Below are 72089 nucleotides of genomic sequence, written 5' to 3' on the forward strand. Positions count from 1 at the left end.
TAGCCAATTCCTTGGTCAATTGCTCATGAGAAGAGATGAAGTATGATCACTGATTATACCACATGCATTTCCCAAACCAAGTATTGAGAGGGTTACAGTCACATACCCATCCAAACCCAATTTAGTCCAGCATGAGAAAGCATTTCTAGCTTGATCTCTTCATTCCTCTTCCAAGGTTCAAAAGAGATCCAAGTTTGAATAGCTTCTCTTCCAAGATAACTACTCAATTGGATGAAGATCGAAAGCTTTCAAGTAAAATCAAGAGGAAAGATAGAAGAAGAACAATGAAAATTAGTATTGATCCATCAAATTACAACAGAGCTCCCTAACCCAATGAAAGGGGTTTAGTTGTTCATAGCTCTTGAAAATGAAAACAAAGATGGAGAATACATCATAAAACTAGAAGTTGCAAAGAAAGTAAAATACAGAGAGTGGTTCTTCAGCCTCCAGAACTCCTTTACAATTCAAAGCTACTCCTATATATACTACTCTTCTCAGCTTCTAGTTCACTCTTCAAGTCTTGGGCCTTTGGATCTTGAGTTTGAAGCAGTTCCTTTCTTTATTTGGGCTTGGCTTTACTTGCAGAGAGAAAGTGCAGAATAGGCAGAGACTTAAGCTCAGGGCGTAAGGAGTGTTAATCATTTAGTGAAAGTCCAAGTTCGGGAACGTTAGTGACACTTAACATTGTCACTAACGTTCCAATGCACCCATTTTGCCTCACGTTAAAACCCACGTTAACTAGGTTAACGTGGCTTTTAACGTTGCCTTGTCATCCTTCGAGAACGTTAGTGACACTCAACATTGTCACTAACATTTCAGTGTGCCCCTTCTTTCTTCACGTTAAAGCTCATGTTAACTAGGTTAACGTGGCTTCTAACGTGGCCTTTGCCATCCTTAGAGAACGTTAGTGACATTCAACATTGTCACTAACGTTCCAATGTGCCCCTAGGTCTCACGTTGGAGTCCACGTTAACTAGGTTAACGTGGCTTCTAACGTGTCCATCTTTTAGCCATCCCAACGTTAGTGACAATGTTGAGTGTCACTAACGTTGGCTCATCCTTCATTTCTCATCGTTAGCTTCCACGTTAACCAAGTTAACATGGAAGTTAACATGACTCTTGGGGGTTGTGTGGTTGCTTCAACGTTAGTGACAATGTTGAGTGTCACTAACGTTGTCGACAACTCTTCATCTTCTACGTTAGTTCCCACGTTAACCAAGTTAACGTGGGAGTTAACGTGGTACTTTGCACCATAGGCCAACGTTAGTGACAATGTTGAGTGTCACTAACGTTGGCTTCTCTTCCCCCCTTTAACATTAGAGGCCACGTTAACTAGGTTAACGTGGCTTCTAACGTAGCCACTTATGAGTAATTGCCAACGTTAGTGACAATGTTGAGTGTCACTAACGTTGGCTCAACTTCTCTTCTCCACGTTAGAGTTCACGTTAACTTGGTTAATGTGACTCTCTAACGTGGGCATTGATGGCTTTTTTTGAGAATGTTATTGGCAATCACTTTTCTCATTAATCTTGCAAGTTACCTCCCCCTTTTCTTGCTTCTTTTTGGTCCTGAAATCAAGCAACAAAGTGCATCACAGCTCTAGTCCAAGTCATGAGTAATGCAACATAATATTTGTCACTAAACTTATGCAAAATCCTCATGAAATCATGTAAAATGCACAATGTATGCTCGAGTTAAGGCATAAGTGAATATTTACCCAAAACTAGCTTATTTCCTAAAGAAATGCATGAAACTAACCTAAAAATAGTAAAGAAAAGGTCAGTGAAACTGGCCAAGATGCCCTGGCATCACAACACCAAACTTAAAGCTTGCTTGTCCCTAAGCAAGTACTGGAACAAGAGAATGATGAATGGAATATCCAGAGGAATGAGTCATCCTTGTGGAAGTCATATTACTGATTTTATGGTGGTTTCATGCATAGCAACTTAGGTTCATTCCATTACTGGCTTTCAGACCTTTATTCTGTCCTAAAACACCCACTTTGTTCATATCCCATGAGACTTTTATTCATTGATCCTTTTATTGTTATTACAAGGGTTGTTTGTGTTATTTAGGCTAGGTGCTCTGTAAGGGGGCAACTCTTTAAGATAAGCTTTCAGCCAACACTCCCGAACCAGTTGGTTCAAGGTGCTAGGTGTTGAAGCACCCCTAAGGACTTACTCCCTCAAGTCTCTCCCCCATACATACACACCACAGGCATATAGTTTATTTATTTTCTTTTCTTGAGACCTTGGTGTCCAGCACCTCTTTGGGTTACTAAATGCTCTGTAGTGAGGGTTACTCTTGATAGTGGATTTTCAGCTGATAATCCCGGGTTAGTTAACCCAAGTTACCAAGTGATAAAGCACCCCTAAGAGCTTATTCATCCAAGTAGATCCCTCACACAGGAGCACCACAGACACTTGCCCCAAGCTTAAAACCATTGATGCCTAGCCTTATTGCTTACTCTTTTTCTTTTGTTTTTCACTTCCATTGTTCTTTCCCTTTTCTCTTCTTAGGATCTTGTTATTGACTTAGTCTCATGAGTGTATCCAAAGCAAAGTATTCAGGATAGATAGTTGTCCTCCTAGCCTTGTGGTTGAACCAACTTAACTAACTTATGACTACCCCAAAGATTCATGAATGCACTTCCACAATAGGAACCCTACTCTGGTCTTTTAAAAACATAAACATTCTCTTCTTCATTTGATAAAAAGGGACAAGCTTACAAGTAAATAAGGGAAAGATGCAGTGACATTTAAACCAGAAATCATGGACCTATTCAGAAGGAAAACTTAAAAGACAGAATTTTAAAAAGAGTTCAACTGCAAGTAACTACAAATCAAAAGTGCAATTCGGACCTCCAACTTTCAACAATTCTAAGTACAATGGAATCAGGTAACAATACAACCTTCGGGTGATGATCTCTGGTCCCCCTCTCTCTTTGTCATCCTCCTAGTTTTTGTTGCCTCGCTTCTTTGGGTGAAGGTGCACCATTTCCTTATAAGATTCCTACAAGGTCACTGGAAGTTGCTTGTTCCCAAAGCACTTGAGACATAGTTAGCTTATATGTATGCTTGTGCCTCTTGAACTCAGTTTGGTGTGTGAACACCAAACTTAGTTCTTTGCCCAGTACACAACATTGCATATATGCAGAGACCCTCATATCTTTTTATCAACAAAGCAATGATCACCTATAGTCTAACTACACCTAAGTGGTTTCTCTTGGTTGGATGGAGCTAGCAATGTTCTTTTGGGAGTGGGGTGTAATTCTAACCAATGTCCATTAGTGGAACACCAAACTTAGAATTACACCATCACTCTTGGATTGTTCTAGTGTGGAACACCAAACTTAGCTCCTTTCAATACAGGGGAAACCACTTGTGACTTTTATTGAAATAAGGATGAAATTGAAACTACCTGAGGTTGGGTTGCCTCCCAACAAAGCGCTCTTTTATCGTCGCTAGCTCGACGAGTTCTTAATTATTTGAGATGGTACTTTACTCTGGGGTCTTCCCCCATGTTGCCCAGATAATGCTTGAGTCTTTGTCCATTCACTGTAAAAGTCCTCTTTGAACCTTCATCCATGATTTTGATATGGCCATATGGTGATACTTTTGTAACCAAGAAAGGTCCGGACCACCTTGACTTGAGTTTCCCTGGGAACAGCCTTAATTTAGAATTGTAAAGGAGTACTTGCTGCCCTTTTTCGAAACTCCTGGGTGCCAAGTGCATGTCATGTTTTCTTTTTGCCTTCTTACATCTTAGTGTTTTCATAGGCTTGTGACCTGAATTCCTCCATCTCTTGCAGCTGCAAGATTCTTTTTGCACCAGCAGCAATGCTGTCAAAATTTAGTATCTTGATAGCCCAAAGAGCTTTATGTTCCAGCTCCAGTGGTAAATGACAAGCTTTCCCATAGACTAATTGATATGGAGACATTCCAAGTGGGGTTTTGAATGCTGTTCTGTATGCCCATAGAGCATCATCCAACTTCTTTGACCAATCCTTTCTAGATGCGCCCATAGTCTTTTCCAGGATCCTCTTCAGCTCTCTGTTGGATATCTCAGTTTGCCTACTTGTTTGAGGATGGTAAGGTGTGGCTACTTTGTGTTTTACCCCATATCGTAAGAGGAGAGCTTCTAGTGGTTTGTTACAAAAGTGGCTCCCTCCATCACTGATGAGGGCTCTTGGGACTCCAAACCGGCTAAAGATATTCTTCCTGAGGAAGTTCATGACTACCTTGTTATCATTAGTTGGGGTTGCAATAGCCTCTACCCACTTGGAAACATAATCTACTGCTACCAGGATGTAATTGTTTGTATATGAGGTTGGGAATGGTCCCATGAAATCAATTCCCCACACATCAAACAGTTCAAGTTCCAAGATGAAATTTTGTGGCATGGCATTTCTTTTGGGTAGGTTTCCAGATCTTTGGCATTCATTGCAACTTTTTACTAGCTCTTTGATGACAAGTCATCTTAGCCTATTTTAACTAGTCTTTTTCTTTTGTTTTCATTAGAATTATGCACTTTCTTGAGCTACAAGCAAGCTAATTGAGTAGATTTTCATGTTTCCCTTGATTGAATCAACCATATATGAATTCATGCCATTTCATGAGGTTTTATGCTATATTTGTTGCATATTATGAAAGAATGAATATCTCATGATTTTGAGCAAAGCTTTGATGTGTTTGGTTGACTAATGATAGGTGAAGAAAGCTTGGAGAAAGGTTGAAACAAGAAGGAATGGCTAGGAGTGAAGAGAGGACAATGGAATAAGTGAAATTAAACCAGGAAGCAAAAAGCTGGACCTAAAGTTAGCATCAAACTTTTGCACAAACTTTTGGTTGAAAAGTTAGCCCCAACGTTAGCCCCCTAACTTGGAGGCTAACGTTGGAACTTGAAAATTCTCCCCTGGGCTCCAAAAGTTTGCGCCAACGTTAGCCCCCTAACTTTGAGGCTAACGTTGGCACATGAATTCCTCCCCTGGGCACCAAAAGTTTGCGCCAACGTTAGCCCCCTAACTTTGAGGCTAACGTCGGCACATGAATTTCTCCCCTGGGAACCAAAAGTTTGCGCCAACGTTAGACCCCTAACTTGAAGGCTAACATTGGCACATGAAATACAAGGGAGAGGAGCAAAAGTTTGCGCCAACGTTAGACCCCTAACTTGGAGGCTAACGTTGGCACCACAAGCACACTAGGCAAGGCCAACGTTAGGGTCAAAGTTAGACCCCTAACGTTGGCACCAACGTTGATATCAGCAAATTGTGCTAGCTGATATGAAAAGTTGGAGCCAAAGTTAGACCCCTAACTTTAGCTCCAACTTTTGGTCCAAATTTTGCTAACCTCAAAACCGGTTCAATTGGTTCACTTTGGTTCTTCTTCAAACTTCAAGAGCAATCAACCAAGGCCTCTTTCAACCCAATTCCACCAAGAGCAAAGGCCTAACTCAAGGCTTGAAGATCATTTGAAGAAAGTGTATAAATAGGATAGAGTTCAAGTTCTTCGGGGAGCTTTCCTTTTGGAATTTTCATAATAGTTTTCGGAGAGCTTTTGATATTGAGTGAACTTTAATTTTTTTGTCTTGGGGAAGGAGAATTCATTTCTCCTCCTCTGAGTTTTATTTCTTTCAATTTCAATTACACTTGTCTTGGATCTTGGGTTGGAGAATTGAAGAAATTCTGTTTCAATCTCAATCCTTGGATCCCTCTGCTTTACTCACTGCATAATTGAATTTAATTTTTTGTTAATTGCTCTTCATCTCTTTTCTTTGCAATTTACATTTTCCTTGCAATTGTTCTTGTTGGATCTAGGAAGGCATTGAGATCTAGACTTGGTTTTCTAGTCTCTGGGCCCTGAGATCTCAATTTTACATTCTCAGTTTCTTGCTTTTAATGTTCATTTATTTTACTGCTTCAAGATCCGTTTCAATCCCAATTCCCTTTCCCTCTTCTGTTTAATGCAATTCAAGTTTTCCTTGTTTAAATTCTGCAAATCCATTCCCCAATTCCCTTTACAATTCCAGCTGTTTACATTTCTTGCACTTTAAGATTCCGTAATTTACATTTCTTGCATTCTAAGTTTCTGTTATTTAATTTCTTGTTCTTTAAGATTCAGCAATTTATTTCATGTTCTCTTTAATTCCATGCAATTTAATTTCTGCAAATCACAAAACACTCAACCAAATCTTGATTCGCTTGACTAAATTAACCACTAAGCTAAAATTGCTCAATCCTTCAATCCCTGTGGGATCGACCTCACTCCCGTGAGTTTTTATTACTTGATACGACCCGGTACACTTGTCGGTTAGATTTGTGTGTTTTGGGAGAAATTTATTTTTCCTCCAAAATACTCATCAAGTTTTTGGCGCCGTTGCCGGGGATTGATTAGATTGACAATGATTAAGTGAAGTGGAGATCTAGATCAAGAATTTTTTCTTTTCTGTCCTTTAATTTTCAACTAACCCACTAACTGTTTGAAGTTTTGTCTCAACTGACTACACTCAAATTTCAAGAATACCACTGTGCGTTCTATTTGTTGATTTATATGTCATAGGAAAGAAGAAAGGTCAGAGGAAAGGATATCATTGAAGAAGGAGTTCCTGAGAAAGAAGAACACCACAACATGAAGCCGCAAATTATTACTCTAATCAAGAACAATTGTTCCTATGGTGGAACTCCACTGGAGAATCCTGAACAGCATCTATCTATTTTTCTGAGGATCTGTGATGTTGTCAATCATGATGTCTATAAGCTCTTGCTATTCCCTTTCTCACTAAAGGATGAGGCAGCACAATGGCTTGAAACTCTTCCCCAAGGAAGTATCACTAGTTGGGATGGTCTGGTTGCCAAATTTCTAGCCAAATTCTCTACATCCCAACAAAACATCAAGATAAAGGAGGGAACACATCCATTCATGCAAGGAGAAGAAGAACCATTGCTCAAAGCATGGGAAAGATACAATAAAGCAAATGACAAAGTGGCTTTCCAAGCATTTTATGAAGGATTAATCCCAGAAATGAGAAGAGCAGTAGATCACTCCTCAAATGATTTACTCAAAGCAACAGCAACTAGTCAAGGAACTGCAAGGTTCAATAACAAGAGAACCAATAACCAACACTCATTTGAGACACCACAGAATGCAACTTCGGAAGAAGATACAATGAATTTTGAAGGAGTGAAGGCAGTCATGAATCAAAGCAAACAGCTACATCAGCAAACTCAGCAACAATTGGAGTCAATGGCCAGACAAATTGATTTTCTCCACTCCACCACAGTGAATGAACAATTTCCACCATGGAAGCCACGCTCTTATTTCAGAATGAGAGAACCTCAACATCAGGAACCAAGGAACTTCAACTCCAACAACCGACTCACTAACCAAAATGCCTACCAACCACCACCCACATCTCATAACCCACCTCAAGTATCACGTGAAGCCCAAAGAATCACTCACTTGGAGGCCATGATAGACAAAATATTGAAACACCAGGAAATGGTAACCAAGAATCAGGAAGCCTCCCTGAAGAGCCTAGAGAGACAGATGGGGCAACTCTCCAAGCAAGTATCTGTTGAGAGACCTCCAAGCTCATTGCCCAGTGACACAATCCCAAATTTGCAACAACATCACCACACAATCTCACAGAATTCTCAAAGGATCTCCAATCTAGAAAGTGGAGTAGAGAGAATGATGACACATCTAAAGAGGATGAACAAACACTATGAGGACCTACTCGGGGGAATTGGGAAGCAAATAGAACAATTAGCCAAAAACCTCACAAAAACAAGTAAGAAGGAAGCAAAGCATCACTTAGATGGACAAAGGGACAAGGAGAAGGAAGCTCAGAATCTGAGCTGAGCAAGCACAGAAGGTGTCAAGCTAGTGACAATAAAAGAGCGCTTGTTGGGAGGCAACCCAACCTGAGGTAGTTTTCTGTTCACAACTATTTTAATAAAAAGGTTAATTAGTTTTATCTATAATGCAAGAAGCTAAGTTTGGTGTTGCACACCAAAACAATATAAGGGAGAATGAAGGATTCTAAGTTTGGTGTCCACCAAAACCCCATTAAAACACACATTCTCACTTTCTGCATAATGTAGGCTTCAAGCATACTGGATGAACTAGTTAGCCATTTTACTGCTTTTCTTAGTTTCCAGTTCTATCACTTTTGAAAAAGAAAAAAAAAAGAAATTATCACACATGGTTAACCATTGGCAAGGTACTAAGTTTGGTGTTCCCACACCAAAGTAAGTGCAAAGACCCACAAATAAATCATGAAAATTAACCATTGTTTCCAAGTGCTTGGGGAACAAGCAACTTTCAATATCATTGCAGAATGACATACAAGCTTTTGGAGGTTTGAACATCATCAAAAAGGAGAAAGATGAACCTAAAGGCCAGCAATGATAATGATGAGAAAAAGGAAAGCAATTGAACTCCAACAGGTTGTATTGTTAAGTGATTGTTCTACATCAAATATTGCTGTGATTGAAAGTTGGATTGTATCCTTAATTGCCCTGCCTGCATGCATAGTATAATTTCTTTCTTTATAATTCAATAAGCAAGATGTTTGATCATTCACAACATTCTCATCTTCAAAACTTGTTTGCACTCAATTTCCAAGAAATGCATCACACAAAAGTTCTTTGAAAAGAAGGATTGAGGAAATAAACAATTTTGAGGCAAGCAAAAGATTAGGAGAAGTGGTGGTTCTAGTTATATGATTTTGTATTGAGGTTGCATGCTTGTGAAAACTTGCATGGGAGCTCATAGGCAGGACATGAAGTTCAAAGAAGTATTGTGGAGATTCTCAAAAATTTATTGATCCAAGAAGCAGCAAACAAAACAAAAGAAAGAAAAGAAAACACAAAAACAAAAAGAATATGGCCCAAGGCTCTGAGCATCAATTACTAGGCAGAAAAGAAAGAAGAAACAAAAACTCAAAGAGTTGTTAGCCTAGTAAATGCTTGTGGTTGAGATGTGTCAAGGAAAGAGGCTTGAGCAAGTAAATCCTTAGGGGTGCTTCAACACCTAATACCTTAAAACCAACTGGTTTAGGAGTATTGATTGAAAGCTTATCTAAAGAGCCGCTTTGAGACATGATACTTAGAGTCGAGGCCAAAGCACAGAAACTATAAGCTGCTTCAAGGTGATTACATATAAAGAGATCTCCATGATACCATTTGGATGAAAATCCTAAGACCTACGACTCCCAATATGTAAGGACTAGTGAGCACTGAAGCCCTTGCATTAGCATATGATTTAGAGTTCACCCCACTGTTACTTGATCACTTCACTCACTGTACTTTACAAGTGTTCCTCAATCCATCTTAATTGAAAGAATCTCTGAGCATAATTCATTTCTTACTTGAGGACAAGCAAGCTTTAAGTTTGGTGTTGTGATGACAAGTCATCTTAGCCTATTTTAACTAGTCTTTTTCTTTTGTTTTCATTAGAATTATGCACTTTCTTGAGCTACAAGCAAGCTAATTGAGTAGATTTTCATGTTTCCCTTGATTGAATCAACCATATATGAATTCATGCCATTTCATGAGGTTTTATGCTATATTTGTTGCATATTATGAAAGAATGAATATCTCATGATTTTGAGCATAGCTTTGATGTGTTTGGTTGACTAATGATAGGTGAAGAAAGCTTGGAGAAAGGTTGAAACAAGAAGGAATGGCTAGGAGTGAAGAGAGGACAATGGAATAAGTGAAATTGAACCAGGAAGCAAAAAGCTGGACCTAAAGTTAGCATCAAACTTTTGCACAAACTTTTGGTTGAAAAGTTAGCCCCAACGTTAGCCCCCTAACTTGGAGGCTAACGTTGGAACTTGAAAATTCTCCCCTGGGCTCCAAAAGTTTGCGCCAACGTTAGCCCCCTAACTTTGAGGCTAACGTTGGCACATGAATTCCTCCCCTGGGCACCAAAAGTTTGCGCCAACGTTAGCCCCCTAACTTTGAGGCTAACGTTGGCACATGAATTTCTCCCCTGGGCACCAAAAGTTTGCGCCAACGTTAGACCCCTAACTTGGAGGCTAACGTTGGCACATGAAATACAAGGGAGAGGAGCAAAAGTTTGCGCCAACGTTAGACCCCTAACTTGGAGGCTAACGTTGGCACCACAAGCACACTAGGCAAGGCCAACGTTAGGGTCAAAGTTAGACCCCTAACGTTGGCACCAACGTTGATATCAGCAAATTGTGCTAGCTGATATGAAAAGTTGGAGCCAAAGTTAGACCCCTAACTTTAGCTCCAACTTTTGGTCCAACTTTTGCTAACCTCAAAACCGGTTCAATTGGTTCACTTTGGTTCTTCTTCAAACTTCAAGAGCAATCAACCAAGGCCTCTTTCAACCCAATTCCACCAAGAGCAAAGGCCCAACTCAAGGCTTGAAGATCATTTGAAGAAAGTGTATAAATAGGATAGAGTTCAAGTTCTTCGGGGAGCTTTCCTTTTGGAATTTTCATAATAGTTTTCGGAGAGCTTTTGATATTGAGTGAACTTTAATTTTTTTGTCTTGGGGAAGGAGAATTCATTTCTCCTCCTCTGAGTTTTATTGCTTTCAATTTCAATTACACTTTTCTTGGATCTTGGGTTGGAGAATTGAAGAAATTCTGTTTCAATCTCAATCCTTGGATCCCTCTGCTTTACTCACTGCATAATTGAATTTAATTTTCTGTTAATTGCTCTTCATCTCTTTTCTTTGCAATTTACATTTTCTTTGCAATTGTTCTTGTTGGATCTAGGAAGGCATTGAGATCTAGACTTGGTTTTCTAGTCTCTGGGCCCTGAGATCTCAATTTTACATTCTCAGTTTCTTGCTTTTAATGTTCATTTATTTTACTGCTTCAAGATCCGTTTCAATCCCAATTCCTTTTCCCTCTTCTGTTTAATGCAATTCAAGTTTTCCTTGTTTAAATTCTGCAAATCCATTCCCCAATTCCCTTTACAATTCCAGCTGTTTACATTTCTTGCACTTTAAGATTCCGTAATTTACATTTCTTGCATTCTAAGTTTCTGTTATTTAATTTCTTGTTCTTTAAGATTCAGCAATTTATTTCATGTTCTCTTTAATTCCATGCAATTTAATTTCTGCAAATCACAAAACACTCAACCAAATCTTGATTCGCTTGACTAAATTAACCACTAAGCTAAAATTGCTCAATCCTTCAATCCCTGTGGGATCGACCTCACTCCCGTGAGTTTTTATTACTTGATACGACCCGGTACACTTGCCGGTTAGATTTGTGTGTTTTGGGAGAAATTTATTTTTCCTCCAAAATACTCATCACTCTTTGGCATCCTTGAAAAGAGTGGGCCAAAAGAATCCGCTTTGTAACACCTTTGCTGCAGTTCTGTCCCCTCCAAAGTGCCCGCCATAGCATGAACCGTGGCAGTTCCACAGGACTTCTCTCCCTTCCTCTTCCGAGACACATCTTCTAAGAATTCCATCTGAACATTTCTTGAAGAGATATGGCTCGTCCCAGACAAAGTATTTTGCATCATTCATGAGCTTCCTCTTTTGATGTTCATTGATCCCTGGGGGTAATGCTCCAGTTGCCTTGAAATTTGCAATATCTGCGAACCATGGTGCTTTATGAACTGTCATCAACTGCTCATCAGGGAAGAGCTCGTTAACACTTGTATCATTTTCTCCACCTTGATCATGAGGGATTCAAGATAAGTGATCTGCCACCTTGTTCTCCACTCCCTTCTTGTCTCTGATTTCAATATCGAATTCCTGCAACAGTAAGATCCACCTTATTAGTCTTGGCTTCGATTCTTGCTTGGCAAACAAATATTTAAGTGCTGTGTGATCTGTAAAAACGATCACTTTAGCACCAATGAGGTATGATCTAAATTTGTCAAATGCAAAAACTATTGCTAGCAACTCCTTTTCAGTAGTGGTATAATTTCTTTGAGTTTCATTAAGGACTTTGCTAGCATAGTATATCACACGAACTAGGTTATCTTTCCTTTGTCCTAACACTGCCCCAACTGCAAAATCAGATGCATCACACATCAATTCAAATGGTAAGTTCCAATCAGGTGGGGAAATGATAGGAGCAGAGGATAACCTCATTTTCAAATGTGTAAATGCTAGCATGCAGGTTTCATCAAAGATGAATGGTGTATCAGACACAAGAAGATTGCTTAAGGGCTTGGCTATCTTTGAAAAATCTTTAATAAATCTTCTGTAAAAACCAGCATGCCCTAAAAAACTTCTAATTGCCTTGACATCACTGGGTGGGGGTAGTTTTTCAATAAGTTCCACTTTAGCTCTATCAACCTCAATGCCTTGGTGAGAGACTTTGTGACCAAGGACTATTCCCCTGTCACCATGAAGTGGCATTTTTCCCAGTTCAAGACCAAATTGGTCTCTTGGCACCTTTTCAATACCAAGGCAAGGTGATGTAGGCAACTAGGAAAAGAATCTCCGAATACCGAGAAATCATCCATAAAAACTTCAATGAATTTTTCTATCATATCTGAAAAGATAGAAAGCATGCAGCGTTGGAAAGTTACAGGGGCATTACATAACCCAAATGGCATGCGCCTATCGGCAAACACTCCATACGGACAAGTAAATGAGGTTTTCTCTTGGTCTCTTGGATCAACCACTATTTGGTTGTATCCTGAATAACCGTCGAGAAAACAATAATAAGCGTGCCTTGCAAGTCTTTCCAACATCTGATCCATGAATGGAAGGGGAAAATGGTCCTTTCGTGTAGCCTCATTGAGCTTTCTGTAGTCTATGCACATCCGCCATCCTGTGACGGTCCTTGTAGGTATGAGCTCGTTCTTCTCATTGGTAACCACAGTGATCCCTCCCTTCTTTGGTACAACATGTATGGGGCTAACCCAAGGGCTGTCCGAAATTGGGTATATGACTCCTCCTTGCCAAAGCTTCATAACCTCTTTCTGTACCACTTCCTTCATGATTGGGTTCAGCCTTCTTTGGGATTGAATGGATGGCTTGGCGTCATCTTCCAACAGTATTTTATGCATGCATATGGCTGAACTGATTCCCTTCAAGTCAGCAAGGGTCCATCCAATGGCATCCTTATGCTCCCGCAGCACCTTGAGTAGCTCGTCCTCTTGATCTTGACTGAGGGATGAATTTATGATCACTGGGTAGTTTTCATTTTCTCCTAGATATGCATATTTGAGAGTGGGTGGCAATGCTTTGAGTTCAAGTTTGGGTGCTTCTGATTTTTCGCTCCCTTCCTTTGGTGTATCTGGTATATGTGTTTCTGTTGTAGCTACCTCTTCACTTGATTCAGATTCTTCCTCCACCAATCTCTCATTCTCTTCAGGTTCATCTTCTTCAAAATTCTACTGCACTTCATCCTCAAGTGCATCTAACCTCATGCATTCCCCCAATTGTTCCGGTGGATAACTCATGGCCTTGAACACATTGAATGTCATCTTTTCATTGTGTAATCTAAGGGTGAGGTCACCCTTTTGAACATCAATGACAGCTCCAGCAGTAGCCAAGAATGGCCTTCCCAAAATGATGAAGGTTTTGGCGTCTTCCTGCATGTCCAGCACCACAAAATCTGCTGGGAATATGAAATCTCCTACTTTTACTAGCAAATCCTCCACTATCCCGTGAGGGAATTTGAACGATCGGTCTGCCAGTTGTAGAGCCATTTTTGTTGGTTTAGCCTCCTCAATTTTCATTTTCTCATCATAGCTACTGACATCAAATTGATGCTGGCCCCTAAGTCACAAAGAGCCTTTTCTACTGTGATTTCTCCTATAATGCAAGGGATCTGAAAACTCCCAGGATCCTTCAGTTTCTGAGGTAGTTTATGCTGAATGATAGCACTGCACTCTTCAGTTAGTATCACAGTCTCATTGTTCTTCCAGCTTCTCTTCTTAGTCATTAGCTCCTTCAAAAACTTGGCATAAAGTGGCATTTGTTCTATGGCTTCAGCAAATGGTATGTTGATTTGTAGCTTCTTGAAGATTTCCAAAAATCTCAAGAACTGGTTGTCATCTTCCTTTTTCTTCAATAGCTGGGGGTATGGAGCTCTTGAGACGTTGAGTTGGGGTATCTTTTTCTCTTTCTGCAAACTTGGCGTGGGGGGTTGCATTCCATCTTGCTCCTCTTCCTTTTCAATTGAGCTTTCTTCTAGTGGTTTTTGGGGATGTTCTTTCAGTTCCTTCCCACTCCTAAGTGTGATAGCTTGACACTCCTCCCTTTTGCTTGAATGGGTATCATAGCAAAAATTATGGTTCGGAAGCTGCTTAAAAAGATAGCTGATTTGTGTCTCCAGTTTTGTGATGGCAGCATTTCGATTCTGCATGTTTGACCGCACTTCCTCTCTGAATGCTTTACTGTCTTGAATGTCTCTGCATATTCCTTCAATGAAGGTTTCAATCTTAGAGAGCTTGTCATCAATTGATGAGTGATTCGGAGCAGATGTGCTGTTTTGGTTTTGATAAGTATGTGGAGAAGTGTTGTTGTGGGGGTGTTGAGATGTCTTCTGAGTGAATTGTTGGTGAGCTGCATTATTGTTAGAGTTGTAACGTCTCTGGTCTTGGTTTTGATCTTGCTCACTTCCCCACCCAAAGTTCGGGTGATTTCTCCATCCAGGGTTGTAAGTCTTGGAGTATGGATCATAGTTTTTCCTTGGTGAATTCCCAATGTAGTTGGCTTGCTCCTGACTCCCTTCTGCTTCTTGGTTTACTCCTTCTTGTGTTGTTGATGAAGTGGAGATTGCTGCTACTTGGTTCATCTCTATCTTCTTGGTGAGGTCAGCCAGCTGCTGGGTAATGAGCTTGTTTTGGGCCAACAGAGCGTCTACATTGTTTAGCTCCATCACTCCTCTTGTGTTCCCTCTTTCGGAAGCATAGAAGTAGTCGTTTTCTGCTACTGTCTCAATGACATCTATGGCTTCCTCAATGGTCTTCTTCTTGTTCAAGGACCCTCCAGATGAATGGTCTACTGCCTTCTTTGACTCATAAGAGAGCCCTTCATAGAAAATGTGCAGTTGGACCCATTCGTTGAACATGTCAGGTGGACACCTCCTTGTTAAGTCTTTGAACCTCTCCCATGCTTCATACAGAGTCTCACCATCCTGTTGCCTGAAGGTTTGAACCTCAGCTCTTAGCCTATTGATTCATTGAGGAGGGTAGAATCTTGCTAAAAATTTGTTCACCACATCCTCCCAGGTTGTCAAGCTCTCCCTTGGGAAGGATTCCAGCCACTTGGCTGCCTTGTCTCTAAGTGAGAAGGGAAATAAGAGTAATCTATAGGCGTCAGGATGAACACCATTAGATTTCACTGTGTCACATATTCTCAGGAAGGTGGTCAAATGTTGGTTGGGATCTTCTTGAACACCTCCTCCAAACGAACAGTTGTTCTGAACAAGGGTGATGAGCTGTGGTTTAAGTTCAAAGTTGTTGGCATGGATTGTTGGCTTTTGGATGCTACTTCCACAATTGCCTGGGTTTGGATTAATGTAAGAGCCCAAAACTCTTCTATCCTCCCCAGCATGATTTGCTCCACCTCCTCTGCCATGGTTGTGAGTCTCTTCTTCATGATAAATTTCCATGTTTTCTTCCATGTTTGGTTCAAAGTATTCCTCAAACTGTTCCTCCTCTTCTTCAGCACCAACTACTCATTTTCCTTTTGCCTCCCTCCTTAGTCTAAGGAAGGTTCTCTCTGGTTCAGAATCAAAAGAAGTTGAAGCCCCGCTTCTTTTTCCTGTCATACAACCAACAAGTACAAGCAGAGAAAATAGGTGCAGACAGTATTTGTGTCAGAATTGATGTTAGTTGTGGGTGATGCAATATATCAAACAGTTAGTGGGTTAGCAAACAGAATTGAAAATAACAAAGAAAATAAAAGAGTAGATGGAGAAGGGAAGAAGTTTAGCTAAAACAAAAGGTAAATCACTCAAACAGACAAATGAAATTCACAAAATAAAATGCTCAGTCTAGTGATCTTCCAATCTAATCATTGTTGATGCACAATCAATCTCCGGCAACGGTGCCATAAACTTGATGCGGGGAAAACTTGTCTCTCAACAAATCTTCCTTCGGTAAGTGTACCGAAGTTGTCGTCAAGTAAAAACTCACAATAGAGTGAGGTCGAATCCCACAGGGATTGATTGATCAAGCAACTTTAATTAGAAAAATGTTCTAGTTGAGCGAATCCAGAAATTGGGTTGAGAGTTGCAGAAAATAAAATGGCGGGAATGTAAATAACAGAAAAGTAAATGCTAGAATTAAAGGACTGGAAGTAAATGACTGAAAATAAATTGCAGAATTATAAATGGAAATGGGGGATTTGCTCATAAAAGTAAATCGCAGAAATTAAAGAGAATGGGTAAGATTAGAGATGGGGAGTTCATTGGGCTTAGGAGATGTTGCAATTCTCCGGATCAAGTTCATTTTCATCTCTTCCTCAGTCAATGCACTCATTGATCTCCTTGGCAATCTTAAGTGATTGAATTGCAATTCCTTGCAATTCAATCTCTCAAATCTTGATCAATAGCCAATTCCTTGGTCAATTGCTCATGAGAAGAGATGAAGTATGGTCACTGATTATACCACATGCATTTCCCAAACCAAGTATTGAGAGGGTTACAGTCACATACCCATCCAAACCCAATTTGGTCCAGCATGAGAAAGCATTTCTAGCTTGATCTCTTCATTCCTCTTCCAAGGTTCAAAAGAGATCCAAGTTTGAATAGCTTCTCTTCCAAGATAACTACTCAATTGGATGAAGATCAAAAGCTTTCAAGTAAAATCAAGAGGAAAGATAGAAGAAGAACAATGAAAATTAGTATTGATCCATCAAATTACAACAGAGCTCCCTAACCCAATGAAAGGGGTTTAGTTGTTCATAGCTCTTGAAAATAAAAACAAAGATGGAGAATACATCATAAAACTAGAAGTTGCAAAGAAAGTAAAATACAGAGAGTGGTTCTTCAGCCTCCAGAACTCCTTTACAATTCAAAGCTACTCCTATATATACTACTCTTCTCAACTTCTAGTTCACTCTTCAAGTCTTGGGCCTTTGGATCTTGAGTTTAAAGCAGTTCCTTTCTTTATTTGGGCTTGGCTTTACTTGCAGAAAGAAAGTGCAGAATGGGCAGAGACTTAAGCTCAGGGCGTAAGGAGTGTTAATCATTTAGTGAAAGTCCAAGTTCGGGAACGTTAGTGACACTTAACATTATCACTAACGTTCCAATGCACCCCTTTTGCCTCACGTTAAAACCCACGTTAACTAGGTTAACGTGGCTTTTAACGTTGCCTTGTCATCCTTCGAGAACGTTAGTGACACTCAACATTGTCACTAACATTTCAGTGTGCCCCTTCTTGCTTCACGTTAAAGCTCAGGTTAACTAGGTTAACGTGGCTTCTAACATGGCCTTTGGCATCCTTAGAGAACGTTAGTGACATTCAACATTGTCACTAACGTTCCAATGTGCCCCTAGGTCTCACGTTGGAGTCCACGTTAACTAGGTTAACGTGGCTTCTAACGTGTCCATCTTTTAGCCATCCCAACGTTAGTGACAATGTTGAGTGTCACTAACGTTGGCTCATCCTTCATTTCTCATCGTTAGCTTCCACGTTAACCAAGTTAACATGGAAGTTAACGTGACTCTTGGGGGTTGTGTGGTTGCTTCAACGTTAGTGACAATGTTGAGTGTCACTAACGTTGTCGACAACTCTTCATCTTCTACGTTAGTTCCCACGTTAACCAAGTTAACCTGGGAGTTAACATGGTACTTTGCACCATAGGCAAACGTTAGTGACAATGTTGAGTGTCACTAATGTTGGCTTCTCTTCCCCCCTTTAACGTTAGAGGCCACGTTAACTAGGTTAACGTGGCTTCTAACGTAGCCACTTATGAGTAATTGCCAACGTTAGTGACAATGTTGAGTGTCACTAACGTTGGCTCAACTTCTCTTCTCCATGTTAGAGTTCACGTTAACTTGGTTAACGTGACTCTCTAACGTGGGCATTGATGGCTTTTTTTGAGAATGTTATTGGCAATCACTTTTCTCATTAATCTTGCAAGTTACCTCCCCCTTTTCTTGCTTCTTTTTGGTCCTGAAATCAAGCAACAAAGTGCATCACAGCTCTAGTCCAAGTCATGAGTAATGCAACATAATATTTATCACTAAACTTATGCAAAATCCTCATGAAATCATGTAAAATGCACAATGTATGCTCGAGTTAAGGCATAAGTGAATATTTACCCAAAACTAGCTTATTTCCTAAAGAAATGCATGAAACTAACCTAAAAATAGTAAAGAAAAGGTCAGTGAAACTGGCCAAGATGCCCTGGCATCACTTGTTTCTACCTGTGATTCCTAGTAGATTCAGCTAAGTCGCTGATCAATTGCCATGCCTCATCAGTGGTCTTGTACTTTTTCATAGACCCATTGCTAGCACTTTCCAATGTGGTCTTATCTTGGGGCCTCATGCCCTGTGTGACGTAGCCGAGTAACACTATCTTGTCAATCATATGGTGGGGGCAAGCTTCCAGAAGATTATTGAAGCGCTCCCAGTACTCATAGAGAGTTTCAGATTCATCCTGAACAATCATGGAAATATCTTTCCTCAGTTTATCAGTAACTTCAGCTGGAAAGAACTTTTCCAAAAATTCTCTTCTGAGTGTATCCCAGTTGGATACGGTTGCGGCAGGTTGAGTGTAGTACCACTCTCTTGCCTTTCCCTCAATAGAAAACGGGAAGGCTTTCAGCAAAATTGAAGTTTTATCTGCACCATCACGCCTGACAGTAGAACAGGCTGCTTGAAAATCTCTCAGGTGCTTGATAGGCTCTTGAGCAGGTAAGCCATGAAACTTGGGCATCAAATTGAGCAGTGCGGTCTTTATTTCAAAGTCTGTAGCCACCGCTGGATGATGCGCTTGAAACGGTTACATTGTAAAATCAAGGGCTTCAGCCTCCTGGATAGTAACTCTCCTAGGTGCTGCCATGTCACCTATACGTAAATCAACCGAATTAGTAGAACGGGGGCTGGTTTCTTCCTCAAATGACGTTTCAGATCCTCCCTCAGAGAGGACTAACCGACGCCGAGCTTGCCTTATTCGTGAAATAGTTCTTTCAATCTCAGGATCGAATACTGGCAAGCTTGGATTAGGAAGTGAACGCGTCATCTAGCGAAAGAAACAAGCAGCTCATAGTAGCGAAATAAAATAAAATGCAAATAAATAAAATCCAATCAATAACTTTAGCACTCTATTGCAACTCCTCGGCAACAGCGCCAAAAATTGATGGTGGCAGAAATTGGCGAGTTAAGAATTGTTATAAGATATGCATTGCAAGTATAGTTCTCAACCAACCAGAAATCCACTTATCAATTTAAAAAGGGTGTCACAGAAATTAAAGTTAAAATACTGGGAGTATGAATCCCAGGTCATCTCCCAACGAGTTGCAAGAAAGTGTGCTATTTTATTAATCAGATGGTTTTCAAAAAGATTTGAGTTGAATGACAGGAAATTAAATCAGAGAATTAATGTAATTTAAATAAAAGCCTTGACTGTGAGTAGATTAGTTGGAAGCCCTATTCTTGTTGCAGTACTTTCAAGATTAATTGATAATTGGGGGTCATTCTGTTTAGTTATCCCTTACTAGGTAAGGAAAAGTCAAACAAGTTGGAATGCTGTTTCTATTCACAAGTCCCAGTCCGCTTACTTGGAAGGACTAGCGTTAGTGACTAGAGAGCAATCCAACAATAAACCCAATTATAATTTCTCCTTTGAGCATTCCAACTCAAGGGTTCCTTTCAATCAACTCCCCATTAAGTTAGGGAACTACTCACTCATTGTGAATGTGGAATTCATAACATAGGAAAAGGAATTAAAGAAAGACATGATAAATAAAACTCAAAGGAATTAATTAAAAATAAAAATAACTCTTGTATTAATAAATTCTAAAATAATCCAATAGTAAAATTAAGTAAATTAAAGGACATGAAGAGTAAAGCCAAGTAAAGAAAACGAACTAGAATGACGATGTCTTGATGAGGTAATAACTCTTCTCAAAATCCCAATGCAAAAAGCAATAGAAATAAAAATCCTAAGAACTATGAATGTGTAGAGAGAAAAGAAAACCTAGCGGAGAGGAAAACTAGATTTGAAAAACTAAAACTATCTAGAATGAATGTTGTTGTTGGTCTCTACATGTTCCTTGGCTCTAGTATGCTTTTCTGGGCCGAAAACTGGGTCAAAATAGGGCCCAAAATCATCCCCAGCGATTCTGCAGATTATGCAGATCGCATATGTCATGCGATCGTGTCATTCATGCGGACGCGTCATTCGGCGTTTTGCTTCTCCACGCGGACGCGTCGTTCACGCCTCCGCGTCACTTATGCTATTCCAATCCGCGCGGTCGCGTGAGCCATGCGGCCGCGTCACTGCAATTTCCTCTCTTTCACGTGGTCGCGTGAGCCATGCGGCCGCGTCACTTCTCGCTGGTCATCTCTTTAATTTCTTGTGTTCCTTCCATTTTTTGCAAGCTTCCTTTCTAATCTCCAACTCATTCGCGCCCTATAAAGCCTGAAACACTTAACACACAGATCACGGCATCGAATGGAATAAAGGAGAATTAAAATACATAATTAAAAGTCTCTAGGAAGCAAGTTTTCAATCGTGTAATAATTTTAGGAAGGAAATATAAATGCATGCTGATTATATGAATAAGTGGGTAAATATCATGATAAAATCACACAATTAAACACATTATAAACCATAAAATAGTGGTTTATCACCAACATCTTACCCCGGAGGAAAACTGACTTAGCTTCCCAAGCTTGATAATTTGCATAAAATTCCCGCACCATAGTCTCATTGACTTCAATGGATTCTCGCTCGAGAAACTCCCAATGAAGCGAGGCGATCCTTCAGTGAATAATCACCTTGTATTGGCTTGGAACCTTCAACAGCCGCTCCCAATGGATTTTACGTTTCTCAATAGCCTCATATTGAGAGTCGGCTCTTCGGTTAACCAAGGTATCCGGTTTATCCCCTTAGCGATTCCACCAAATATCAGGAGAGTGATCGGTAGTTTGCTCAACCGGCGAAGTAACCGGTGCCTTACCGTTCTTTCTCATCCTGAAAATACAAATAAAAGGATTTTGAGATCATAGGGCAACCTTAAAGTAAAAAAATCATTGAGGAAGCACTAATAAGATTAAAAGAAGCTTATATATAAGTGGTGTGATTTACAAAAATACGGTGTATATATTTCAATGATGCGCGCGGTTGGAATACACACACCGGCCGGACATCACAGCAATCACACCCTTAAGGCAATTCACAACTCAAAGTTTTACAATTTAGTGCTTAAGTTGCAATTAGAAAACAAGGAAATGAAAGCAACTTCAAGCAAGCACCAAAAAGGAATTGGTAATTATTCATTCTCAAGAAGTGGTAATCACACATACAATGGTCTTAAATTGAGTGCAAAAGATGTTTGATCAAGACATTAACTAAAGTTGAACCATTACATACTGATTACCGAATCAAAAATTTTAAGATGAACAATGACAAATGAATTCATACAACACAGTGCATTTGTAACCAAGAATTGTACATGAACAAACAAGGAAATGCATCGGTGAATTTACTTAACAACCATCAAAAGTCATAATAAAAGTTGCACAATTCATACAATATGCCTAACAAGAGATAAATTGAACACATATGATGGCCAAGTCATATGAATCAAACAAAGTGTTCGTTGAGGCATTTCGTCGAACATGTGGTATGCAATGTGCAAGCTTATCACAATTAATCTCAAATTTGCTCATAACCAATCCCAACAATCAAACAATAACACTTTGCAAATTAAAGAAACAATAAAGAAAGCAACTAATTAAATCTAAACAACATAAAAGGAATGGAAACAATTACAAAAATATTAACATAAAGAGAAAGGGAAAACAAGAACCTTAGATATAAAGTTTGAGAAGACAAGAATGAGGTGGAAAACAATGGCACTTCTTATAGCCACTGCGAAATCACGGCGGTTGGGTTCGCCGGAAAAGAAACAACACTGGAAGAGGGAGATCTCACCGGTGGTGTATATAGAAAAAAGAAGGAAAGAAAGAAGCAAAAGAGAGAAGAGAAGAGAAGAAAAGAGAAAAAGACAGGGAGCGGTCGCCGGCGATGGGATGCAGCGGCGGCGGCAGGACCGGTGGGGCTGGGCAGAAAAGAGGGAGAGAGGGCAGTTGTGAAGAAGAAAAAGAAAAGAGAAGGCTGCCTCTCAACAGGGCAGGTTGCCCTGTTATTTCCCAAAACGCGTCCTGTGCAAACGCACAGGGGCCTATGCGGACGCACAGAGACGAAAACTTAGAGGGGTGTGAATGCCCGTAGCGTGCGAACGCTGCGACCAGAGGGGTTGCAAAAGGGCGGGCAGACGCACAAAGACGTGCGACCGCACAGACAGATTTTTTTTTCACTTGGGGACAAAAGCTCGTATGCGTGCGCACACAGGTCCGTGCACACGCACAGAGATTGGAAATGGGGGAGGTTGTGCCCACGCACAAGCTGTTCCCTCGCTACCACCAGAGGGGCTCTCAAGTTACGTGTGGGCGCACACGTCTGTGCAGCTGCACAGATGGAGTATGCGAGGGGTTGTGTGCGTACGCACGCTGCTGTGCAGACGCACAGGTCAAAGAAAACTGGGCATCACGCATGCACAAGCTATGCTGGCGTTGCGACCAGAGGGCACAAAAAGGTGCGTGCAAACGCACAGGTGGGTGCGGCCGCACAGATGGCAAAAAACACAGTTTTGTGCGCACGCACAGGTGGGTGCGGACGCACAAATGCCTATTCCAGAAAATTCTTTTCTCTTCAAAACTAAGGTTGTTACCCTTAGCATATCAACATACCAACCCCAAACCATTCAAATAAGCACAAATTCACCGTCCACAAGCAATACAACTTGAACAACTCAAAATTCATCCAATCAACCCTAAACTAACCATTATATCACAAAAAGGCAAACAAGGCAAAAGACTATAAACAAGAGATAGAGTTGGAATAATGTCACCATGGTGGGGTGTCTCCCACCAAGCACTTTGGTTTAGAGTCCTAAGTTGGACTTGCATGGCTTCATTGGTCACTTGGAAACTTCACCAAGGAAGAAGATCTCCAACTCCTTGGCATTTTTGGGTTGAGTATGATCCTTTGAACTTAATTCCTTGGCAACATCCTCTTCTTTTTGCTCCTTGCCATCCTCAATGACTTGCTCTTCAACTACTTCACACCCAAAATAGAATATGCTTCAAGAACAGGCTTGTTGGACTCTTCCAAGGTGAACTTGACTAACTTGCCATCCGCCTCAAAAGAATAGACTCCCGAATGTGCATCTAGCTTGAAACGGGCTGTCCTTAAGAATGGCCTTCCAAGGAGTATGGATGGTGGCTTGTTTGAGTCAATGGGGGGGTGTCTCCAAAATGTGAAAATCAACTGGAAAGAGCAATCCTTGAATATTGACTAGAAAATTTTCGGCAATCCCAACAACGGACACAATACTCTTATCGGCTAGCACAAACCTCGCCCCGGACCTCTTTAGGGGTGATAAATTCAATCTTTCATAAACGGGGAGCGGAATAATGCTCACGCACGCCCCCAGATCACACATACAGTCCATGAATTTTATCCCGCCAATCAAGCAAGTGACCAAACATGGGACGGGATCATTGTATTTTTCAGGAAGTAAAGAGGAGATAGAATCATCTACCGGCCTTGTGTTGAGGTTGCCAAGCTTTTCCTTGTGAGTGCAAACATCTTTAAGGAACTTGGCATATCTTGGCACTTGTTGAATTGCTTGGAAAAGGGGGACGGTGACTTCAACCTTCTTGAAAACTTCCACCATAGTGGGGTCAAGCTCTTCTTGTTTCTTGGCCTTCTTGGCTAAAGTTGGGAATGGAATGGGCAAAGGCTCTTCAAGCAAAGTCTTTCTCTTTGGCTCCTTGACCTTGGGTGGTTCTTCCTTGCTTTTATCAGCACCTTCATCTTCATCCCTCATCACCTCCACTTCATCTCCCACATCTTCATTTTTTGTCTCCTCACTCAACTTTGTAGGTATAGCAACATGCTTATCCAATTTAGTGCCGCTCCTAAGGGTAATGGCAATGATGCTACCCTTAGGGTTAGGTTGAGGTTGGGAGGTGTTCCAAGGGTTACCTGAAACTGTAGGTCGATCTTGGACGAGATCTTTTGTGCTGGTCGGCGCTGTTGTGTCCGACTTGATGATGGTGGCCGGAGCCGCCGTGTCTGACTTATTAGACTTGGTGGCGGTACTGGTCCTTCGTTACCGGAGGGTGGTGGTACCTGCAAGGGACTCCGATGCTTAAGTTAGCAAGGGTATTAAGCAGGTATTTTGTAGAATCAGAGTATGAGTTATACCTGGGTGCTCCAGTGTATTTATAATGGTGTGGAGTGACATTTCTGGAGATAAGATAGTTATCTTATCTTATCTTTGAGTAGAGTTATCTTAGCTTTAAGGGAACCGCCCCTATCCTTCTAGACTTGGAAAGCCTTTGGACTTGGGTCTTGTTCCTATGTTTGGGCCCTTTTTGGGCTTCTCCTGGTGATTTGGCCGAACTCTTTAAGAAGAGGTCGGGTAATCCTGACCTGAAGAGGTCGGTCGACTTGTCGCCAATTAGCCCGGGTCATACAGCTCGACTCAGGACATGAACAGTGCCCCTGCTCGAGCATGATCTTCTTTTTGAGGTTGAGTCCTGGTTTAGGACTTCGATTCTTCTTTGGAGAAGCCGAGCTCGAGAATTGTTGATCCTATTGTAGAGCTTCCATTTGAATGCGAGCGTTTTTCTCACTCCTTTAACTTTGAAAACGTGCGTTTCTTGCTTTGGAAACGTGCGAGGGTTTTTAATAACCCATTAACTCCTCTTTTGCCGTTTTTCCCTCTTTTCATTTTGAATTGAAAGATTTTGCTTTTAGTTTTCCCTCTAAAACTCCATCTTTTTTACCCTTCTGTTTTCTTGTTGGCCTGGGACTCTCCATTTTCGCTTACTCCCAAGTTTTCACATCTTTGCGCTTGATAAAATACTATTTTATGGTTTATCTTGTGTTTAATTGAGTTGTTTCATCAAGCCTTTACCCACTTATTCACATAAATGGCATGATTTTACAATTCCTTCCTAAGTTTGTTCTATGGTTGAAAACTTGCTTCCTAGAAATCTTTAAATTGTGTATTTTAATTCTCCTTTATACCATTCGATGCCGTGATCCGTGTGTTAAGTGTTTAAGGCTTTATAGGGCAGGAATGGCTTAAAAATTGGAGAGGAAGCTTGCAAAGAATAGAAGGAACACAAGAAACTAAGGAGATGACCAGCGAGCATCGATGCGCACGCAGGGCTCACGCGTGCACGCAACATGAAGAAATTTGCAGCGACGCGTGCGCGTGCCTGACACGTACGCGTGGATTGGAGTCTGCACAAAAGACGCGCACGCGTGGACGACGCGTACGTGTGACAAGGAAATTCGCCAAATGACGCGCACGCGTGACTGACGCGTACGCGTGACCTACGCGATCTGCACAATTAACAGAAAATGCTGGGGGCGATTTAGGGCCACATTTTGACCCAGTTTTCAACCCAGAAACACATAATAAAGACAGGGAACATGCAGAGACTCAAGACACACATTCACACATTCACACATTCTCATTAGGATAGTTTTTAGGTTTTTAGATCTGAATCTAGAGAGAAACTACTCTTCCTCTAGGTTATGCTTACATTCATAGTTTCATAGTTTATTGCTTTTGCTTTTGGATATTGAAGAGTCATCACCTCCGTTGAAGATACTATTCTAGTTTGTTTCCTTACTTGCTCTTTTATTTATTCCATAATCTTAATTCTTGTTTAGAGTGGTAATTGAATTATTTTCATGGATTGTTAATGCAAAGGATTACTTTTACTTTTAATTAATTTAAATCTCTATTTTATTTAAATTATTATGTCTCTTTTCTATTCCAAACTCCTAATAACGAAGATGGTATCCATGTCAATAGTGTAGATTCCCTACTTGACATAGGGGTTGATTAAGAGGAGACACTTGAGTTGGAATGCTCAAGTAATTAGTTAAATTGGAAGTTATTGGTTAATTCTGTATTTACTAACGCTAGACCTTCCCAAGGGAGAGGACTAGGATTTGCGAATAAGAGTTAGCTCAATCACTTGACTTTCCTTTATTTAGTAAGGGTTAACTAAGTGAAAATAACAATCTCTTTATACTACACTTGAGAGAATTCCAACAAGGACAGAACTTCCAATTAATCATTCCCCCAGTCAAGGCTTTTTATTCTGAATAATATAAATTCCTTTTTATTTTCATTGCACTAAATTACAATTGTTTATTTTCTATTAATCAATTCTCAAAACTCTCGGAAAACTCCTGATTAATAAATTAGCACCCTTTCTAGCAACTCGTTGGGAGACGACCTGGGACTCATACTCCCAGTATTTTTATTCTAATTTTTGTGACACCTTTCTAAATTGATGTGGCGGATTTTCGCTGGTTAAGAGCTATACTCGCAATGCTGTTCTTATATTACAATCTCTTAATTGGTCTAATTTCTGCCACGCACCAATTTTTGGCGCCATTACCGGGGAGTTGTAATTGTGTGCTAAATTATTAATTAGTGTACATATTTTTATTTTATTTACGTATTTTATTTTATTTTATTTTGTTACCATGAGCTATATGTTTCTCTCATTGAATGACGCGTTCATTGCCTGATCCGAGCTTAGCCTCATTTGATCCTGAAATTGAAAGAACTATTTCACGTATTAGGCGAGCTCGACGTCGGTTAGCCTCTGAGGGTGGTGAAGTGATTGTTATCGATTCACCAATCTCATCTGAGGGCGAATCTGAACCGCCATCTGAGAGTAAAACAAGCTCCTTTACTACTAATTCAGTTGATTCACGTGCAGATAACATGGCAGCACCTAGGAGGATTACTCTCCAGGAAGCTGGAGCCCCAGATTTTACACTGCAGTTGTATCAAGTGCATCATCCAACTCTGGCTGTAGATTTTGAACTGAAGACTGCACTAATCAACTTGATGCCCAAGTTTCATGGCTTACCTGCTCAGGAGCCCATCAAGCACCTCAGGGATTTTCAGACAGCCTGTTCTACCATTAGGCATCATGGTGGAAATGAAACTTATATTCTGTTAACCGCCTTCCAGTTTTCACTTGAGGGAAAGGCGAAGGAGTGGTACTACTCCCAACCTGGAGCAACTGTTACCAACTGGGATACGCTCAGGAGAGAATTTTTGGAAAAATACTTTCAAGCTAAAGTCACAGATAGATTGAGGAAAGAGATCTCTTGCATTGTCCAAGGTGAATCAGAAACTCTCTATGACTATTGGGAGTGCTTTAAGAACCTTTTAGATGCATGCCCCCATCACATGATTGACAAGCTAGTGTTGATTAGCTAATTCACTCAAGGCATGAAGCCTCGGGATAAAACTACACTGGATGGTGCTAGTCACGGGTCTCTGAAAAAGTACAAGACTGCAGATGAAGCATGGCAACTGATCAGCGACTTAGTTGAGTCCACCAGGAATCACAGGCACAGGAGAAGCCACTTAAAAGTTGTTGCAGAAGTTTCCTCTAGCACTGAGACTTCTGCTCTTACACAGAGTATATATGAAATGACCAACCTACTGAAGCAAATGTAGTTGAACCAACAACAACAAGCTCAGCCTTCCCCACCACAACAAAGCCAACAGTTAGTTCCCCAAAGGGTATGCGAAATCTGTGCTGATTATAGTCATTATACTGATGAATGCCCGCAGCTCCAATAAGAAGACAACACTGTAGCAGCTACTCATAACTTCTATGACCGCCCGAATCAAGGATACAATCAACAAGGCGGCAACTACAACCAAGGTGGGAACTATAACCAAGGATGGCAGGACAACTCCAACCAAGGTTGGAGAGATAATTCCAACCATGGCTAGAGGGACAACTATAATAGAGGAGGCAGAGACAATAATAGAAATCAGAGGCGAAATAACAATAACAGACAGCAGAATCAGAACCAACCTTACAGAGCCCCTCACCTAAGACAGTCACAAGGACCCCGGCATAACCAACAACAAGTCCCTCAGATCACTTATCCTACTTCCTCATCAAATGACGAGATGCTTCGTTCTCTTGCACAAGGACAACAAGACATGCAGACTACACTGAACTCTACTCTAAATGGTCTGAATGCCACTTTACAAGCTCTCGCCGCCCGGATAGATTCATTACCTGCTTCCACCAATCAACCTTCAAGCTCCGGTGGAATTCCTTCTCAACCCTTACCTAATCCCAAGGGTGGCATCAATGCCATCACTTTGAGGTCCGGAACCACATTACAAGAGAGGAACCAAGAGGAGCCAAGCGCACTAGAACACGCCCCAGCTGAGGATATGGTAGAAGTAGAAGATGCTGAAGAGGAAGAGGAAGTACAAGACAAGGTTGAAGAAGAACTAGCTCAGCAAAGGAATGGAGCACCAAAGGATGCAGAAGCTGCAAGTGGCACCATTCCTATCCCATTTCCACACCTTGCAAGGAAGACCAGAAAGCAGATGGAACTTGATCCCAAAATGGTAGAAATTTTCAAAAAGGTTGAGGTAACTATTCCCCTTTTTGATGTTATTCAGCAAGTACCTAAATATGCAAAGTTTCTGAAAGATTTATGCATACATAAAGATAAAATTAATGAATTAGAAACTATTCCTTTAGGTAGTTCTATATCTGCTTTAATGGGAGGTATACCCGAAAAATGTAGTGACCCAGGTCCATGTATGGTAAATCGTACCATTGGAGGTGTAATATTTTCTTATTGCATGTGTAACTTAGGAGCGTGTGTTAGTATAATGCCATTGTCTATATATGATACCTTAAGGCTCCCTCCCTTAAAAAGGTCGGCAGCTCATTTTGTGTTAGCAGATAAAAGCATTATTACAGTAGTTGGAATTGCTGAAGACGTATTAGTGAGCATTAAGGGGCTCATGATGAGCGGATAATTTATACGCTTTTTGGCAGTGTTTATACATAGTTTTTAGTATGATTTAGTTAGTTTTTAGTATATTTTTATTAGTTTTTAAATAAAATTCATATTTCTGGACTTCACTATGAGTTTGTGTGTTTTTCTGTGATTTCAGGTAATTTCTGGCTGAAATTGAGGGACTTGAGCAAAAATCAGATTTAGAGGCTGAAGAAGGACTGTAGATGCTGTTGGATTCTGACCTCCATGCACTCAAAGTAAATTTTTTGGAGCTACAGGAATCCAAATGGCACACTCTCAATTGCGTTGGAAAGTAGACATCCAGGACTTTTCAGCAATATATAATAGTCTATACTTTGCCTGAGTTTAGATGACGCAAACTGGCGTTCAACGCCAGCTCCCTGCCCTATTCTGGAGTTAAATGCCAGAAACAGGTTGCAAAGCAGAGTTAAATGCTAGAAACAGGTTACAAAGTGGCGTTTAACTCCAAGGAAGACCTCTACACGTAAAAGCTTCAATGCTCAGCCCAAGCACACACCAAGTGGGCCCGGAAGTGGATTTCTGCATCATTTACTCATTTCAGTAAACCCTAGTAATTAGTTTAGTATAAATAGAACTTTTCACTATTTTGTTAGACATCTTTGGATCATCTTTGATCAATTTTATGCTATCTTAGACCTTTAGGGAGGGTGGCCATTCGGCCATGCCTGGACCTTGTTCTTATGTATTTTCCACGGTAGAGTTTCTACACACCATAGATTAAGGTGTGGAGCTCTGCTGTTTCTCATGAATTAATGCAAAGTACTATTGTTTTTCTATTCAATTCAAGCCTATTTCTTCTCTAAGATATTCATTCGCACACAAGAACATGATGAATGTGATGATTATGTGACGCTCATCACCATTCTCACTTATGAACACGTGCCTGACAAACACTTCCGTTCTACATGAAAGCAAGCTTGAATGCATATCTCTTAGCCTCCTGATCGTGATATCAGAGTCTTCGTGGTATAGGCTAGAATTATTGGCAGCCATTCTTGAGATCCAGAAAGTCTAAACCTTGTCTGTGGTATTCCGAGTAGGATCTGGGAAGGGATAGCTATGACGAGCTTCAAACTCGCGAGTGCTGGGCGTAGTGACAGACGCAAAAGGATTACTGAATCCTATTCTAGTATGATCGAGAACCGACAGATGATTAGCCGTGCGGTGACAGCGCATCTTGGACCATTTTCACTGAGAGGACGGGAAGTAGCCATTGACAACGGTGATGCCCTACATAAAGCTTGCTATGGAAAGGAGTAGGAATGATTGGATGAAGACAGCAGGAAGCAGAAGTTCAGGAGGAACAAAAGCATCTCTATACGCTTATTTGAAATTCTCACGAATGAATTACATAAGTATTTCTATCCTATTTTATATTTTAGTTATATTTTAATTATCAAATCTCCATAACCATTTGAATTCGCCTGACTGAGATTTGCAAGATGACCATAGCTTGCTTCAAGCCGACAATCTCCGTGGGATCGACCCTTACTCACGTAAGGTTTATTACTTGGACGACCCAGTGCACTTGCTGGTTAGTTGCGCGAAGTTGTGACAAAGAACTAAGATTATGAATGTGCGCATTACGTTTTCAGCGCCGTTACCAAGGAATGAAAGATCACGATTTTGCATACCAAGTTTTTGGTGCCGTTGCCGGGGATTGTTCGAGTTTGGACAACTGACGGTTCATCTTGTTGCTCAGATTAGGTAATTTTATTTTAATTTTAAGCTTTTTATTTCTTATTTTCGAAAAATACAAAAAAAATTCTTCTTTTTCGTTTTTCCCAAAATAATTTTCGAAAAAAAAATTAATAAAACCATAAAAACCAAATATTTTATGTTTCTTGTTTGAGTCTAGTGTCAATTTTTAAGTTTAGTGTCAATTGCATGCTTTTATAATTTTCGAAAATTCATCAAATGTTCTTCATTGATCTTCAAATTGTTCTTGATGATTTGCTTTGTTTGATCTTTGCATTTTTATGTTTTGTGTATTTTCTTGTTTTTCATATGCATTTTCAATTTATTAGTGTCTAAAGTTTGAAAATTTCTAAGTTTGGTGTCTTGCATGTTTTTCTTTTCTTAAAAATTTTCAAAAATAAGTCTTGATGTTCATCTTGATCTTTAAAGTGTTCTTGGTGTTCATCTTGACATTCAAAGTGTTCTTGCATGCATTAGTTATTTTGATTCATAATTTTTATGTTTTGTTTCAATTTAGTGTTTTTCTCTCTCATCATTAAAAATTCAAAAATAAAAAAAATATCTTTCTCTTTTTCTTCTCATAAATTTTCAAAAATTTGAGTGACTTTTTCAAAAAGTTTTCAAAATTTAGTTGTTTCTTATGAGTCAAATCAAAATTTCAATTTAAAAATTCTATCTTTTTCAAATCTTTTTCAAAAATAAAATCTTTTTCATTTTTTTTATGATTTTCGAAAATTTTAAAATGATTTTCAAAATCTTTTTCTTAATTTCATTTCATAATTTCAAAATCTTTACTAACAATTAATGTGATTGATTCAAAAATTTTTAGTTTGTTACTTGCCTAATAAGAAAAGTTCAATCTTTAAATTTTAAAATCCTATATTTTTGTTTCTTGTTAGTCAAGTAATCAACTTTAATTTCAAAAAATCAAATCTTTTTAAATTTCTTTTTCAAATCTTTTTTAAAATAAATTTCAATCACATCTTTTTCAAAATCAATTTCAAAATCTTTTCTAACTTCTTATCTTTTCAAAATTGATTTTCAAATCTTTTTCAATTAACTACTTGACTTTTTGTTTTAAAAGTTTTCTATTTCAATCATATCTTTTTCAAAATCACCTAACTACTTTTCTCTCTCCAATTTTTGAAAACCCCTCCCCTCTTTTTCAAAATTCCGTTTTAATTAACTAATTGATTTAAATTTTAATTTAATTTAATTTTTATTTTTAAAATTTTCGAATTTTAACTTTAATTTTAAATTAAAAAAACAAAAAAATATTTTTCTTTTCTTTTCAATTATTTTCGAAAATTCTTCTCTCTCTCCTCCTTCTAATTATTTATTTATCTACTAACACTTCCCTTCTTCTTAAAAATTCGAACCCTCTCCCTCTTTCTGTGTTCAAATTTCTTTTCTTCTTCTACTCACATAAAGGAATCTCTATACTGTGACATAGAGGATTCCTCTTCTTTTCTGTTTTCTTCTTTTTCATATGAGTAGGAACAATGATAAAAACATTCTTATTGAAGCTGATCCTGAACCTGAAAGGACTCTGAAGAGGAAGCTAAGGGAAGCTAAAGCACAACTCTCTGGAGAAAATCTGACAGAAATTTTCGAAAAAGAATGAGACATGGCCGAAAATAATAACAATGCAAGGAAGATGCTTGGTGACTTTACTGCACCAAATTCCAATTTACAGGGAAGAAGCATCTCAATCCCTGCCATTGGAGCAAACAATTTTGAGCTAAAGCCTCAATTAGTTTCTCTGATGCAACAGAATTGCAAGTTTCATGGACTTGCATTAGAAGATCCTTTTCAGTTCTTAACTGAATTCTTGCAGATCTGTGATACTGTTAAGTCCAATGGGGTTGATCCCGAGGTCTACAGGCTTATGCTTTTCCCATTTGCTGTAAGAGACAGAGCTAGAATATGGTTGGATTCTCAACCTAAAGATAGCCTGAACTCTTGGGATAAGCTGGTCACGGCTTTCTTAGCCAAGTTCTTTCTTCCTCAAAAGCTTAGCAAGCTTAGAGTGGATGTTCAAACCTTCAAACAGAAAGAAGGTGAATCCTTTTATGAAGCTTGGGAGAGATACAAGCAACTGACCAAAAAGTGTCCTTCTGACATGCTTTCAGAATGGACCATCCTGGATATATTCTATGATGGTCTATCTGAATTATCTAAGATGTCATTGGACCATTCTGCAGGTGGATCCATTTACCTAAAGAAAACGCCTGCAGAAGCTCAGGAACTCATTGACATGGTTGCAAATAACCAGTCCATGTACACTTCTGAAAGGAATCCTGTGAGTAATGGGACGCCTCAGAGGAAGGGAGTTCTTGAAATTGATACTCTGAATGCCATATTGGCTCAGAATAAAATATTGTCTCAGCAAGTCAATATGATTTCTCAGAGTCTGAATGGATTGCAAGCTGCATCCAACAGTACTCAAGAGGCATCTTCTGAAGAAGAAGCTTATGATCCTGAGAACCCTGCAATAGCAGAGGTGAATTACATGGGGGAACCCTATGGAAATACCTATAATCTCTCGTGGATAAATCATCCAAATTTCTCATAGAAGGATCAACAAAAGCCTCAACAAGGCTTTAATAATGGTGGAAGAAACAGGTTTAGCAATAGCAAGCCTTTTCCATCATCCACTCAGCAACAGACAGAGAATTCTAAGCAGAATCCATCTAGCTTAGCAAATATAGTCTCTGATCTATCTAAGGCCACTTTAAGTTTCATGAATGAAACAAGGTCCTCCATTAGAAATTTGGAGGCACAAGTGGGACAGCTGAGTAAAAGAGTCACTGAAACTCCTCCTAGTACTCTCCCAAGCAATACAGAAGAGAATCCAAAAAGAGAGTGCAAGGCCATTACCTTACTTGGTGTGGCCGAACCCAGAGAGGAGGAGGAGGATGTGAATCCTAGTGAGGAAGACCTCCTGGAACGCTCAGTGACCAATAAGGAGTTTCCCTTTGAGGAACCAAAGGAATCTGAGGCTCATCTAGAGACCATAGGGATTCCATTGAACCTTCTTTTGCCCTTCATGAGCTCTGATAAGTATTCATCCTCTGAAGAGGATGAAGACATTACTGAAGAGCAAGTTACTAAATACCCTTGTGCAATCATGAAGCTGAATGCCAAATTATTTGGTAATGAGACTTGGGAAGATGAACCTCCCTTGCTCACCAATGAACTGAATGCATTGGATAGGCATAAATTACCTCAAAAGAAACAGGATCCTGGTAAATTCCTAATTCCCTGTAACATAGGCACCATGACCTTTGAGAAGGCTCTGTGTGACCTGGGTTCAGGAATAAACTTAATGCCACTCTCTGTAATGGAGAAACTTGGGATCTTTGAGGTGCAAGCTGCCAGAATCTCATTAGAGATGGCAGACAACTCAAGAAAACAGGATTATGGACTAGTAGAGGACGTGCTAATAAAGGTTGAAGGCCTTTACATCCCTGCTGATTTCATAATCCTAGACACTGGGAAGGATGAGAATGAATCCATCATCCTTGGAAGATCCTTCTTAGCCACAGCAAGAGTTGTGATTGATGTGGACAGAGGAAAATTGGTCCTTCAACTGAATGAGGACAACCTTGTGTTTAAAACTCAAGGATCTCCTTCTGTAACCATGGAGAGTAAGCATGAAAAGCTTCTCTCACTGCAGAGTCAACCAAAGCCCCCACAGTCAAACTCTAAGTTTGGTGTTGGGAGGCCACAACCAAACTCTAAGTTTGGTGTTGAACCCTCACATTCAAACTCTAAGTTTGGTGTTGGGAGGTCCCAACAATGCTCTGAATATCTGTGAGGCTCCATGAGAGCTCACTGTCAAGCTATTAACTTTAAAGAAGCGCTTGTTGGGAGACAACCCAATGTTAATTAATTATATCTATTTATTTTCCATTGCTATTTTATGTTTTCTTTAGGTTGATGATCATGTGAAGTCACAAAAACTACTGGAAAATAAAAAATAGAATGAAAAATAGCACACCCTGAAGGAAGAGTATTCTGGCGTTTAAACGCCAGAAACAAGCATCTGTCTGGCGTTTAACGCCAGAAACAAGCACCAAGCTGGCGTTTAACGCCAGAAACAAGCATCAACCTGGCGTTAAACGCCAGAAATAGGCTACATTTGGGCGTTTAACGCCAAAAACAGGCAGCAGTCTGGCGTTAAACGCCAGTATTGCATACAAAGGGCATTTTGCACGCCTAATTGGAGCAGGGATGTTAAGTCTTTGACCCCACTGGATCTGTGGACCCCACAGGATTCCCACAGGATCTGTGGACCCCACAGGATCCTCACCTACCCCACCTCTTCTTCCCTTCTCTTCTCCCTCTTTCCCAAATACCCTTCACCAATCACCTCAATCACTCTTCCCCATCACCTCTTAACCACTCACATCCCTCCACTCTTCCCCATAAACCCCACCTACCTCCAAAATTCAAATTCTTTTCCCTCCCAAACCTAACCCTAATGGCCAAACCCTAAACCTCCCCCCACTCCTATATAAACCCTTCATTCCTTCTTCATTTTCACACAACACAACCCTCTCTTCTTTCCCTTGGCCGAATACACACCTCTCTCCCTCTCCTCCATTTTTCTTCTTCTTCTCCTTCTTTCTTTCTTCTTTTGCTCGGGGACAAGCAAACATTTTAAGTTTGGTGTGGTAAAAGCATTGCTTTTTATTTTTTCATAACCATTAATGGCACCTAAGGCTAGAGAAACCTCAAGAAAGAGGAAAGGGAAGGCAATTGCTTCCACCTCTGAGTCATGGGAGATGGAGAGATTTATCTCTAAGGTCCATCAAGACCACTTCTATGAAGTTGTGGCTAAGAAAAAGGTGATCCCTGAGGTCCCTTTTAAGCTCAAAAAGAGCGAATATCCGGAGATCCGACAAGAGATTAGAAGAAGAGGATGGAAAGTTCTCTCTATTCTTATTCAACAAGTCGAGATCTTAATGGTTCAAGAGTTCTATGCAAATGCATGGATCACTAGGAACTATGATCAAAGTGTGAACCCGAATCCAAAGAATTGGCTTACCATGGTTCGGGGGAAATACTTAGATTTCAGTCCAGAAAATGTAAGGTTGGCATTCAACTTACCAATGATGCAAGAAAATGCATGCCCCTACACTAGAAGGGTCAATTTTGATCAAAGGTTGGACTAAGTCCTCATGGACATATGTGTGGAAGGAGCTCAATGGAAAGTTGACTCAAGAGGCAAGCCGGTTCAATTGAGAAGACTGGACCTTAAGCCTGTAGCTAGAGGATGGTTGGAGTTCATTCAACGCTCAATTATTCCTACTAGCAACCGGTCTGAAGTTACTATAGACCGGGCCATCATGATCTATAGTATCATGATTGGGGAGAAAGTGGAAGTTCATGAGATTATACCTCAAGAACTCTATAAGGTGACTGACAAGTCTTCCACTTTGGCAAGGTTAGCCTTTCCTCACCTCATTTGCCACCTCTGCAATTCGGATGGAATTGACATAGAGGGAGACATCCTCATTGATGAGGACAAGCCCATCACTAAGAAAAGGATGGAACAAACAAGAGATCATGGACCTCAACAAGAGCATGAGGAAATTCCTCACCATGAAATCCCTGAGATGCCTCAAGGGATGCACTTTCCTCCACAAAACTATTGGGAGCAAATCAACACTTCCCTAGGAGAATTAAGTTCCAACATGCGACAACTAAGGATGGAGCACCAAGAGCACTCCATCATCCTCCATGAGATTAGAGAAGATCAAAGAGCTATGAGGGAGGAGCAACAAAGACAAGGAAGAGACATAGAGGAGCTCAAGAGCACCATTGGTTCTTCAAGAAGAGGAAGACGCCACCCTCACTAAGGTGGACCCGTTCCTTAATCTCATTGTTCTTATTTTTCTGTTTTTCATTTACTATGCTTTATGTTTATTTATGTTTGTATCTTTATTACATGATCATTAGTGTTTAAGTGTCTATGTCTTAAAGCTATGAATGTCCTATGAATCCATCACCTCTCTTAATTGAAAACTGTTCTAAAAACAAAAGAACAAGAAGTACATGTTTTCGAGTTCATCCTTGAAACTAGTTTAATTATTTTGATGTGGTGACAATACTTTTTGTTTTCTGAATGGATGCTTGAATAGTGCATATGTCTTTTGATATTGTTGTTTATGAATGTTAAATATGTTGGCTCTTGAAGAATGATGAAAAAGGAGAAATGTTATTTGATAATCTGAAAAATCATAAAATTGATTCTTGAAGCAAGAAAAAGCAGTGAATACAAAAGCTTGTGAGAAAAAAAAAAAGAAAAGAAAAATGGTGAAAAAAGAAAAAAAAAGAGAGAAAGAAAAAGAAAAAGCAAGCAGAAAAAGCCAAAAGCTCTTTAAACCAAAAGGCAAGAGCAAAAAGTCAATAGCCCTTAAAACCAAAAGGCAAGGATAATAAAAATGATCCAAGGCTTTGAGCATCAGTGGATAGGAGGGCCTAAAGGAATAAAATTCTGGCCTAAGCGGCTAAACCAAGCTATCCCTAACCATGTGCTTCTGGCGTGAAGGTGTCAAGTGAAAACTTGAGACTGAGCGGTTAAAGTCAAGGTCCAAAGCAAAAAAAAGAGTGTGCTTAAGAACCCTGGACACCTCTAACTGGGGACTCTAGCAAAGCTAAGTCACAATCTGAAAGGGTTCACCCAGCTATGTGTCTGTGGCATTTATGTATCCGGTGGTAATACTGGAAAACAGAGTGCTTAGGGCCACGGCCAAGACTCATAAAGTAGCTGTGTTCAAGAATCAACATACTGAACTAGGAGAATCAATAACACTATCTAAAATCTAAGTTCCTATAGATGCCAATCATTCTGAACTTCAATGGATAAAGTGAGATGCCAAAACTATTCAAGAGGCAAAAAAGCTACTAGTCCCGCTCATCTGATTAGAGCTAAGTTTCATTGATATTTTGAAATTTATAGTATATTCTCTTTTTTTTATCCTATTTGATTTTCAGTTGCTTGGGGACAAGCAACAATTTAAGTTTGGTGTTGTGATGAGCGGATAATTTATACGCTTTTTGGCAGTGTTTTTACATAGTTTTTAGTATGATTTAGTTAGTTCTTAGTATATTTTTATTAGTTTTTAAAATTCATATTTCTGGACTTTACTATGAGTTTGTGTGTTTTTCTGTGATTTCAGGTAATTTCTGGCTGAAATTGAGGGACTTGAGCAAAAATCAGATTTAGAGGCTGAAGAAGGACTGCAGATGCTGTTGGATTCTGACCTCCCTGCACTCAAAGTAGATTTTATGGAGCTACAGGAGTCCAAATGACGCGCTCTCAATTGCGTTGGAAAGTAGACATCCAGGGCTTTTCAGCAATATATAATAGTCCATACTTTGCCCAAGTTTAGACGACGCAAACTGGCGTTCAACGCCAGCACCCTGCCCTATTCTGGAGTTAAACACCAGAAACAGGTTACAAACTGGCGTTTAACTCCAAGGAAGACCTCTACACGTGAAAGCTTCAATGCTCAGCCCAAGCACACACCAAGTGGGCCCAGAAGTGGATTTCTGCATTATTTACTCATTTCTGTAAACCCTAGTAATTAGTTTAGTATAAATAGAACTTTTCACTATTGTGTTAGACATCTTTGGTTCATCTTTGATCAGTTTTATGTTATCTTAGACCTTTAGGGAGGCTGGCCATTCGGCCATGCCTGGACCTTGTTCTTATGTATTTTCAACGGTAGAGTTTCTACACACCATAGATTAAGGTGTGGAGCTCTGCTGTTTCTCATGAATTAATGCAAAGTACTATTGTTTTTCTATTCAATTCAAGCCTATTTCTTCTCTAAGATATTCATTCGCACACAAGAACATGATGAATGTGATGATTATGTGACGCTCATCACCATTCTCACTTATGAACGCGTGCCTGACAAACACTTCCATTCTACATGAAAGCAAGCTTGAATGCATATCTCTTAGCATCCTGATCGTGAGATCAGAGTCTTCGTGGTATAGGCTAGAATTATTGGCGGCCATTCTTGAGATCCGAAAAGTCTAAACCTTGTCTGTGGTATTCCGAGTAGGATCTGGAAAGGGATGGCTGTGACGAGCTTCAAACTCGCGAGTGTTGGGCGTAGTGACAGACGCAAAAGGATTACTGAATCCTATTCCAGTATGATCGAGAACCGATAGATGATTAGCCGTGCGGTGACAGCGCATCTTGGACCATTTTCACTGAGAGGACGGGAAGTATCCATTGACAACGGTGATTTGGAATGACTGGATGAAGACAGCAGGAAGCAGAGGTTCAGGAGGAACAAAAGCATCTCTATATGCTTATCTGAAATTCTCACGAATGAATTACATAAGTATTTCTATCCTATTTTATATTTTAGTTATATTTTAATTATCAAATCTCCGTAACCATTTGAATTCGCCTGACTGAGATTTGCAAGATGACCATAGCTTGCTTCAAGCCGACAATCTCCGTGGGATCGACCCTTACTCACGTAAGGTTTATTACTTGGACGACCTAGTGCACTTGCTGGTTAGTTGTGCGAAGTTGTGACAAAGAACTAAGATTATGAATGTGCGTTTTAAGTTTTCAGCGCCGTTACCAAGGAATGAAAGATCACAATTTTGCATACCAGCTCACATTTCCCATTGACTTCTATATCCTGAAAATGCCCCCTAATGACTCATGAAGACCATCATCAAGCCTGTTTGGAAGACCATTCCTGAAGACTTCGAAGTTCAAGCTAGATGCATTCTCAGGAACTTACTCCTTTGAGATAGATGGCAGAACAATGAGTTTCAGCTTAAATGAAGCTATGAAGCACCCTCTGGAAGATCATTCTATCTTCTAGTGCGACATCATTGATGAAACTGTAGCTGATGTTCACCAAGAAGAAGTAGAAGAGAAGCACATGGAGCAAGGTCCAAGTGTGGGGACACCCTCTGAACACAATAAGGACACTTTGCCATTATTACTAACCCCGGATGACCCAGAACCTAGCAATGAGCAGAAATTGGAATTGAAGCCACTTCCTCCACACCTCAAATATGCTTACTTTGAGGATAATAAGAAGTTCCCAGTTATCATTGCAAGGGAGCTCACTTCACAACAGGAGGAGCAACTGCTCAGTGTGCTGAGAAAGTACAAGAAAGTAATTGGGTGGAGCTTGGCGGATATAGTAGGCATCAGCCCTCAAGTTTGTGAGCACAGAATATACTTAAAAGAGGAATCAAAACCCGTCCGTCAACCCCAAAGAAGATTGAATCCCACCATCTTAGAAGTTGTCAAGAAAGAAGTGACCAGGCTACTTGAAGTAGATATCATTTAGCACATCTCAGACAGTGAATGGGTCAGTCCAGCACAAGTGGTGCCCAAGAAGTCTGGAGTCACAACAGTAAAGAATGAGCATGGAGAGCTCCTGACAACTAGAGTGCAGAATTCATGGAGGGTTTGCATTGACTATAGGTGTCTCAACCAAGCTACTCGCAAGGATCACTACCCCTTGCCATTCATTGATCAGATGCTTGACCACCTGTCAGGTAAATCCCATTACTATTTTTTAGATGGTTATACAGGCTATTTTCAAATTCATATAACTCCTAAAAATCAGGAGAAGACTACTTTTACATGTCCTTTTAGAACATATGCATATAAGAGGATGCCTTTTGGCTTATGTAATGCACCGGCTACTTTCCAAAGATGTATGATGAGTATCTTTTCAGATCTTTTTGAGAACTGTATGGAAGTATTTATAGATGATTTTAGCGTATATGATGATTCATTTAACCTCTGCTTGGATAGTTTGGCTAGAGTATTAGACAGGTGTGTTAGTTCAAACCTTGTATTGAATTTTAAAAAAATGTCACTTTATGGTAAAACAAGGTATTGTACTAGGACATGTTGTGTCTAATACTGGTATTTCTATAGATCCAGCAAAGGTAGATGTCATTTCTAGTTTACCTTACCCCTCCTCCATGAGGAAAGCCCGTTCGTTCCTAGGCCATGCAGGTTTCTACAGGAGATTCATTAAGGACTTCAGTAAGATAGCATTACCTTTATCCAGACTGCTGCAGAAAGATATTGAGTTCGAGTTCAGTGAGGATCGCATGCAAGCATTTGATAAGCTGAAGATCGCCCTGACTCAAGCTCCAATCATAAGAGGACCAGACTAGAGCCAGCCATTCGAGATTATGTGTGATACCTCCAACCATGCAGTAGGAGCGGTGCTGGCTCAGCGCGAAGGTAAGGATTCTTTCGTAATTGCTTATGACCTTAGACGCTGCTCAGTCTAATTACACTACTACTGAAAAAGAGCTTCTTGCTATTGTTTTTGCTCTGGATAAATTCCGAGCCTATTTACTTGGTACTAAGGTAGTAGTGTACTCAGACCATGCAGCTCTAAAATATTTATTAGCTAAAAAAGAGTCCAGACCAAGGTTGATACGTTGGATACTGCTGCTGCAAGAATTTGACTTAGAAATTAAGGATAGAAGTGGTAACCAGAATTTAGTGGAAGACCACTTGAGTCGCCTTGAGCACATTAAGGATGACTCCACTCCTATCAATGATACTTTCCCATTTGATAGTTTACAAGTAATATCTGAAGTAGTTCCTTGGTATGCACATGTAGCTAATTATCTAGTTACCTTTATATACTGTTAGCTGTAGATTATGTTTCTAAATGGGTGGAAGCAATTTCTACCCGTACTGATGATGCTAACACTGTTGTTTCCTTTGTTAGAAACTATATTATTCGTCACTTTGGATCACCACGAGCAATTGTGAGTGATCAAGGCACTCACTTTTGTAACAAGAGACTGACAGGATTACTGAAGAAGTATGGGATTGTTCATAAAGTAGCAACAGCTTATCATCCCCAAACCAATGGACAAGCAGAAGTGTCTAACAGGGAGATTAAACGCATTCTGGAGAAGATAATAAAGCCCCATAGAAAGGACTGAAGTGTCAGGCTACAAGATGCACTCTGGGCATATAGAATAGCATACAAGACACCCATTGGGATGAGACCCTTCCGCTTAGTGTATGGAAAGGCTTGCCACCTTCTAGTAGAGGTGGAACACAAGGCTTTCTGGGCTGTGAGGGAGTGCAACATGAATTTTGAAGAAGCTGGTGCTGAAAGGAAGCTGCAACTAGCAGAATTGGAGAATCTTCGCCTAGAAGCATATGACAACTCCAGGCGATACAAGGAGAAGATGAAGGCTGTCCATGACAAGCACATAAAAAGGAGAGAATTCAGACCAGGGGAGTTAGTTCTTCTCTATAACTCCAGATTGAGACTCATGCCAGGTAAACTGAGATCAAGATGGGAAGTTCCTTATAGAGTAGAAAAGGCAGAACCATACAGAGTTTTTCACCTGCGTCATCCTTCTAGTTCAAAATTTATCAAGGTCAATGGACATCGCCTAAAGCTTTATCATGGTGAGAAGATGAAGGATCACAAAGAGCTAGAGGTTTTCCTCTTGGAAGACCCACCAACAGAAGCAGAATGAGCCCGAAGACCATCCAACTTAAGGACGTAAAAGCAAAGTGCTAGGTGGGAGACAACCCACCATGGTATGATCGTTCCACTTCAGTCTTAGTTTTGTTTTATTTTATTTTACTTTATTTTCTTAAGTGACTTTTCTCATAATCTCTGCATATAGTCTGCATTTGCATTTGCATTCTGCATATAAAAAAAATGCACGCGACGCACAAGCGTGGCTGACGCGTCCGCATCATATGTGCATTCGAAACAAGGAAGAAAAGAAGCAGACAGTCACGCGGGAGCGTGGCTGGAGGCGTGTCTTAGGCACAAACATGCCCACGCGAACGCGTCCGTGACACGTCCGCGTCATTTTCAAAATTAGCCTCTCACGCGGGCGCGTCGCCCATGCACACGTGTGACCCTGCGAACTCGATGTAAATAGGTGTATGGTAGAGAGTTATGATGGAGTGGGGCTGGAATGGTGCTAGAAGCACAAACCCCATCACGCGTACGCATCATCCATGCGTACGCGTCATTTTTCAAAATTAGGCCATTCACGCGTGCGCGTCACCCACACGCACGCGTCACCCAAAATTTTTGCAATATGCGAACGAAACAGAGAGTTGTGTGTGCGTGAGGCTGCACTCGTTCCAATACCATAAATCAGGTCACGCGTGCGCGTCACCCACGAGAACGCATCACCTGAAAATCTCACAAATTACGCGAACGCGTGCTCCACGCGTCCGCGTCACCTGCGACGCACAGTTTTACTATGTCAGCGCCAGATATCTTATATTTTCTTCCCCAATCCTTCTTCTCCCTTCTTATTTCTTCTCCCTTCTTTCTTCTTTATCCCTTCTTACTTTTTACCTTTTTCTCCCCTCTTTTTCACATCCATTCTCAAGGTTCTTTTCTTTTCTTCTTCCCTTTTTACTTTTCTATTATTATTATTACTTTTATTTATATTTTCTTCTTCTTTTTCTTCTTACTTTCATTATCTATGTCTTCTTTTTCTTTCTTTTTCTTTTTACATTCTTTTCATTAGTGTTAGAAATTTAACTGGGTGATTATTTTCTTCTTTATTTTGCTTGTGGATTATTTAAAAGTTGTTTGACAATTAATATTACTTCTCAAGGGTTGCTTGCATATTCAATTTAATACTTTCAACAACATATTTACCATGCATGCTAAGTGTTTATGCAAAAGCCCGTATGGCATTACGTATTTTTAAATGATTCTATTCTTCTACTCTAATGCCTATTTTTTCACAAAACCATTTTTATATTTTATTCATTAAATATAATTGTCAATACAAACAAGTTGTTAGTTTGAAAGAGTTGATAATCAAATTGGACATTTAATGCTTGATCTATGCTACTCATGCCTTTGCCAACATGCCAATAAACATCTTGCATCTACTTGCCACAACATGCACTTGCTATATTTCCATTGATGAACTTCTCACATGTAGTCGCGACCATGTGTTAATGACATCCCTCTTTACTGTGCATTGATTATCACTTGTACTATCCTCTTCCTTGCTCGAACCCTTAGCTTTACATATTACTTTCCTTTTTCTTTTTCAGGATGGCCACCAAGAAGGGTAAAGAGAAAGCTACTCCCAAACAACCAGCAAGGAAAAGAACAAAAAGAGCACTAGCTGCAGAGCCATCTTCAACAGCAGTAAAGCCCTCAAAAAAGTGAATCAAGAGGATCATTAAGGTCGATGAAAAAGAGAAAGCCTTTCCAACAAAGGACACTGCGCGGTTCACTAACCACTACTGTGAGCAGATGTTCCCTATCATGGCTGAGAGGAACTATAATAATGAATACCTTCTCATCCTCTCGACCAACATTGTTGAATTTGTTGAGCCCCGAATTGAATGAAGACAATGGGGATTCCTACGGAGACAGCCACGGTAGGTTAACCTTTCATGGGTAGTTGAATTCTACTCCAATTTTCACATGCTAACCATGCAGTCTATCTATGTCCGTCAGAAGCAAGTCCCCATAACTGAAGAGGCCATTCAACGAGCTTTAGATCTTTCCCCTGCTCCAGAAGGATTGGACGCATTCCAAGAAGCCTCATTCAAACGCCAGACATACCAATTTGACTGGAACGCCGTTCTCAGAGTTATAGCACAGCCTGGCAGCAGATGGATCTATGGATACTATCAATCTCGACCTAAGAGCATATTGGCTTCAGCACTCACCTTGGAGGCTCGAGTATGGGCACAGATTATGTCCCATTACATCTTTTCAAGCACTCACGAGTCCTCCTTCACTGCAGACATGGCTGTTCTACTCTGGTGTATCCTTACAGACCAGCACCTCAATTCATCAAGACACATTCGGCATGCTCTGGGACACATACGAATTGCGGGCAACATACCTTTTTCTGCCTTAGTTTTAGATCTAGTCTCAGCAGCTGGAGTATCCTACAGATCTGGGGACACCAAGGCCATGATTCTGCGGGATGATCAGATCGTCCCTAACGGGAAGTATATCAGACCTCCAGCAGCCACTACTAGCCGGACTGCAGAACCGGCCAAAGATATTCCTTCTCCTTCCACATCCCAACCAACTTCAACAAACCCACTGCTCTATCAGATACTTGAGAGGTTGGTACGAGTCCTGGGGTATCCTTTTCGCTGTTGTATGAGTTGTATCCATATTTGTTCGAGTTGATTTCTTGCTGTAGGACTAGTTGACCATGTCTTCTCAAAAAAATATTGTCGAGACCTCCTCCAAAGTCCCCGAGGGAATGTCTGACTGGCTGGACTCCCTCGTCTTGATGTGTATTTCAGTAGTTAATTCTGAGTACTGCGTGGAGCTTAGAAAACATCACCAAATCTGTAGTAGTAGAGATCAGGAGAAGAACTACGAGTTGGTAGCGCCTGACTCTGATGAAAGGGTTTGCTTCCCTTCTCTGACCCAGGGGGAGCGCCCCTTTTTTATGCTTACGACTATTTTTTCAGCCAAATGAACATTACCCTTCCTTTTACCTCCTTCAAGACCAATTTCTTGTGGTCGTGTAATGTAGCTCCATCCCAGCTCCATCCGAACTCCTGGGGCTTTATTAAGATCTTTCAGTTGCTTTGCCAAGAATTGGATGTCAAGCCTTTTCAAACTCTCTTTCTTTACCTCTTTGTCTTGACCAAACCTAGGACTACCAAAAAGAAAGCTTCTTGGATTTCTTTCCGGTCTGCCCAAGGACACAAAGTATTTTCTATGTACGATGGGTCTTTTAGGGATTTTAAGAACCACTTTTTTAAGGTCCGAGCTGTTGAGGGAGCTCGACAATTTTTCTTAGAGTCGAATAATGAACCTGGACAAGGCTACCAGTCGCCCGTTGAGTTGTTGCACCTCTTTGACACAGTTCGGGCTTTTCATGTCGAGTATGGCCCGGTACTTGTCCGGTTTGCTTCTATTCCTCTTTGTGTGAGCATGAAACCCAGAAATTTGCCAGCTTCTACTACGAAGGTGCATTTCGCAGGGTTAAGTCGCATGCCATACTTTCTTATGGTATTGAACACTTGGGCGAGGTCGGATAGTAGTGACTCCTCGCTTTGTGCTTTTACTAACATGTCGTCCACATATACCTCCATAAGTTTCCCGATATGGTCTGCGAAGACTTTGTTCATTAATTTTTGATACGTGGCTCCTACGTTTTTGAGTACGAATGGCATGACTACGTAACAGTAGTTTGCTTTTGGGGTTAAGAATGAGGTTTTTTCTTGATCAGGTGGATACATCGGGATTTGATTGTATCCCGAATAAGCGTCCATAAACGAGAGGTATTTGTATCCGGAGGAGGCATCCACTAGGGCGTCGATACTTGGGAGTGGATAGGGATCTTTCGGGCAAGCTTTGTTGAGATCGGTGTAGTCGGTGCACATCCGCCACTTCCCATTTGCTTTCTTTACCAGGACGTCGTTGGCTAGCCATAATGGGTACTTGACTTCTCTTATGAATCCTGCCTCTAGTAGAGCTTGTACCTGTTCTTCCACAGCTTGGGGTCTTTCCGGTCTGAGCTTTCTACGCCTCTGCTGTACTAGCCGAGATCCTGGATATACTGCCTGTTTGTGGCACATTAGTTTGGGGTTTATGCCCAGCATGTCTGCGGCCTTCCATGCGAAGAGGTTGACATTATCTTTTAAGAACTATATCAGGAACTCCTTTACATCTCTTTTTAGGATTGCGCCAATATTGGTTGTTTTATCTGGGACATTTCCGATCTGGACTTTTTCTATCTCGCCTTCAGGTTGTGGACGAAGTTCCTCCCGACCTCGAATTCCCCCGAGTTTGATGGTGTGGATTTCTTCTCCTTTGCCTCTGAGGTTTAGACTTTCGTTGTAACAGCAGCGCGCTATTTTCTGGTCTCCTTTTATAGTAGCGATCCCTTCTGTAGTTGGAAACTTCATGCATAGATGTGGAGTTGAGACTACTGTGGCGAGCTGATTTATCATTGTCCGACCTATTAGGGCATTGTAAGTTGATCTCACGTCCACCACGATGTAATATATGTTGAGTGTCCTTGACCGGTTTCCTTTTCCAAAGGTTGTGTGTAGTGAGATGTATCCAAGTGGTTGGATTGGAGTGTCTCCTAGTCCAAATAAGTTGTTCGGGTATGCTCTGAGATCTTTTTCCTCTAGGCCGAGTTTGTCGAAGGCGGTTTTAAACAATATATCAGTCGAGCTTCCTTGGTCCACTAGTGTGCGGTGGAGGTTAGTGTTGGCCAATATGATAGTGATGACCATGGGATCGTCATGTCCCGAGATGATGCCAGCCGCGTCCTCTTTAGTGAAAGTAATAGTAGGGAGGTCGGGTGCTTCTTCTCCTCCCTCGACGTGATATACTTCTTTAAGTTATCTTTTGCGAGATGATTTGGAGATTCCTCCTCCCGTAAATCCTCCATGTATCATATGGACATGTCTCTCTGGGGTACGAAGTGGCCGTTCAGTTCATCCAACTTCTTCGTCTCTTCTTCTTTTTCTAGGCTCATTTGTTTTACTGGCTAAGTACCGATCTAGTCTCCCCTCTCTCACCAATTTTTCTATGACATTCTTCAAGTCGAAGCATTCGTTGGTAGGATGTCCATAGATTCGGTGGTATTCATAGTATTCTGTTCGATTTTCGCCTCCTTTCTTACTTTTAATTGCTCGAGGTGGTGGAATTTTCTCAGTGTGGCATACTTCTCGGTAAACTTCCACAAGAGATACCCGAAGGGGGTGTAATTATGGTATTTCTTAATCTTCTCTCCGTGTTGGTCTTCTTTTTTTTTTGGACTCTTTTTCCTTATGTCGGGAGGAGTAGGAGAATCCGGATTTTGATGTCTCTCCTAATCGAGAGTTTTCCTCTATGTTGATGTACTTCTCTGCTCGTTCTTGCACTTTATTTAGAGATGTGGGATGTTTCTTTGATGTGGAGTGACTAAAAGGTCCCTCTCGTAGGCCATTGATGAGGCCCATAATGGCTGCTTCTGTTGGCAGACTTTGTATGTCCAAACATGCTTTGTTGAATCTTTTCATATAGTTGTAAAGACTTTCCCGATCTCCTTGCTTGATCCCCAATAAGCTTGGGGCGTGCTTAGTTTTGTCCTTCTGGATGGAGAATCTGGCAAGAAATTTCTTGGGTAGGTCATCGAAACTTGTGATGGATCTCAGGGGCAGACTGTCGAACCACTTAATTGCTATTTTTGTTAGGGTTGTTGGGAAGGCTTTACATCGAATAGCGTCCGATGCGTCGGTGAGGTACATTCTATTTTTGAAATTACTAAGATGATGGCTTGGATTTGATGTGCCGTCGTACGGGGTCATGTCGGGAGCTTTGAAGTCCTTTGGGACTTTGGCTTTCATGATCTCTTTAGTGAATGGGTCTTGATCTTTTCGGGGGTTATCTTCATGACTGGATCGTGTAGTCTTGGTTTTTAGGTTGGCTTCGAGTTTTAGGAGTTTATCCTCCAACTCTCAGCGTTGCCTAGTTTCTCTCTGGAGATTTTTTTCAGCTTTTCGTTGATGTTCGGCCTCCTTTTCGAGCTGTTTGAGGCGATGTTGTTGAGCTTGTAGGGCCTCCATGATTTTCGTGTTTGGCAAATTTTTGTCTTTGTTAGGTTGAGGCGTATCCTTTGGTGTGTTGTCTGCGTTCTTATGCGGGGTTCTCTCCTCCAATCTGGAGTCGTGGTCATTGTCAAGGTTGTCCGCCATGGTGATGGGATGACTTCCAGGTCCCCGGCAACGGCGCCAATGTTCCGAGGGTTACCTGAAACTGTAGGTCGAACTCGGACGAGATCTTCTGTGCTGGTCGGCGTTGTTGTGTCCGACTTGATGATGGTGGCCGGAGCCGCCATGTCCAACTTATTAGACTTGGTGGCAGTGCTGGTCCTTCGTTATCGGAGGGTGGTGGTACCTGCAAGGGACTCTGATGCTTAAGTTAGCAAGGGTATTAAGCAGGTATTTTGTAGAATCAGAGTATGAGTTATACCTGGGTGCTCTAGTGTATTTATAATGGTGTGGAGTGACCTTTCTGGAGATATAGAGTTATCTGATCTTTAAGGGAACTGCCCCTATCCTTCTATTCTTGAGCAGCCTTTGGACTTGGGTCGTGTTCCTATGTTTGGGCCCTTTTTTGGGCTTCTCCTGGTGATTTGGCCGAACTCTTTAAGAAGAGGTCGGGTAATCCTGACCTGAAGAGGTCGGTTGACTTGTCGCCAATCAGCCCGGGTCATACAGCTCGAACCAGGGCATGAACAGGAGGGCAAACTACTTGAGGTTGAAGCTTGTTGGGTGTTTTGTGCGGTTTGAGGAGGGAGAGTTAAACGGGAAAGGGCATTGGCTATTGTAGCCATATATGCTTCTTGTTTCTTGTGGAACTCTCGTTGTTCTTGCATGAAGGTGTGAATTGTGTCATTCATGTGAGGTTGGTTAGAAGGAAGGGCTTGGTTAACTTGAGGAGGGCTAGGCCTACTATGTGGGTGTTGGTACTTTCCTTGAGGTTGCGATTGTAGGGGTTGTTGGTATGGTTGTTGGTATTGTGGTTGACCTTGGGGTTGTTGATAGTAGTAGACTTGGGCGTTTTGGTTGGGATGAGCTTGAGGAGCTTGGTTCCACCTTTGGTTTGAGTTATCCCTCCACCCTTGGTTTTGATTTCCTCCATGTTGGTTGGATCCTTGGTTGTAATTTGGTTTTTGTGGGTAAGAGTTAGCTACCGCCAATGTAGTGTCCTCTTGGAGCTGAGGACACTCATCGGTGTAATGAGTGTTACACGCTGGTGCACGAAATTGTGATCACACTTTTTACAACTCCGCACAACTAACCAGCAAGTGCACTGGGTCATCCAAGTAATACCTTACGTGAGTAAGGGTTGATCCCACGGAGATTATCGGCTTTAAGCAAGCTATGGTCATCTTGTAAATCTTAGTCAGGCGGATTCAAATGGTTATGAGTATTGATAATTAAAAGATAATTAAAACATAAAATAAAATAAAGATACTTATGTAATTCATTGGTGGGAGTTTCAGATAAGCATTTGGAGATGCTTTGTTGCTTCTGAACCTCTACTTTCCTATTGTCTTCTTCCAATCATGCGTGCTTTCTTCCATGGCAAGCTCTATGATCCTCTCGGATGAAAAATACCAGGTACGATCTCTGCACGGCTAATCATCTGTCGGTTCTCACTAGCGTCGGAATATGATCTCTCTATCCTTTTACACACTGTCACTGCGCCCAACATTTGCAAGTTTGAAGCTCTTCACAGTCATCCCTTCCCAGATCTTACTCAGAATACCACAGACAAGGTTTAGACTTTTCGGATCTCAGGAATGCTGCCAATGGTTCTAGCCTATACCACGAAGGTTCTAATCTCATATTCAGATGCTCTGTTGTCAAGAGAGACGATGCGAATTGCGGATCAGAGACCCAAGAGAATATACTCCGACTGTCATCCAATGACTACGTTAAACATCATGTAGACCTCTTGTGGTTGTCAGGCATGCGGATCTTGGCTAAGCGAGTAACGAAGATAGTGGGTGATTGTCACGGGTCACCCCTTCATTCTGACTTAACTGAATTAAGTACAAGAGTATATCTTGGAGAAGAAGTAGGTGTGAATTGAATGAAAAAAATAGTACTTACATTAATTCATGAAGAATAACAGAGCTCCGCACCTTAATCTATGAGGTGTAGAAACTCCACTGTAGAAAATACATGAGAGAAAATAGTCTAGGCATGGCCGAATGGCCAGCCTCCAAGTCCTAAGATGATAAAGTTCATCAAAAGATCCGATATGAATACAATAGTAAAAAGTGCTATTTATACTAAACTAGTTACTAAGGATTACAGAAAATAAGTAACTAAGTGCAAATAGTGCAGAAATCCACTTCCGGGGCCCACTTGGTGTGTGCTTGGGCTGAGCATTGAGCTATACATGTGCATAGGCCATTCTTGGAGTTAAACGCCAGCTTGGGTGCCATTTTGGGTGTTTAACTCCAGTTCTGGTGGCAGTTCTGGCGTTTTACTCCAGAAAAGGGTCTCTAGTGGGAGTTTGAATGCCAGTTTGGGCCATCAAATCTCGGGCAAAGTATAGACTATTATACATTGCTAGAAAGTCCAAGATGTCTACTTTCCAACGCAATTGAGAGTGCGCCAATTGGGCTTTTGTAGCTCCAAAAAATCTACTTCGAGTGCAGGAGGGTCAGAATCCAACAACATCTGTAGTCCTTTTTCAGCCTCTGAATCAGATTTTTGCTCAGGTCCCTCAATTTTAGCCAGAAAATACCTAAAATTATAGAAAAACACACAAACTCATTGTGAAGTCCAGAAATGTGATTTTTTCATAAATACTAATAAAAATATAATAAAAAGTAACTAAAACATACTAAAAACTATGTAAAAACAATGCCAAAAAGGGTATAAATTATCCGCTCATCACACGCACAAACACCACATACCCTTGGTGGTCCTTCGATCCTTGGAGGTTGAGGTGGAGCACTTATCAAAGCTTGAGGAATTTGTTGCCCTTGGGTGAGTTGTCGCAACAAAATTGTCATTTCACCAAGGGTCTTGGTCAAAGTAGCATCTCCGGAGGGAGAAACTTCATTCACAGCTTTCGGTTGTGGTCTCCTTGCCCTTGAGTGTTGAGTGGAGTCCACCAAGTCTGATATAACTTTCCATGCTTCCGCAGCGGTCTTGTTCTTGGTCAATGAACCTCCACTTGCGGCATCTAGGAGAAGCTTGTCTTGATGATGCATTCCTTGACAGAAATAACTGATAAGAACCAACTCATCAATCCGATGGTGAGGACAAGCCTCCAGCAACTTCTTGAATCTCTCCCAATACTCATACAAAGTCTCCCCATCCCCGTTGCACAATGCAAGAAATCTCTCTTCGCAACTTGTCTGTTTTCTGGGGAGGGTAGAATTTTTCTAAAAACTCTTTACGCAACAAGTCCCAGTTGGATCTAACTTCACCCGTCTGAGTATAAAACCACTCCTTCGCTTTTTCCTCCAAAGAGAAAGGAAAGGCGAAGCCCAACACTGCAGCTTCATCGGCCCCATGTCTTCTTGTGGTTGCACAAGCAACTTGGAAATCATTGAGATGGTTCAAGGGATCCTCTCCAGGTAGTTCATTGTACTTGGGGAGCAAGTTTATCGTGCTAGAAATGAGCTCAAAATTTGGATCTAAGGCCGGATACAAGATTTGAAGTGGTTGCAAGTTAAGATCAGGAGCTCCGGCCTCCTTCAAGGTGATTCTTCTAGGTGGGTCTGCCATGTCGGTATCACCTGAGTCACTCAAAGACAATTCAGTACTCCCCACAGATGAATATAGAGTCTCCTCGTTGATTGGAGAATGATGGTCACGGATGGTTGGTGATAGTGAATGGGAGTGCTCCTCAAGGGAACCTGATTCACTATTCACAAAAGCTAGCCGACACCGAGCTTGCCTTAAACGAGTTAAAGTTCTTTCAATTTCGGGATCAAAAGTGGCCAAGCTCGGGTCTGGAAGCGACCGTGTCATTCAACTGAGGAGGCAATAAAACCATGCAATTATGAAGGGCAAAACAAAAATAGACAAGTAAACAAGAACCAACTCAACAATCAAAGACTACTAAAGTTAACTAAAGAGGAATGTGGTATCTACAATTAGAGCCAAGTAGCAAACCAAAATCAAGTATTCATAATATTCACATATTTATAACAACCAAAAATAGTAGCACTCATTGCACATAAAGTGAACTCCCTGGCAACAGCGCCAAATTTTGATAGTTGAGGATGGGGGATGTGTAACCAACTCACATGTGGGTTAGGAACTCGGTTATCCAAAGAAAACGGATTTAACGTTGTAAGTATAGTCCCAACCCGATGAATTGGCCCCTCAAATCAAATTGAAAATTCACAAGATATGTCACAAGCAAAACCAAATTAAAACGAGAGTATTAGACTCCCGAGTCGTCTCCTTAGGAGCACTTTAGAACAATGAGTGTGCAATTCCGGCTGTAGTGATCAACGGGTTATGAATGATGAAATGAACATATAAAGAAATAAAAGAACATGCAAAATTATAATGATTGAACTAATTAAGAAATTAAAGAACCAACTATGCAATATAAACAAGTAAAGTATAAAAGAAATCAACATATAAAGATATAAAAGATTGAAAGCATCAAAAAGAGTCTTGGCTTGGAGTGAGCTAAGGGCCCTTTCCTTGTTGGAACCACAACTATGACAATTATGATGGATTAGTCTCACTTGATCAACCCTCACATCGGAAAGTAAGTTAAATGAGCATTAGTGTCCTTAACCCACAAATCCTAACTTGCTTGCTAATTACCTTAGCAACAAATTAGCGTTAGTGGGAACAAGAACAATTAACAACCCAAGAATTGAAACTAAATGTTGGACATTCCAACTCTAGGAACTCAATTGCTCACTTTACCCAAGCCAAGAACCAAAAATTTAGCCTAAAACCATGTTTGACATTTTGTCAAACACTTGGTGGGCAAAAAGCTTAAACATGAGGAAAATGAGTAAAGGCTTGAAACTAAAAGCAACAATTGATCTCAATCAACAAGAATAACATAAGAAAGCATGTAATAAACATCAAACATCAAATTCATCAACAAGAATATTAAATTGAAAGAGAGAAGCAAAATTGAACTATAACTTGAATTAGAAGAAAGAGTAATGACAATGTAACTATAAAGAGTAATAACAAGAGAATACTTACAATGGAAGCTTGCAAAATCCAAGATCAAAAATGGAAATGGCACTTGAATGTAAAACCCTAATATAAACCCTAATAGAGATGATGAAAAACTTAGAGAAAAACTAAAACTAAAAACTCCTACTACTACTCCTAAACTATACTATATGGTATCCTGTGTCTTCATTTCCCCCTCCAATATGAGCTAGAAGACTTCAGAAATGCGCCTCCAAAGCCCCCAAGTTGCGAGGCACGTGCTATTTTAATGAGGTCATGTGCGGACATCTGTGCGGACGCACAGATGCGTGCGTCCGCACACTTCGCGAGAAATCCAGGCTTGTGCGTACGCACAAGCAGCTGTGCGCACGCATACTAGGCGATGCTGGGCCGGACGCGCGACGCACTCAATGCAATCCACACACTCTGCTTGGGTGGCTGTGTGCACGCACACGTCTCTGAGCTCATCTCTTTTGATTTCTCTTGCTTCCTCCACTTTGCATGCTGTTCTTCCATTTTCTCCAATCCATTCCTACCTTATATACCTGAAAGCACTCACAACCAACATCAAGGTATTGAATGGAAGGCAAATAGAATAAAATAGATTAAATTAGGTATAAAAGAGCATATTTTCATGATCAAGCACAAATTGGGAAGAGAGATCAAAAGCATGCTATTCAAGGGAATAAGTGTGAGTTTATGTGATGAAAATCCATTCAATTCTAACCAAAAATCATCATCAAATATGGATTCATCAGAGCTTGGTATAATCAGCCTGGGCAGACTCAAGCCTTTCCTTAAACTCCAGCAGCTCGCCATAAGTGCGAGTATAGCTCTCCTTATATTTTTCGCCGCTTCCTTAGCCAGGATTGCAGCAGTAGCTCGGGATTTCTCCCTTTCCACATCCAGCTCCAGCTTAGTTACCTTAGCATCAAGCTCATCCTTCAAACCCTTAATCCTGTCAAACTCAGCCTTGGCTTCCTCCATAAAAGCCTTAGTGGCACAAACAGGGGACTCCTGGATAACCCGGGAAAGGGCTGCCCCAACATTGGCCACACGGATACTACTACTCACAACAAAATCAAGATGACGAAGAATGGACACATCATCCAAAGGAATAATACCATGGGGAGCAATCAGTTCAGTAGCGAAACCCACACCATCAAAGTCCTTGTTATTCAGATCATAAGAAACAGCAGTTTTTTTACGTTTTGGGGGAGGACCAGCTACAGTGGCAGCACCAGAAGATGGCCGAACTGGGTCAGAAGGAATTGTCCGGACTTGAGGAGTCAGAATGATCTTCCTCGGCTTGGGAACATCAGAAGTCGACTGCTGCACTTGAGAAGATCCTTCCCCCGAAGCCTTTACCAACAGGTTCTGTACAGCCGTCACCTTTTTAGCCCTACGAAAGGCTTTCATGGAATCAGTGGACTTCACCATTTCTGAAAAAGAGAACCAGGGAAATAAAATCACAAATCCATAAGAGATAAAATCGGCAAATAAACAGAAGAAAGCCATTACAAAACGAAGTCGAACACTACCCAGTTCGGCACGAAGGAGGAAAGGATATCCTAGAGACCTCTTCGTGTCCAGATGAGGAGGCTCTCCCCAGTTCTCCTCTAAAACACCAATAACAGCTTGTTTTAACTCACTCAAGCTCTCCCAAGAGTACTTAACTACTACTGGATCCTTTTGCCACCATAAAGAGAAGGTGGGTTCATTATTTTCATCTAAAAAGAAGGGCCGAGCTCCCTCAACAGCATGGACCTTGAAGTAATAGTTCTTGAAGTCGCGAAAGGACTCATCATACATAGAAAAACTTTCTTCCCTTGAGTAGCTCAGAAATAAATCCAAGAGACTTTCTTCTTAGCTGCCCCAGGCTTTGTCAACACAAAAAGAAAAAGAAAGAGAGTTTGGGTAGGTCGGACACCCAATTCCTGACACAACAATTGAAAAATTTTTATGAAACCCCATGAGTTCGGATGGAGCTGAGAAGGAGCTACATTTCAAGACCACAACAGGTCGGTCTCAAAAGTGGTAAAAGGGATGGTGATATTCAACTGACTAAAAAAGTAGTCATAAGCATAGAAAAAGGGCCGTTCCCCCTGAGTCAAGCGAGAAAAACTAACCCTCTCCTCAGGGTCAGGCGATACCAATTCATAATTCTTCTCCTCGTCCCTATCACTACAAATCCTATGGAACCTCCTAAGTCTCACACAGTACTCGGGGTTAGCAACGGTAACACACATTAAGACTATGGAGTCTAGCCGGTCAGACATGCCATTAGGGATGTTAGTAGACATCTCAACAACGTTTTTTCGAGAAGACATAGGTAAACTATCCCTACAGTAAGAAAAAGAAGAAATGGATTACTACCAAACAACTCGGACAAATAAGGAAACAACTCGGACAATAAAAAGTAATTAGCAAGTGTCAGACGTGGCAATAAAAGGGAAACCCCATGACTCACGCTAAAGTCCAGGGACACCCTTTGGAGGCAACAACAAGGCAAAGAATCCAAAAAAGATAAATCGACGCAAAAGACTGAACCAGCCTTAACCCTCTCAAAAAATACAAGAAGTTCAATATCATTTTTTTCAGTATCTCTTCATACAGATGGCAAAGACCATGATTACCACAGACCCTGCAGAAAATCGTCAAAAGCTACAACCTTTTTCTAGCAATAGTTTATGAAGAGACTACAACCTTTCTCTACAAACAGTTCAAACAAGAAGTCATACAAGGATGAAAAAAGATAGGAACAATGACAAGCCAAAAAACCCTAAGGAAGTAAAAACTACCAGAAATACAAAAAGGTGCACATCACAGCAAACGATCAGACACAAAGATGCAATCTTTCGCAGAAAGACTCAAACTTTTAAAAAGCAAGACTCAAGCAAAAATCAAAGCTTTGCAAAAATATGCGACAAGTGAAAGCATGAAGAAAAGAACGATTGTTGAAAAGCAAAAGGAAGAAAAACCAACCTGTAGAGAAAAAGACGATGACTGCTCGATGACGAAAGAGCGACATGTCAAAACAATCACTTACAGGAAATGGAAGGCTTGAGAGAGTAAAAATAAGAGAAAGAAGCACCACAATGAGCAAAGTGACGAAGAGAAAGGAGAGAAAAAAACTGTAAAATGATCCTTTGAAATTCAAAATGAAAGGTGAAAGAGGGAAAGAAGGAAATGACAAATGGAAATTAATGAGATTTTAAACCCTCGCACATTCCCAAGAAAGCGCAACGTGTGCCACAATTAAAAAGGAAAAAAGAAAAAATGCTTCGCATTCAAGGAATCCCAGCAGGAGTTATACAGAGATCGACTCAAAGGCAAAATGCTCGAACTCGACTTCCTCAAAGGGTCGAAGTCTAAAAAGACACGACCTAAAGGGTAAGATCGAGCCCAAGCAGGGGCACTGTTCATACCCCGGATCGAGCTATGTGACCCGAGCTGACTTCAGATAGGAACATCCGACCTCTTAAGGTAGGATCGCCACCGACCTCTCCTTAAAGAGCTCGGCCAAATCACTGTAAAGGCCCAAGTAGGCCCAAAACAGAGGGACACAACTCACTCCAAAGGCGGTTAACCTAAAAGATAAAGATGACTCTACTCAAAGATAAGATAAAGATAACTAAACTTATCTCAAGGGAGTCATTCCACACTACTATAAATACACTGGAGCACCCAGGTATAACTGATACTCTAATTCTACACAAAAAACCTGCCTAAAGCCCGTGCTAACTTAAGCATCAGAGTCTCTTGCAGGTACCACCACCCTCCGGTGATCCAGGATCAGCAGCATCACCAAAGTCAATAAGTCGGACACGACCGCTCCGGCCACCACAGCAGAACTCATCCGAGATCGACCTTCAGTTTCAGGTAACCATCAGAATAATATCCATCACATAATTTCAAACTTAAGGCATACTAAAACAGTAAAGCATGATTATATAAACCTTAACATAAATAAACCGGGTAATCTATCTTAAGGGATTTCTATTCTAACCAAATACCGCTGTCCCACAGCCTTCACCAACCTATCCTCCATGCGATCCCATCGCCACCGCCTTCTGAACCTCCTCAATCCCAGTAGAAAACACAGATAATATACAATGCAAGTAAAACACAAATATTGGCATGTAAAGCAAATAATTCAATTAGCATATAGGCATGTTATACAAATAGGCAAGCCATTACAAGTAGTCAAAGCATACAACAGATAGAAAATGCATATGATGAATGCCTGTCCTACTGGCTGTGATTTCACATTGTCGGTTCAACTGCCAACCCGACACATCTCCATGGAGACGTCGCCCTTCGGAATCCTCATATGGGAACCCCCGAGATATAGTGCTCGGATCACTGTCCAAGTACCGGCGCCTGCATGCTCTATTGATTCGAAGGGATGCGAGCGGGATACTCTTGCCACCGACCTCGCATCTAAGCGCAAGTGGGACGAACCACCGCCCTTATGCCGCCGCTACTACCTCGACAGGCGGGATCCAACCACAGCCCCTGCCGGGCGCATAGCGTCTCATAGTCTCAATATCAAAATGATACATCAGTGGTTTTCAGAAAACATTTTCAGTGTGTCATGGATCCACCATCTCATTCCGAGTCCTCAACTCATCTCAACCACTGTCAATTCACATTTCCATTTTAAACTCATCAGTTCCTTAATTCTCATCTCATACATCAATCATTCATCACATACCATCAAACCATCCCCAGTACACCCGAAACCTAGACCTCCATCTTCTAAGTTTTCCAAATAATATCATCTAAATCCCTTAAATTCTTTCCCATGTTTTAAATATTCAAAACTAGGCCCAAGAGTCCTAAAATGGTGTTAAAGAAGCTTACAACCTTGTTGGGAAGGTAGAATAGTTGAAAACAAAGAAAATTTTGAGAAACAGGGCGTGTGCGGCCGCACAGAGGTGTGCGTGCGCACGCTCAGGAGATTTTAAAAGTGTGCGTGCGCACAGGGGTGTGTGCGTATGCGTAGATACTGAAATCCATAAGGTTTATTCACTCGCACAGGGTGTGCTAGCGCCCCCAACAGACTCTCCTTCTCGACTTGTGCGTGCGCACAGGGATGTGTGTGTACGCACAGATCGCAATTCTCCATTGATGTGTGCGCACACCAGCTGTGCTAGCGCTGCAACCAGTAGGCACTTCCCTGCCTGTGCGTGTGCACAGGTGTGTACGTCCGCACAGAATAAGATTTTCACAGGGTTGTGCGCGCGCACAAGGCTGTGCGTGCGCACACATCAGAAATCATAAAATTCTACAACTTTGCAGAATTTTAGATTTTTAACACTAACTTTGAATGATCATAACTTCCCCTAAGAAATTCCAATTTTCAGAAATTTTATATCAATTAAAAGGATTTTCAAAGATCTTCAATTCAAGATAAGTTTCATCAAATTTTGAAAATCGAGACAAAAGTTATGATCAAGCAAAGTTCATCAAAAACCCAATTTTACCAAACTTCACAATTTCTACAATTTCTTACCATACACATTCCAAACCATACCAAACCATTCAAAACTCTACTTTTCATCAAAATCAACCTGTTGTATCATAATACACCAACCTTACCATATTCTTCTTCTTAATTCATTACTCTCAACTTCAACATCAACTATTCAACACTTATGATCAAACCACATTCAAACTTACCCTTTCATCAATCCTAACACTACAATTTTCATAATAAACCATCTTTCAATCCATACAATCATTCAGTATCATCATATCATTGTAAATCATCATAATTGAACCCAACATTCATCAACTCATCATAAACCATCATACATCAAAATTCAACATACCAACAATCATTTTATTTCAACCTATCCTATAGGTCACTAGCCTAAGTGTTTCGAGGGTTACCTGAAGCTGAAGGTCGATCTCGGAGGAGATTTACTGTGGTGGCCAGAACTGTCGTGTCCAACTTGTTAGATCTGGTAGTGCTGCTGATCCTTGATCACCGGAGGGTGGTGGTACCTGAAAGAGACTACGATGCTTAAGTTAGCATGGTCTTTGAGCAGGTTTTTGTGTTAAATCAGAGTATGAGTTATACATGGGTACTCCATTGTATTTATAGTAGTGTGGAGTGACTTCCCTTTGAGATAAGTTAGTTATCTTATCTTATCTTTTGTAGGTGGGTCCCTTTATCTTTGGCCAGCCGCCTTTAAGTGGGCTGTGATCTTTTGCTTTGGGCTTACTTGGGCCCTTATAGTAATTTGGCCGAGCTCTTTGGGAAGAGGTCGGTGTCGACCAACTTTTCTAAGAGGTTGGTCGTTTTGGTCTTCATCCAGCCAGGCTCGCCTAGCTCGACTCATAGTATGAACAGTGCCCCTGCTCGAGTTTGATCTTTCCCTTGAGGTCGTGTCTTTCGACTTCGACCCCTTTGAGGAAGTCGTGCTCGAGCATTTAGCTTTTGGTTGATCTCTTGGTGGTTGACTTTCTTAGACATTTTGGTTGCCTCTTGGCAACTTTATTTTGCAAAACAAAACATTTTAAGCTCTGAGGCTGCCTTTTTGGGCGGCCTTTTGAGTCTTTAATGCTTTATTATGATAGATATGCTTTGTTGATATGTTAATCATACCTTTGCAACTTTTGTGGATTTTTACAGAGGTTTGGTACCTTTTCTGTCCGACCTCTTTTGCAGTGTGGGTTTTTGGCCCTTTTTGGATCATGCCTTGCTCTCTTCTTGGGCGAGGTGATTCTTTGGTGTCCGGACTAACTTGTCCTACAACTTTTCAGTGTTCTTATAGAACCTTTTTAGTTATCATCTTCTTTGTAGCCCTGCTTTGAGATCGTTCCTTTGTTTGAGTGGAGCTGTTCCCTTTTTTGCTAAGCATGTTTGAGCCTTAAGTTATTTCTATCCTTTCTGGCATTTACTACTTTCTCGGGGTCGTGCTTGCTTTGCTAGGTCGCGCCTTGAGTTGATGTTGACATGAGCTTTTTAGTCATGTTCCAACAACTTTTTAGGTAGTGTTCTAAGGAGAACCTTTTCTTTATAGTTTGCTTGGACGACTTTTTAGCTCTATTTTGACTTGTGCCTTCGCTTTTTAAGTAATGTCTTTTTTTGCAAGACTTGTACCTTTCAGCGAAGCACTTTTGACCTTTTGGAGGTGTCTTCATCCCTTTTTAGTGATCCTTTCGTTTGTCCGGCTTCTCTGTCGGGCCTTATTAAGTTATTTTTAGTAATCTATTTTTAGTCAGACCTCGTCAAGTCACTTTTTATGGGTTACTTTCTATAACTTCTTGCATTAATCTGCTTCTATATCTTTCACCTTGCCAACTTCTTTGTAATTAGACGATGAATTTGGTTTTCACCTTGACGACCTCTTTGTAATCGGACAATAAATTTGCTTTTCACCTTGCCGACCTCTTTGTAATCGAACGATGAATTTGGTTTTCACCTTGCTAACCTCTTTGTAATCGGGCAATGAATTTTTGCGTTTTATAAGATTAGATTAATGCGTCTTGGTAGGAAACTTTTTAGGGAATATGAAAACTTTATTCAAGTGATAATAAAAGATAGAAATATGAACAGGAATGTATACATTTGAGTGCTTACCCTTCTAGGTCGGGCAACTTTGTAGATCTTGGTCTGGCACCTCATTAAAAAACCTTTTCAGGAAAAAGAGTGCACCTTGTCCTAAGATCTTTTATTATTTTCTAACTATAGTACCTTCTTAGGTTACAGGCATGCCATGACCTTGGTAGCTCTCGTCCCTCAAGGTCGGACACTGTTCATACATCGGTTAGAGCTATAAAGGACCGGGTTGGCCGACCTCTTAGAAGGTTGTCCCATGACCGACCTCTTGGAAAGCTGTCCCATTACCGACCTCTTCATAAAGAGTTCGGCCAAATCGTCAAAAGAGCCCAAAGCAGGCCCAAACAAAGGAACACAACCCAATCTAAAGGCAGCCAAAGCCTAGAAAGATAAAGGCGGTTCCCCTTAAAGATAAGATGACTTCACTTAAAGATAAGATAAGATAAGATAACTATCTTATCTCTAGAAAGGTCACTCCACACTACTATAAATACACTGGAGCACCCAGGTGTAACTCTGTTCATACCCTGGGTCGAGCTGTCCAACCCGGGCTGATTGACGACAAGTCGACCGACCTATTCAGGTTAGGACTATCCGACCTCTTCTCAAAGAGCTCAGCCAAATCACCAGGAAAGCCCAAAAAGGGCCCAAACAAAGGAACACGACCGAAATCCAAAGGCAGCCCAAGCCTATAGAGATAAGGGTGGTTCCCTTGAAGATAAGATGACTTCAGTCAAAGATAAGATAAGATAAGATAACTATCTTATCTCCAGAAAGGTCACTCCACACTATTATAAATACACTGGAGCACCCAGGTATAACTCATACTCGGATTCTATAAAAAACCTGCTTAAGACCTGTTCTGAGGGTTACCTGAAACTGTAGGTCGATCTCGGACGAGATCTTTTGTACTGGTCGGAGATGGCGTGTCCGGCTGGTGGGTAGCGGCCGGAGCTATCGTGTCCGACTTGTGGGACTGGCTGCACTACTGATCCTTCGTCACCAAAGGGTGGGGGGTACCTGCAAGGGACTCTGATGCTTAAGTTAGCAAGGGTATTAAGCAGGTTTTTAGTAGAATCAGAGTATGAGTTATACCTGGGTGCTCCAGTGTATTTATAATGGTGTGGAGTGACCTTCCTAGAGATAAGATAGTTATCTTATCTTTAAGTGAGATCATCTTATATTCTAGGGAACCACCTTTATCTTTCTAGGCTTTAACTGCCTTTAGATTGGGCTGTGTTCCTTTGTTTGGGCCTGTTTGGGCCTTTTATGGCGATTTGGCCGAGCTCTTTGTGAAGAGGTCGGATAGTCTGACCTGAAGAGGTCGGTCGCCTTGTCGCTAAACATCCCGGATCGGACAACTCGACCCAGGAAATGAACAGTGCCCCTGCTTGAGTTCGATCTTTCGGTGAGATCGTGCTTTTAGAGCTTCGATCTCTTTGGGGAAGTCGTGCTCAAGCATCTGTCTGGCTTGTTTCTTCATTGCTTTGCAATCCTTGCAGATTTTCTAGAGGTTTGGTATTTCACAGTCCGTCCTCTTTTAAGTGGTAGTGTGGGTTTTCTACCTTTGCCTTCGGGATCACGCCTTGCTTTAAGTTTATGTTGGCTCTTAGTGACTTGTCCGATGACTTTTTTAGTGTTATTTGTATAGAACCTTTTTTAGTCTCGGATGACGTTCGTAGCCCTGTTTGAGATTGTGCTTTCTTTGCCGGAGTTGTATCCCTTTTAGCTAAGCACATTTGAGCTTTAGGTTGTTTCCCAACCTTTTGGCTTGTTCTTTTTTGAGATCGTACTTGCACCTCTTCTTAGCTGACGTCGACCTGTACGATTTTGCCCCTACTTGATTTCGGACCTTTCCGTGAGATCGTGCTTTCAGAGCTTTGATCTCTTTGGGAAAGTCGTGCTCAAGCATCCTGATTTTGGTCGATCTTGAGTAGTTTCTCCTTGTGCGAGTCTGGTATTGCCCTTTTTTGTTGAGAGGTCTTTTCAGCTTTCTTCCGACTTGGTTGTCTTCACTGCTCAGGCTTTTTAGTCATAATCCAAAAACTTTTTATGTATTATTCCGATGGAGAACCTTTTTATAGTTTGTTTGGATGAGTTTTTAGCTCCGTCTTTGAGGCCGTGCTTTTTGCTTTTTAAGTAGTGTCTTTTTTCAAGACTTTGTACTTTTCAGCGAAGCACTTCTGGCTTTGGTCTTTTGACTTTTCCTTGGCCTTTGTGAGATGTTTATAGAGTGTTGGTACTTTGCTGTCCAACCTCTTTTTGATTAGATCTTTTTTAGTCCGTCTTCTGTTTAGGCGGGATGACCTTTGGGGCTAACTTGTCTGATAACTTTTTAGTGTTCTTGGTAGAACCTTTTTAGTTGGTCTGAACATTTTTGATAGCTTTGTCGTGGAGCCGTGGCTTTTTGGGCAAAGCTGTGTCCCTTTTAGCGCACGCTTTTCGTTGGTCCGACTTCTCGTGTCGATCCGAGCTGTAGCTTTCGTTGGTCCGACTTCTCTTGTCGGTCCGCTCTATAGCTTTCGTTGGTCGACTTCGCTTGTCGTTTCTTTCTGAGTTATTTTTAGTAATCCATTTTTAATCAGGCTTCGCCGGATCTCTTTTTTTATGGATTTACTTTTTATAACTCTGTTGCTTTAATCGTCTTGGGCTGACTTCTTCATGTCGGTCGCTTCTAAGTTATTTCTAGTAATCCATTTTATTTGGACCTTTGTCAGGTCTCTTCTTATGGATTACTTTTTATAACTTTTTGATTTTGTTGGGCCGACTTTATCATGTCGGTCCCTTCTGAGTTATTTTTAGTAATCCTCTTTTTTGGACCTTTGTCAAGTCTCTTTCAGGGATTACTTTTTATAACTTTTTTGTTTATGGGACGACTTCTTTATGTCAGTCCCTTCTAAGTTATTTTTAGTAATCCTCTTTCTTGGACCTTTGTCAGGTCTCTTTCAGGGATTACTTTTTATAACTTTTTGGTTTTGGGCTGACTTTTTCATGTCGGGCCCTTCTAAGTTATTTCTAGTAATACTCTTTATTGGACCTTGTTCAGGTCTCTTTTAGAGATTACTTTTATAACTTTATGTTCTGGCCCAACTTCATCATGTCGGGCCCTTCTAAGTTATTTTTGTAATCCTCTTTCTTGGACCTTGTTCAGGTCTCTTTCAGAGATTACTTTTATAACTTTTATGTTTTGGGCCGACTTCATCATGTCGGGCCCTTCTAAGTTATAGTAATCCTCTTTTATAGGGCTGGCCAGACCTCTTTTCAGGGATTTACTTTTTATAACTTTGGTTATTGACTAGTCCAACTTCTTTACGTCGACCTGTCTTTAAGTTATTATTTAGCAACCCATTTTTATTAAGACCTCGTCAGGTCCTTTCTATGGATCACTTTCGAAAAATTCTTGCATTATTCTGTTTTTATCTTTGCCAATTTTGTAGAAATTGGGTTTGATCCCCGTTTGGTCGACCTTTTGATGAATTCAGTTTTTATCTTTGTTGGTCTTTATCGTGATCGAGCAGTGAATTTGATTTTCACTTTCTACCGATCTGTAGCTTTATAATCGAGCGATGAATTCTGCATTCACTCTTTACCTGACCTTGTCAAAATCGGGCGATGAATTCTGCTTTCATCTTTGCCGACTTTTATCGTGATTGGACGGTGAATTTGGTTTTCACCCCGCCGACCTTGTCGTGATCAGACAGTGAATTTTTGCGCTCAGATTAATGCGTCTTGGTAGAGTAGTGAATTTGGTTTTCACTTTGTCGACCTTTGTCAAAATGAAATGATGAATTTGGTTTTCATCGTGGTCGGGCGGTGAAGTTGGTTTTCACCTTGCCGACTTGTCGCTTTATAATCGGACGATGAATTTGGTTTTCATCTTGCCGACTTTGTTGTGATCGGGCGGTGAATTTGGTGTTCACCTTGCCGACCTGCCGTAATCGGGCGTCTTGGTAGGAATCTTTTTATGGAATCTGCAATCTTTTAAACAATAAAATGAAAATAAGAGTGTGTACATGTTAATACTTACCCTTCTAGGTTGGGCAATCTCTTAGATCTTGGCCTGGCGCCCTTCTTAGATTGCCGGCATGCCATGACCTTGGTAGCTCTCGCCCCTCGAGGTCGGACACTTTGTAGTGACCTTTCCCCAGTACTTCTGAACAACTTGGTGTGGTCCTTTCCAGTTGGCTGCTAGCTTCCCTTCTCCTGACCAATGTTAGGTCCATTCGACGCTTTAGTGCTTCCTCTCTAATCCGAGCTCTTTCTCGGACTTTTGGAAGTCGGTCGAGCTCCTCCCTTTGACTTTGGGAGTTGGTATCTTCGTTGTAGAGGATCACTCTAGGGGATCCCTCTTCTACCTCCACAGGAATCATTGCCTCCATTCCGTAAGCAAGTCAAAAATGGTGATTCTCCGGTGGTTGAGTGTGGTGTTGTCCGATATGCTCATAGGGCTTGTGGGAGCTCTTCTGGTGGGGCTATAGGGAAGTTGGCATGCTTTTGATGTAAATATTTGAATTTGTATTTGGGTTTTTGCTCTGAAAAACTTTGGTTCTTTCTGCAAAAAGTTTGCGTCTTTGATCGTTTGTTGTGACTTTTCTTTTGTTATTCGCCTTTGAGAAGAATGTGGTGTTTGGACTGTTTAGGTATAGATTGTCGACTTCTTTTCTCTGTGTTTTTGCCCTGTTGTTGCCTCCAAAGGGTGCCCCTGGACTTTCGTGTGAGTCCTGGGGTTTCCCTTTTACTGCTATATCTGTCACTTGATGTTTTGCTGTTATTGTCCGAGTTGTTTCCTTATTTGCCTGAGTTGTTTGGTGTTGGCTAGTTTTGAAAATGCATAAGCTCGGGCATTCTACTCCCGAGGTATGTGTCGGACTTCATATTCCCCGAATTGTCCGAGCTGTTGGTGCTGGCTAATTTCGAAAGTGCATTAGCTCGAGCATTCTGTTCTTGGGGTATGTGGCGGACCTCATATTCCCCGAGTTGTCCGAGCTATTTTCTGTTTTTATCTAGGGTCCCCCGAATTGTTCGAGCTGTTCTCTGGTTTTGTCCAAGGTCTCCCGAATTACCCGAGGTACTTTTTCATGGTGGGATCCTTAGCTTGGTTGCTCATTTCTATTTGTGAGGTGACTACTCATGAATCACTGGACTCGGTAAGCTCCTACCTTCTTAACCAGCCTTAAACCAGCCAGTAGTGCCTCGTATTCAGCTTGGTTATTTAGCTTGATTTGGCTTCCCTGATCGCTTTTTATAATTACACCTGCACCACTCCCGGTTTTGTTTGAAGAGTCGTCCACGTAGAGATTCCATTTTGTAGGAGTTTCTGGGGTGTCAATGTACTCTGCAAATGAAGTCAGCTAGATACTGTGATTTGATGGTTGTCCGAGCTTTATATTGAAGATTGAATTTGGATAACTCGACTGCCCACTGTAGGATTCTTCCAGCTAAGTCTGTTTTTTGTAGGATGCCTTTTATGGGCTGGTTGGTCCAAACTCTGATAGTGTGAGCTTGAGAGTATGGGTGGAGTCGTCGGGAGGTGAGTATGAGGGCGTAGGCGAACTTTTTCTATCTTTTGATAGTTTAGTTTGGCCCCTTGTAGAGCTTTGCTGATGAAGTAGACGGGTTGTTGCCCACTTTCGTCTTCTCTGACTAGTGCTAAGGCTATTACCCGACTTCCTACTGCGAGGTATAATATGAGTTCTCACTTTCCCTTGGTCGGGTAAGAATCGGTGGTTGCTCCAAGAATTTTTGAAATCTCGGAAGGCTTGTTTGCACCCTGTTGTCCTATTCAGACCTCTCTCCCTTCCTTAATATACCTCTTTGAGGTGTCTTTTGTTAGATGATTTAGAGATCGAACCTCCTGCGAATCCTCTATTTATCATATGAACACGTCTCTCAGGGGGGTGAGGTGGATGTTCAACTCGTCTGACCTCTTTGGTGTGGGGTGGACATTCTATTCGTCCGACCTCTTCGGTGTGAGGTGGATGTTCAACTCGTCTGACCTCTTTGGTGTGAGGTGGAACTTTAACTCGTCTGACCTCTTTGGTGTGAGGTGGACCTTCAACTCGTCCGACCTCTTTAGTGTGAGGTGGACCTTCAACTCGTTCGACCTCTTCGGTGTGAGGTGGACCTTTAACTCGTCCGATCTCTTCGTTGTGAGGTGGACTTTCAACTCGTCCAATCTCTTTGGTATGAGGTGGGCCTTCAACTTGTCTGACCTCTTTAGTGTGAGGTGGACCTTCAACTCGTCCGACCTCTTTGGTGTGAGGTGGACCTTCAACTCGTCCGACCTCTTTTGTTTTTGATTGGGCGAGGTGGTGGGATCTTCTGAGTGTTGCATATTTCTTGGTAAACATCCATAAAAGACACCCGAAGAGGGGTGTAATTATGGTATTTTCTAGGCTTCTCACTGGGTTGATCTTCTTTTTTTCTTGGACTCTTTATCCTTGTCCCGTAGTGGGTTAGAAGAATCTAGTTTTTGAGCTGTCTCCCAATCGGGAGTTCTCCTCCATATTGATATATTTTTCCGCTCTTTCTTAAACCTCGTTTAGAGATGTTTGGTACTTCTTGGATATTGCGTGGATGAAAGGTTCTTTTCTTAGGCCATTGATGAGACCCATGATAGCTGCTTCTGTTGGCAGACTTTGTATATCCAGGCATGCTTTATTGAATCTTTCCATGTAGTTGCGAAGACTTTTCCGATCTCCTTGCTTGACTCCTAGTAGGCTCGGGGCGTGTTTGGCTTTGTCCTTCTGGATGGAGAATCTAGCAAGAAACTTTTTGGCTAAGTCATCAAAACTTGTGATGGATCTGGGAGGCAGACTGTCGAACCACTTAATTGTTGTCTTTGTTAGGGTAGTCAGGAAGGCTTTACAACGAATAGCGTCAGAGGCATTGGTGAGATACATTCTGCTTCTGAAATTGCTAAGATGATGGCTTGGATCCGATGTGCCGTCGTACGGCGTCATGTCGGGAGCTTTGAAGTCCTTTGGGACTTTAGCTTTCATGATCTCTTTGGTGAATGGGTCTTGATCTTCTTGGATCGAGCGGTCTTGGTTTTGAGATCAGCTTCGAGCTTTAAGGGCTTGTCCTCTAGCTTTCGACGTCGTCTTATTTCTCTTCGAAGGTCTCTTTCGGCTTCCTGTTGCTGTTTAGCTTCTTGTTCCAGCTGTTTAAGGTGATTATGTTGCTCACGGATGGCTTCCAAATTTCTGTGTTTGGGGGTTGCTTATCTCCCCCGTTTTGAGGTGTGTCTTTGGAGGTGGCGTTCGTGTTTTTGTTTGGCGTTCTGTCCACCAAACCAGAGTTGCGGTCATTGTCATGGTCGTCTGCCATGGTGATGGGATGACTTCCAGGTTCCCCGGTAATGGCGCCAATGTTTCGAGTATTACCTGAAACTTAGGTCGATCTCAGACGAGATCTTCTGTACTAGTCGGAGATGGCGTGTCCGGCTGGTGGGTGGCAACCGGAGTTGTCGTGTCCGACTTGTGGGACTGGCTGCACTGCTGATCCTTCATCACCAGAGGGTGGGGGTACCTGCAAAGGACTCTGATGCTTAAGTTAGCAAGGGTATTAAGCAGGTTTTTAGTAGAATCAGAGTATGAGTTATACCTGAGTGCTCTAGTGTATTTATAATGGTGTGGAGTGACGTTTCTAGAGATAAGATAGTTATCTTATCTTATCTTATCTTTAAGTGAGGTCATCTTATCTTCTGGGGAACTGCCTTTATCTTTCTAGGCTTTAACTGCCTTTAGATTGGGCTGTGTTCCTTTGTTTGGGCCTGGTTGGGCCTCTTATGGCGATTTGGCCGAGCTCTTTGTGAAGAGGTCAGATAGTCTGACTTGAAGAGGTCGGTCGCCTTGTCGCTAAACATCCCGGGTCGGACAGCTCGACCCAGGGTATGAACAATACCCTTGCTAACTTAAGCATCGGAGTCCCTTGCAGGTACCACCATCCTCCAGTGACGAAGGATCAGCAGCACCCACAAGTCCAACAAGTCAGACGCGGCGATTCCGGCCACCACCCACAAGTCGGACACATCAGCGCCGACCAGCACAGAAGATCTTGTCCGAGATCGACCCACAGTTTCAAGTAACCCTCGAAACATTGGCGCCGTTGCCGGGGACCTGGAAGTCATCCCATCATCATGGCAGACAACCTTGACAACGACCACAATTTTGATTTGGAGAATAGAACACCGCATAAGAATGCGGAGGTCACACTAGACGATACTTCTCAGCCTAACAAAGATAAGAACTCGCCAAACACAGGAGTCATGGAGGCACTTCAAGATCGATTAAAATAACTCGAAAAAGAAGTTGAATATCAACGGGAAGCCGAGAGAGACCTGCGAAGGGAAGCTAGGCGACGCCAAGAATTAGAAGACAAGCTCCTAAAGCTTGTAGCCGATCTCAAGGCTAAAACTACTCTATCCAGCCACGAAGACAGCCCCCACAAGGACCAAGACCCATTCATCCAATACATCATGAAGGCCAAAATCCCAAAAGACTTCAAACCCCCTGACATGACTCCATACGATGGCACATCAGATCCCAACCATCATCTCAGTAATTTTAGAAGTAGAATGTATCTCATTGACATCTCATACGCTATTCGATGCAAAGCCTTCCCGACTACCCTAACAAAAACAACAATAAAGTGGTTCGACAGTTTGCCTCCTAGATCCATCACAAGTTTTGACGACTTCGTCAAAAAATTCCTCGACAGATTCTCCATCTAGAAGGACAAAACCAAACACTCCCCGAGCTTACTAGGGATCAAGCAAGGAGATCGGGAAAGTCTTTGCAACTACATGGAAAGATTTAACAAAGCGTGCCTGGACATACAAAGTCTGCCAACAGAAGCAGCTATCATGGGTCTTATCAATGGCCTACGAGAAGGACCTTTTAGCCACTCAATATCCAAGAAACATCCCACATCTCTGAACGAAGTACATGAACGAGCAGAGAAATACATCAACATGGAGGAAAACTCTCGACTAGGAGAAATCTCAAAGTCCGGATTCTCCTACTCCTCCCGAGATAAGGATAAAGAGTCCAAGAAAAAAGAAGATCAGCATGGAGAAAAGATCAAAAAAGACCACAATTACACCCCTCTTCGGGTGTCTCTTGTAGATGTCTATCGAGAAGTATGCCATATTGAAAAGATACCCCCACCTCGCCCACTCAAAAGCAAGAAAGGAGTAGGAAATCGGACAGAATACTGCAAGTACCACTGAATCTACGGACATCCTACCGACGAGTGCTTCGACCTAAAGAATGTCATAGAGAAATTGGCAATAGAAGGTGTTCCGAGGGTTACCTGAAACTGTAGGTTGATCTCGGATGAGATCTTCTATGCTGGTCGGAGATGACGTGTCCGACTGGTGAGTGGCGGCCGGAGCTGTCGTGTCCGATTTATTAGACTGGCTGCACTGCTTATCCTTCGTCACCGGAGGGTAGGGGGTACCTGCAAGGGACTCCGATGCTTAAGTTAGCAAGGGTATTAAGCAGGTTTTTTGTAGAATCAGAGTATGAGTTATACCTGGGTGCTCCAGTGTATTTATAATGGTGTAGAGTGACCTTTTTAGATAAGATAAGTTAGTTATCTTATCTTATCTTATCTTTGAGTGAGGTCAGCTTATCTTTAAGGGAACCGCCCTTATCTCTATAGGCTTAGACTGCCTTTGGATTTGGGTCGTGTTCCTCTGTTCCGAGGGTTACCTGAAACTGTAGGCCGATCTCGGATGAGATCTTCTGTACTGGTCGGAGATGACGTGTCCGGCTGGCTGGTGGCGGCCGGAGCTGTCGTGTCCGACTGGCTTCACTTCTGATCCTTGGTCACCGGAGGGTAGGGGGTACCTGCAAGAGACTCTGATGCTTAAGTTAGCACGGGTATTAAGCAGGTTTATTGTAGAATCAGAGTATGAGTTATACCTGGGTGCTCCAGTGTATTTATAATGGTTGTAAAGTGACCTTTCTAGATAAGATAAGTTAGTTATCTTATTCTATCTTATCTTATCTTTGGGTGAGGTCAGCTTATCTTCAACGGAACCACCCTTCTTTCTGTAGGCTTGGGATGCCTTTGGATTGGGCTGTGTTCTTTTGTTTGGGCCTTCTTGGGCCTTCCTGTCGATTTGGCCGACCTCTTTTGTAAAGAGGTCGGATAGTCTGACCTGAAGAGGTCGGTCGCTTTGTCTCCAATCATCCCAGGTCGGATAGCTCGACCTAGGGTATGAACAGTGCCCCTGCTTGAGCTCGGTCTTTTTGTTGAGGTCGAGTCTTTGACTTCGGTCCTTCTAGTGAAGCCGAACTCAAGCATTTTGTCGATTCCTTTCTTTGTAGAGCCTTTTTTGAATGTGGAACGTTTTCCTTTAAAAGCGTGCGCTTTTATATCAGCGCTTTGGGAATGTTTGAGGGTTTAATGCCCTCATTAATTGACTTCAAATGCCCCATTTCCTTTGGTTTGAATTTTGCCATCAGAAACGGTTTCTCTTCTTCATTCTTCTTCGTAACTTCTCCCTTTACTCTCTCGCTTTCTGTTTCTTGCCTAGAGTTTCATAGTTCTTTCCTGCGACGCCTGCTCTGCTACTGCTTTCGTGGAAGAAGGGTGATTCTGGATTTCTCTTTCCGTTGTTTGAATTTTTCCGTTTCGCGGGGTAACTCTGTTGTTTCTTCTCTTCAGCTTTCTTTCGAGGTTTTCTTCTATTTTCCAGGTTCGATTTTTCTTCCTCTGTCACTTTTATGTCTAATTTTGAGAAAGTTTGGATCTTTTCTGCTTTTTTACCGTGCCTGATTGTTGCGTGTTCTGGAATTTCTTGGCCATTTGTGTGAGTTTTTTCGCCTTCCCTGCTGCTTGATGCTTTTTAGGGTTTTTTGTATGTTACCGTCATTTCTGTTTGTGCTTCTGATGATGGTTTTGGAATGACGATTTTGTTTGATTCTGAAAAAAGGTTTGTGTCTTTGACGATTTCTGCTTGGCCTGTCTAATGTTGGTGATGCTTTTTGTTGATATAATGTAGAAAGATAGTGGCTTGGATGACTTTTGTGTTTTTACT

The 72089-nt window shown here is 41.3% G+C and overlaps 5 non-coding genes across 5 annotated transcripts; 3 read left to right on the plus strand and 2 right to left on the minus strand.

The window, feature by feature from the left end:
• The first annotated feature begins 15025 nt into the window (after window positions 1-15025).
• On the plus strand, window positions 15026-15129 carry LOC112739949 (small nucleolar RNA R71). Its single transcript, XR_003170882.1, has one exon. It is a non-coding gene; the product is annotated as a small nucleolar RNA R71 (small nucleolar RNA).
• A 3362-nt stretch (window positions 15130-18491) lies between these two features.
• LOC112739193 (small nucleolar RNA R71) lies at window positions 18492-18599 on the plus strand. The gene has a single exon (XR_003170130.1). It is a non-coding gene; the product is annotated as a small nucleolar RNA R71 (small nucleolar RNA).
• Window positions 18600-27336: 8737 nt separating this feature from the next.
• Window positions 27337-27440, minus strand: LOC112739612 (small nucleolar RNA R71). Its single transcript, XR_003170543.1, has one exon. It is a non-coding gene; the product is annotated as a small nucleolar RNA R71 (small nucleolar RNA).
• Window positions 27441-32790: 5350 nt separating this feature from the next.
• Window positions 32791-32898, minus strand: LOC112740047 (small nucleolar RNA R71). Its single transcript, XR_003170982.1, has one exon. It is a non-coding gene; the product is annotated as a small nucleolar RNA R71 (small nucleolar RNA).
• An 18657-nt stretch (window positions 32899-51555) lies between these two features.
• Window positions 51556-51663, plus strand: LOC112739552 (small nucleolar RNA R71). Its single transcript, XR_003170485.1, has one exon. It is a non-coding gene; the product is annotated as a small nucleolar RNA R71 (small nucleolar RNA).
• The last annotated feature ends 20426 nt before the right edge of the window (window positions 51664-72089 follow it).

Source organism: Arachis hypogaea, chromosome 13, assembly GCF_003086295.3.
Source record: "Arachis hypogaea cultivar Tifrunner chromosome 13, arahy.Tifrunner.gnm2.J5K5, whole genome shotgun sequence".
NCBI lineage: Eukaryota > Viridiplantae > Streptophyta > Magnoliopsida > Fabales > Fabaceae > Arachis > Arachis hypogaea.